This window comes from Melospiza georgiana, chromosome 2, assembly GCF_028018845.1.
Source record: "Melospiza georgiana isolate bMelGeo1 chromosome 2, bMelGeo1.pri, whole genome shotgun sequence".
NCBI classification, from domain to species: domain Eukaryota; kingdom Metazoa; phylum Chordata; class Aves; order Passeriformes; family Passerellidae; genus Melospiza; species Melospiza georgiana.
Genome location: NC_080431.1, coordinates 25,945,167 through 26,017,255, shown reverse-complemented (window position 1 = coordinate 26,017,255; position 72,089 = coordinate 25,945,167).

The window sequence follows — 72,089 nt, the reverse complement described above, 5'->3', positions numbered from 1 at the left end:
CATGTGTCTGCTCATCACCACCTTTATTTGCAGCGTGATTGTAATGATCTAATTAGGAACTAAAAGTACTTTCAGTCAATGACACTCCTTGAAGTTTAAAGAAACACAACTTTCAATGAGTTCAAGTAACTGTTAAAGCAGCGTAGCATTTTCTTTCTAATTAATCTGTTTCTCAGGATGCACACTGTAGTTTCAGTCCCTATAATACGCTATAGCTCTTGCTGGGAGCACACTATAAGATTTGCACTGAGTTTTCCAGACCTCAGGACTGAAGCCTGCCAGGCTTGCCCTGTCTTTCTTGCCCTAGGTTTTCCAGCTGGCAAATTTACCTCTCTTGATTTTTTTTTTAACATCAAGCTGTCTAACGTAACAGGTTTGATTTGTTTTATTTTTTTTTTTAATCTTTATATGGTATATTATTTATACCGCTATGATTTATATTTTACAACTCCAGTATACACAATGATGCAGTGTAAAGAAATCCAATAGAGAAATGGAGGGAGGATGTAGTATGGAGGAATATCTCCATGGGATGACAAGAAATGTGTACAGAGAGATCTGTTACTCAAGACCCTCAGCTGTAAGCAACTAACCTACAGTCAGTGAAAGAAATGCACACCTGGGGCTGGACAAAACTGAGTTCAGGTATAACTGAGAATAAAGACATAACATCTAGCCTACAAAAAGGGCACATATCCAGAAAATTTGGACACAATTTAAAGCTGCAGACCCAGGGTGAGAAAAGAGCAAATATGCACTTATATGTTAGCAAGCATACATAAAGTCCTTCATTGAGGAAGAGGAAACCACAAAGATGAACATCATATTTCTTCAAGTGAATGGCTAGAAGCTGACAAATCTGCATTGCCCCAACACGCTTAAGAGCAAAATGAAACAAGCAAACTTGGGAGCAAGGGGAGAAGGAAAATGTTGAGCATAATAATAGAAAAAACAGTGGAAACTAAGCATGTGTATAACATTTTAAACTACATGGTTATTATTAATGAGACTTTCTGTATTAAAATATTCTTTTCTGAAATGAAATTTGCACAAATGATTCTTGGATTATACTGAAAATATTTTGGACATGACAACAACAAATTCTTGGCTTTATGTATATAAGGTGTGCTTTTTTGCTCATGTACAATATTTTGTGCATAACAACACATATAATAAATAATAGTGATCAACAGCCACTTCCCAGGATTTTGCAGAAATACATTATTGAATGTTCTTGAAGACATTGCGTATTATAATCATGAGTACCATGAGTACCATTAACCAAATGTAGTAGGAGGCCTAAATGAAAAATGGTGCGGAAATTAATAACCCTGTATTTAGAGCAAGGTTTGTATTTTATGAGATAAATAGGACTTGGATCTCCATCCCACCTGTGAAGAGTTGAAAAGTCATGAAGGACCAGTCAGTCATTTGTTAGGTGAAGCAGGAGTCCCTGGAACTGTAGCATAATGGTGTTGGCTGCAGAAGTTAAATTAACATTGCACCAGGAGCCATATATTTCCTGGTTTTTCAGTGCATCATTTAGCAACCTTAATATTCTTTTAACCACAGGTATTTAGTGTCATGTATATACAATATCTGTTTTCTCATTAGTTTTTTTCCCCCTTTTCTGCCTGTCCCTTAATAGGGATGGATGGAGCAATTAAAACACAGCTCCACTTCAGAGCATACTGCAAAACCCAGGAGAAGCTTCTGCCTCTCGGAGTGCCAGAGGGCATAGCTGGCAGCAGCTGTGCCATTTCTTCCAAAAGTGTTATATATATATTTATGTATATACTTTTATGCAGCTAATTATTTCAGATGGACACTCAAAAGGAAGCAGAAGCTATGGCCTGATTTATTCTAAAATGCCTTTAGTGTTTATTAGTACATTACATTACAGCCAAAATAGATTTTACAAAGGAAGGTGAAGGTAAAAGGGGGCAGATTCCCTAATCTCCACAACCTCAGATTATCTGTAAGGAAACACCCCATTATCCTGTCATTATTATCCCTGCATACGAGTTTGTCTAACAATATACTCCCATCTCTGAGCCAATTTTTACTAATTTTTTCCTCTCTTTTCTCTCATTGCCTTTTAAAAAGTGGTTATAAATATGCAAGAAGTTGATTTCACTCCTCATTTTCAACTTGAATAATTTCAAATTCCATACAGTGTATCTGCATTGCCCATTTGCAACGTACATGCATTGCAGAGGAATAAATGTATACCATATATCATCAAAAATGTATACATCATCATATCAATTATGTACAAATTTGAATACCCATTTAAAACCCATTCTGCTTCTCAGTGGAAAGTTAGCTTCCTCCAAATCCCAAACAAGGCATCTTGGACTGACCTACGGGATAATTTACCCTGTGTTTCATTTTAACATATTTCTTAGGCAATGAGAATGCGCAATGATACATTGTAGAAATCTCATCAAGACAAAAATCCCAATTAGAAGAGGATAGAAGTGTAAACTATAACAAAATGCAGCTCCTCTGCTTCTATGGGGTATCTTAGGCAGACACAGGTTCGTGTTCACCTAATCTGAAATACATCACTTGGCATCTCTTAGGTGAGTAAAATGTTTTCATTTGAGCTATTCTAATTCCCCAACTAAATATCCTAACATGTCACTTCCTATTTATAGCATACTGAACAATTCCAAAATTTTATTAAAAATTATATTCTAATAAAAGTTAGCTTACCATGTCTCACTTAAAATTCACAGCCAACTCTATATTTGATCTATAACCAATGTCACAGCAGATTTCAATCTATATCAGTAAAAGACAGATAACTGAAAGGACTCATGTATTTTCCACAGATTTGCTATAATTTGGTTTACTAATTAATTAAAATGAATGAGATTCTTCCCTTTACTTCCCTTATCAACCTCACTGCTTATCCATTTATCACATTTTGCCATACTAAAACACTAAGTTTTCTGTGGAGGGCTATGTGGATTCGGGGAAAATTATTTTATTTTACAGTATTTAATTCTCTGCAGCCAAGATCCCTCAGTGTTTCTGTAGTCTTTGCTCCTCTAGTTCTTTTTATGGTTCCAAGAACAATGATAATGAAAGAAAGAATGAAAATACACCACCAGTGGTACTCACTTATTTTAAGATGCTTCTTTTTTCTACAGCACAATAAAAACCAACCCTGAGCCTCACGAGTATAACAGAGAAGACAGTATTTTAGTGCATTTCATGCTCTATTATCTTGTTTAGTGATACATCAGATTTTAAAATTAATGTAACAATACCATTTACTTAAATAAACCATGCCACAAACACAGGGAAAAGCCATTGAGAAGGATTAGCAGGAAGACAGCATTTAGGATGTCTTTGTTAGCACAGTATATTACATTTAAAAATACACAAAGTTAAGAACATCACATTTGCTTCTTTATCGTTAGCTGTCTGATAGGCTATTTATTTCAGAAAATAGTGATTGAATACTGGCTGCCAGGTAATAAGCTTTCTCTAGTCTGTTATAGGAATTAAATTATCAGCCATCAGTAGTGCTCCTGGTAGCCATGTATTATTATGTGTACAACATACTAGCTGTCCTTTAAATCAAGATGTATCTTTTAATCGGAAGTATTTTCTTTCCATAAAGAATTCAAAGTTGGTTCGAGTCCAAAACAAGTTAGAAAAAAGAAAAAGGCCAACTCATTCACGACTTAGCATGACTGGTGCTGTCGCAGTTATTTTTATTTCTGGTAAAGCGCTCAGTGGTTGCTGTGTGGTGTAGGTCCCTGGGAGGACTCAGGGCTCTGTGAGACAGTCGTTCCCCTGTGCTGCCCCAGAGGTTTAGCAGGAAGCATCCAGCAGGCTCTGTGCTCCACCTCGTCCTCCTCAATAACTTCACTAATGAAAGGGTCAGTCATCTTTTGGAGCGATGTACCATGTTGCTTTTTTCTTTCTCAAAGAAGAGGTTAAGCCTCATGATATGAGCTCAGGGGAGGCCAGAATATCCTTCCTTAAACAGCAGCAAAATAACTTCACCAAAGGCATTTGTGGGAAGCAAGGTAAGTTCAGAAAGAGCTGGGATTTGTGAGCCACTACATGGAACAACTTCGTTATTGCTTCCTCAGGTACTGCCAGCTGAGAGACTACAATGTCCAACTACCAGCACACCCAGGTGGACAAAAGAGCAGGCGTCTTTCTGGATCTTTTCTAATGATAAAGGGCAGTAGTGCACATTAAGGCTTTGGAACTCTTGTTTATTTGATGCAATTTCTTCTAAAGCCTTTTTTATAATTTTCCGTCTTTATGCATGCAAAAATTCATCTAAGGAAGGAGTACAAGAGAATCTGAACTGAACACAGAATCTGCCTATGCACCATCTTTGTCCTATCTACCCTAAAATGTTAATACCTATGATGAGAAAAACCACATGCCACAGATGCCAGATATGCATAAAATAAACCCAAAATTCACAGTTTTGAGGCATGCAACAGGAAGGATTACTTCCAACTTTCTCATTGATCATCCTCTAAATACTACCCACTTGTGACTGTCAGGGATAGAATACCAGATAAAACTGGTTATTTCAACTGTTCCCTTGTTCTTGAGACTTGATCTTAAAATATTCTCTGAGGTGGTCAAAACTTGACAGGTCAAGGACCCAAACAACCTTTTGGATGGTTGGAGGGCTGGACCAGAAGAACTGCAAAGGCTCCAACAAAAATTATTCTGTGATTCTAATGCCACTCCATATGATTTTTCCTGTGTGAGAGATTATTTCCCACACCACTCACATTGACTTCTTCTTTAAGGACAGCAAGAGAAAAGGATTGAGAAGGGTCAGAGTCATGACTGCACACAGCTATTTATCACCTCAGGAGCTCTCACCTCTATTTCATGGGAGCCAGTGCTCCAAAAGAAATCATAAAATGGCCAGGGAAAAACACAAGGTGTCAAAACACCAAGTCCTATCTTTCCCCATCTTTGAAAACTTCCAGTTTCTGGAGCAGCCATAAGAGAGCAACTGACTTTTCATGCTGTGCACCCCAGTCACCTCCTCTGAGAATCCCCCTGCATGACATTTACTTTAATAGGTCTAATTATAAAGAAATGCACTTTTCAGTCAGAACCGAAGAACCAGTAGGTTTTCTTCTTTAACATGCCAACCAGCTGTTTTGAAAGGTACTTCTCTAATCTCTTTCCTTCCACATGTTCAAACAGATGAAAGTAATTTTGTGCTCAACTGTCTATAAGTAATTAGACTGGGATGTAAAGGAGTCTTTATGTATCAGTTCAGAAAGAGCTACACTCTTAGCATACAGAATAATTATTAGCAATCTTCTTCATCTGTAAGGTATACCTTATGCATTTTACATGAGTTCCCATTATTAACATAACCTGACTATCAAAGCTCCATTGAAACTGGTGTCTTCTTTTTCATGTAACTGACTGAAATTCCCCAGAAATATAGTAATTTGAAAACAGCAATGCTGATGATTTGTTTCAGCTGTAATTTGTTATTTTTTTCCTCTTCTTTGTTGTTCTCCTAGTAAAGACCTAAACCAGTGGGGCTCCAATATACACAAACAAGTGTTCTGCTTTTGCTACAAGATGGATATTAATATTCAGTGAGGGTCCTAGAAAGCTGCCTTTTGTCTGTTTCCTGGGCTAAATTCCCTTAATCTTATTAATTAGGAGGTCACAAAAAGAATACTTTATTGGGAAACAAAATGTGTGTTCTAAAGATAGGTTCAATTAAATCTATGAATTTACTAGCAACTATGACAGGAGAATAATTCTTCAGACTCTGCCTCTGAACTGTGCTTGGCATGTCTGTAAACAGGGTGGGCAATTACTGAAATGTCAGACGGGTAGAAACATCTTTTGAACAATAGCTATTTAAAAAGTTGGAGCATCTTTCACAAGAAAAGTTACAGCTTCAGGACTGGGATTGTGCTCAGTATAAGGAAAGCTGGAGAAAAACCACACACCATCCCAGGGCTTGCAACCCTGCATAGAGGTGCAGGCAAAACTGAGTCAGGTTGGAAGGGCAAAGTGTTTTGTTTTGATCCTATATGGAAAACATTTTTTGTAAGCAGATTGCTTCCTCAAACATATCCCTCACTTCACAGCTACATACTATGACCACATCTTTTCATGAAATAACGTCCCAATTTTCCTAGAGATAGAATATCATTTTAGTTTCTTTAGAACCACAAGGCATCCTCAGAAAGTGAAGTCTGACTCTTGGTGGTTTTGCCACCAAAATGGAGGAGAGATGGTTATTTGCCAACAGACAGATCTGAACACAAGAACAGTGGTAGAGAGGCCAAAAGCATTTGTTCTTTTGGTCACTGCCAAAGAAGCAGTATTTTGCCCAAGAACCCATCAGAAGGACTTGGCGTAATCTTCAAGGATTACAAGCATTACATGCCAATGCAAGTGACTCAGATGCTCTGTGTCTGTCCCCAGAGTAAGGCACACTCTGTGAATACAACCAGAAGTGAGGCGCTTTTCATTTGCTGTTTTGACTGACAGAAACTATACTCTACAGATGTGTTAGAACGGCTCCTGCCCTGAAGAGCTGATTTTCCAAACAGACTGAAAAGAAGCAAAAGACCAAAATGAAACTGAAAAGCAAAGATATATTAATTTCTTACACAACATGTTAGAGCTGTGAGAAGTGGTCCAGCAGGACAAAGTCAGGGCATTTTTCTGTCAAATCCATGTCACAATGAAGGTATGTCAACAAAACACTGTCATACCGGATCAAAACATTACCCCAATGCAGCTCAGTCCAGTCTGGCCAGCCATACAGTGAAGAGTAAGAATAGCAATACACCACATATGAAGATCTTAAATGTGCTGGGAAAGGCTTGAGAAAACCCTGAGCTGGATTGAACCCATTTCTAAGTGGCCTTGTGAGGGAAGCAGGAGATGCACAGCCTCAGGGGGGTAAGCTGGTGGCAGAACATGTGGCACCCTCACTACCAGCTCCCTAAAAACACACACACATTCTAGTCAGTCTAAGAGACTTTCTCTGTTTACTAGCCAGATGTGTGCACCTCTGGTACATACCCTAGCAGAAAAAACAACAGCAGCAGGACACAGCCTGTCTGCAACAAAGTCAGCTCTTCACAAGACTGATTTTTAAATTTAGAAGTTGCATAGTGAGAGGATCCACCATGAACCAGACGAAAATATTTGGAAATGTTACTCTATGATGCAGGAGAAAAGGAAACATACTTGCACAGTTTGTATCAACAAGGGTAAATAATGCTCCAGATTTAACTTTCAGATAGAAAAAAAATTACTATTCACTAGGCAGGAAAGGATAGGTTGAGATGATGAGATCATCATCATTTTTCCATTAGAAATCAATTAATTCTGCCTGGCCCAGAGTTCAAGTCACATGACTTCATACATAACACTTAATGCATTCAAGACTGCAATGTAAATATCACAAAAATATGGAAAGAGAAAGGGCTAGAACTCTGGTTATATCATGTGTTCTTGCCCTTCATATTATTTGTTTTCTCAGGGACCAAAGGTGTGTATGATACACTACAAATGCTCTCTCTCTGCAAATATCCAAAATAATGACTTGTTTGGATAAGTGAGTTCATTCTCACTTTCTCTGGAATGTCCTTACTAGGCTATTACTCTCCTCACATAAATTCCTGGGTATTACAGAAAGCATAATAGAAAATATCACAATAGCCAAATATATATAAAAGCATTACATTGATAAAGGTCAAAATTACTCATCACCTTCATCTGAATACAATTTCTCTGTTTTGGTAGGTCATTCTCATTGATTCTAGGAAGAAATGTTATTGATTATGTCCATTATTACTTGACTGCTTTGCTAAAACTCTGGTTTTCTGGTGGACATTGAACTGTGCAGAGGTTCTCCATCATTACTTACAAATCACCAGAGATCTGGAGATTTGGTCCCACTGCACCTTGTCGAAAAGCAAATAAATATACTGGTGCACATTTCCTAAGCATGAGGAGATGTCAAAGAGACCCCCAAGAATCTTTTCACAGGGTCTCCTCTCAGCTGGCTATACCCTATCATACATCTATACTTACAGGAACAACAGGGACACGGGGTGTTCTCCTTCACCCTAAAAAATTGCTGCCATAAGCAGAGTGAGAAAAGGACCAAAAAAAGGTGAGATCTTGCCAACCACTCCCAGGGATTACCTGACGCAGTTGCTCAGTCACACTGGAAGGAGCATGGCAAGCCTCTGAAACAATGCATCTATCCTGAAAGAAACTTACCACCGTGGGGATCTTCAAGAATCATTAGGACCCTCTGAGAAAAGAGGTGCTGGAAAAGGAAACTCAAAGAAACAAAGGACAAATAAATAAAACATTACCCCTGTACCCAATTAAGGAAGACCCCATGGCTGACAAGGACTTCATTAGTCAGAGCTGATTTAACACAAAGGTTCTTAGTTGCTGTGGATGGCGTAGAATGGGCAGAAGAATTACAAAATACTCCACATATACCACGACATGCCTGTGACCATTCAGACTTGTTTTAATGCTGGATGGCACTTAGAAGCTTGTTTAAAATACTGGGCATATACAGAGTGAGTAAATTGCTTAGAGTAAGTTGAGCAGGTCAATGAAATGAGAAACATAAAAGCTGTGGGTAGGCAGAATAGGTGTACGTTATAAGGGAAACCTAATTTTTACCTTGACACAAACCTTGAGTACTAATTGTTCTATCTAGAAAATCCTAATAAGTCTTGTGCGGTGTCTCAGGATATTGTTAATTATTTTAAAATTTGTTTTGTTTTAAAAGATGGAATCTTTGTTCATTGTTATCTAGTAGAAGAGGCTCTGCAGACAGGTCCTGAAGATACTAATTTTTCTTATGATTATTCTTTGCCAGAGAATGAGTCATTGCTGTTCCTTTTTTTTTCTTCCTTCGTGTTATGGCTTTTTCTTGTGTATATTCATTTTATATGATATGAATTATACCAAGAATGTACATCATGGGAGTACATCTCGTGTTGGAGAAAAACTGTGGACTTTTTTTCATTCTTTTAGCTGAGGGTCTGTGACTATTTATTTTGTTTTCCCTAAATTTTATGAACAGTTACCATGATTTTATGATCTTTCCATTTGCTACACTTTGAAATATATAAATAGAATTTGAAACAATGAGCAAGATTCACCAGGAGGCTCTGACTGCCTGATGCTGCTATAATGAGTGGATGCATCCCTAAACACCCCTTATGCTGTTTCAAAACCAAATTATCAGCTCTGACCCCATCCAGTAAGGTTCTTAATTCCAACAAATTTGCTCCCATGACAAAAAAAAAAAGTCCTTAAGTGGTCTCTTGGATTAGAGATTCAAGTCTGTGCATCCCTGTGCCCCACACTCACTGCTCATGAGCATCCAAACACAGAATTAGATGGACAGTGGTGTCCTCTCAGTTTCAGGTCAGAAAAGGATCTATTTTCTGTAAATTACACAAGGCAGCAGAGCCAAGTATTTATTATCCCTGCTCAACCCCAAGAAGCAAAATAATGCAGAACATACAAAATGCAAACAAAACTTTCCATTAGATTCCCATCTCCTGACAATAAAACTCATCTGTGTGGCCTAACTAAACTACCTTGCCCTTTGAAAATTCTCAGCTATAATTTTCCTCAGCAAGATCACACAAACTGAGATCCTACACTGCCACATCTCAAAGGAGGATTTCTGGTGCTCTTTCTAAGGAACCTAGAGCAATGAAGGAAGTGGGCAGCGCAGATGGGCTCCTTTTTTCCATGGTAGGGAGCTGGAGACAAAGAGTTACACAGTAATGATCTTGTTTCAAGCCATCTAGTAGTGGGCAAGCAGGCAGGCCCATTTTTTGTTTCTGTTGAGGAACTTAGCTATTGATGATGATAGCAGAGTTGTGGAAATAGAACAACCAGGTACCAGCACTGGTTCTTTGTTCTCAGTAGGGCAATAAATACAAGTGCCTTCCCTAGTAAATAAACAGACTGTTGAAGCAATTATTTTGATCCCTGTGAAAGCCCTATGTTCAAAAAGCATTTACTCTTGATTGCTCCATTATGGGTTCAATCTCTTTCCAGATCACATCGTTGATCTCCTCACTGAGTTTTGATCAGTGCTGTACTTAATTGTGAGGAATGGTCTGAAAGAAAGCATTGCCAGCTCATACTAACCTCCAGAGTTCAAAGGAGGGATATGCTTCCTCTCAGCTGTTTGAATGTTCACTCTTCTGGTTGTCTTTGAAATTCACTTTGCTTCTTAAAGCTTGTTTTGTTTGGGCTATTTTTTCCCCTGTAGAACACAGCCCATAAAGAATTCAGAAGAAAACAAATTGTAGTGAAGAAAAAAACTAGAGCAAAACCATAGTATTTTATCTATATTGAATTCTTTGCCATCTACTGTGTTCCCTCTCTGTAACTTGAAATATTGTTCCTCCCTGGGAAAAAAAATATTTTTAACACAATTTTTAAGCAGCTTGGTTTTATTGAGAAAGGTGATGATGAGGTAGTGGTAATACGAGTCAGACTGAGTGCTTTCATGTGTCATGTCTCATCCAGAATTCTGGTGGGTTTTTTTTTCCTCTGAGAATGTATTTACAAGGAATGCACTTTTCTCATCTTTATTTGTGCACACTACCAAAAACACCTCATTATTTGACAAGTTGGCAACTGTCTGTGCCCAGGACTGAAAAACAGACTTATTGGAAAGAGGTGTTTCTGGAAAAATTGCACAATATCTGCTCAATGAATGAGTGAAGATAAGTGTTAGCAGTCTCTCTGCTTTCACTTTACCCACATTTCCTTAGAGGAGTTCTCTTTGATGATTGTTGCTAGAATGCATCATGATCCCAGGAGGCTCTGCAGGACATCCAGATTTTGTCTCACTATTAAGAAACTCTGCTTACATGCATCCATTCCAACTTCAGTCACCTAACAGAAGTCCCTACCCTCGGAGCTCCTCAGTGCAGCCCTCCCACTGGTGGAAAGGAGATTGTCATCTTCACAGTCAAATTAAAACTTGGGAGGGCTCAACCATTTCCCAGCAGTACATGTTTCTCTCCATTTCCTGTGGAGGGGATCTCAGTGCACTAAGCAATCTTAAGCAATTCAATTATGTGTCTAAAATTAAAAATGGCATTAAATCTACCCAGATTACATCCTGAAAAACTGAGGGAAGATGCAGGCAGGTGGATGAGAAGTACCAAAGAGTGGATATTAGAGAATATTGAAAAGACAAAATTCACCTTGGTACTTTATGCAGGCTATGAATGTAAGGCATTTCTCTTTGGTTTCTCACCCTACCACAGTCTGCTTCTGAAATTATTAGTTGCCTCTTTCTTTGGTCCTCTTCTGCAAAATGAGGAGAAAACCCTCCCTTCCCTGACACACCACAATATGGAGTACATTACACACCACAATGTAGAGTACAGGGAAGTCCTATGGCAAGAGGTTTGAATGGGAACAGGTATCTACATTTCCTTAAAATAGATTGATAAAATAGAACCATAGCCCTGCAAAACTGGTTTATTGCAGCATTTCAGGAGTACATGAAATATTCTTAAAGCAATAAAGGACAAATGACACCTTCAACAGCGACCACTTCTCAAAGAGGGTACCTGCAACACCATACCATAATCTGAGCTAAACACAGACATGAGATGTCCCAGAGTATATATAAGCCAATGTAAATTGCATGTCAGGGACTATATAGGAAAAAAATCAGTAGAGGGGAATGGGAAAAGGAGAGGGAAGTTCCATCTTCATATTTATTTTGCTTCATAAATATTCATTCCCCCTATGACCCTCTCGTGTCCTGGCACAGAACTGTGCTGTTTTTCATTTTACCATTAAAGAATGTCACATCATAAACAACCAGTTCCAGCAGACATGCATAAAATCTCACACTCAGCCGAGCCCATAACTTTCCATGAGTAATCAAATACCCTATGCAATAATTTTTAAGCTGTTAATTATGCATTATTTGATCAACTTGTATGCTCATGCTAGACACCTGATTAGCAAACGCTACAGTGTTTATTCATTTTTCTTCCATTGCTGGCTGGTTATCTATCTATCTATCTATCTATCTATCTATCTATCTATCTATCTATCTTCTATTTATATGATCCCTACTATCTAGACAGTGTCAAAGAATTTTCTATGTATTTAAAAACAGAAAAAACATTGCATTTCTTAATTTCTTTTTCTTTGCTTTCTTTCTTTGCCCAGCTTGATTAATTCATAGGTTTGTCAATTACTTATACTAAACTAATTTCACCTTGAGATCAAACAAATTTTTTACAGTAAATGACTGCAAATTTTAAAACCTAAGGTTAAAAATATCTGGCTTCTGCATTTGTTCCTGAAAAAGCAGGAACCACCATCTGTCATCTTGAGGGAGTCAGAAGGTTCTGCAGTGTTACTGCTCCATCTCTTGAGGACACACTCCTTGGGAGCTTCCCCTGCTAAATAAAGTCCTGCTGGCTCAGTACATCTTACTTGCCATGAGAGTTTCTGATTGTCTCCTGGGAAGAAAAAGGACCTTCAATCATCCTAGACAGCTTCACAGCGTAGATATTGTAGTTTATTCTACATTTAATGACAGCACATAATAATTTCATAAGCAAAATGGGCAAGGGCATTGAGGTTTCTTCACCCCTAGCATCTTCGTCTCCCAGTAGCATTCTGCACCCCTAAAGCACACAAAAACTTCACACCAGCTTAGTTATCTGAAGATAAAGCTGTTTAATAGAGGGAGATCATTGTGCAGAAGGTACAGTCTCCAAGCTTCTCTTCTCAGAATTGCTTTGGCTTGACTTTAATCAGTTGCTCTTAATGAAGACTCACACAAAGTGTTTTGATCACTCAACACTATTCTCTGACTCACTGAAGTGTAATTGCTGAACTCATCTTGGCTTCTATGTGGCTTTCACTATGCACAAACACAAGGGAGAAAGAAAGAGCAGGCCTGCCCTGCTCCCGTGATAGTGGCAGTCTAAAACGAAGCCATAACATCCATTTAGTGCCTCTTTAGAAGAGCTAAATGGATTTTGTAAATTCCATTGGTAAATTAGTGCTAGTGTTATTCACATAAATCTTGCCATTAAAATGATTTACTTCAACTGTAGCATTATTAATGTTCAGTAAATTAGGTCCATAAAATGACATTTGCCATGCCATTAACTGAAGATAATCCGCAAAGCTCATTTCTAACCCCTTTTATATTTTTATAGTGTCCTTCATAAGCACTACTGGAGCTCTCTGAGATGCCTGCAGTCATCAGTATATTGATAGCTCTGACACAGCATACGCTTCAGATCAATTACTGAATCAGGAGACTAATTTAAACAATTTTACTTGTGGTCAGAAAAAGATTCATTATTTATGAGTGCAAACAAAACTGTATCATTGTTCTTCAATTCAAAACACATGTTCCCTGGAGCATCAGCCCTCTTCAGACTGTCTTCAGTCAAAGTAGATTATAGCCCTGGAAAATTTTGGACATTTCAGAAAGCAGCTGAACAAGGATGTCAGAAATTTAAGTAGAGACCACAAAGCAAACAAGAAAGAAAACATTTAAAAATTCTTTACAATTTGGTGGAAAGGTAAATCTCACAAAGGATTATAAGTTCAATAATGTATTTTTTAAAGCTTATATATATTAAACATTTCCATTAAAGCACTGGAGTTGTTTAAGTTCACTTACACTTATAGTTTCATCTGAGGAGAAAAGGTCTTAGAAAGTATTATTCATTTGTCTGATCTCTCAAGTGCTTGATTTTGCCAGCACAGAAAATTGCAAGCCTAACACTCACATTATCATTTTATGCAATTCTTAGTGTCCTCTGGTCCCACTGATGACATGAGAATAATGTCATTAAACCATATTTCTTGATAGATTTACAGAGCAGATGATTCATAGATGACTTCACTGCATTGGGACAGAAGAGTCTGCACCCATCTAAAAAGAAAATTAGCTACATGGAGAAATATCCAATCAACACCATTCCATAAAATAATAGTTCAAATTACAAAAATAAAATTATTCTAATTCCTTAGATCAGTAATGTGATTTTATAGCAATATGAAAAATTAATTTTACAGTGTGTTCTGTGACAACAAAAAGGATGCACGCACTCTGACCAGCAAGTTTTACTTGTGATTACCTTTATTTGAAACTACCTCAAGACCAAATCAATATCACCAGGATCATGCTCCAACAGTTCAGGAATTTCCTGCCCTTTAACTAGTTGTAACTGGCCCCCATGTAAAAGGCAGTATTTATGTATGTTTATGTTCCCCTTCTCCTTCAGCACAAAATACAATTATTTGGCTTGAAAAACCCACATAAGTGTTTTATCTGTTCAAGCATGGATCAAAGACCTTTGATTGCAGTCTATTAACCTACTGATCTCTGATGGAGCTCCTGCTGGAAGAGCACCTTCTAACCCTTTTCTCCAACTGTGCATCGCCAAGTTTCTGCACCCATTCATGCTAAGAGAGGAAATAGCAAAGTCACACATTTCAGTATTCTTAATCTTATTCTTAATTGGAAAGCATTGCAATGACAGCTTTGTTGCCTACCTTGTTATCACTGCTCTAAAGGAAAAAGATGAGCTTGATCATACTTAAATTCATTAGATCTACAAGTCAATTAGTTAATTGACCTAAACCAGGTCAATATTGTTACTGCACTCCGACCACTCTCAAACAGTGGAAGTGTGAAATCGCTGAGGAGAATTTCTGTAGTGAACACCAGGAGTTGGCAGAAACTCTTAAATGGGGTAGATTGCCATACCAGCCAAAGGGCAGATATGAGGATGGGAATAGGATGCTGCTCCTACACCAGGGACACCAACAGTCCTCAGAAATGCAAAACAAAGATGCTAAAAATATTCAGAAATGTTTGGATATTTGGGCTATGGGAGCTATTCCTGCTTCATCCTACCTAGTTCAAGTTCCCAAGACTGCTGCCCCCCACGGACACTCACTCTCAAGTGGAAGAGCTTTATGTCACTCCTTATATCCCCATACCCTTGCTGAACATCTCCATTCCTCTAGTGAGAGGAATTTAGGCTTGCAGCCACTCATGAAATAAGTCTATTGTCCACCCATTTACAGAATGTGCTTTATGTCCCCCCACTCACATAAATCATAAAACATCAAGTCAGGCATAGTATTTTTAGAACATGAAAGTAAGAGAACATGAAAGTCATGATTGCCACAACACAAGTCCAGCTTCAGCTCTAATTAATAGTGCATGCTGCCCCAGACACTTCTTGCTTTCTATATATGATGGCATGCTTCATGCAATGTGCAAGTTAGCTTGATCCAGCTCTTAATGAGTACAAGATGCTGCTGTGGCTTTTGTTACCTGTTCTTCATTAGTTATTAGTAACAAAACACTAAAACTTATTGGGCAAGACTAGGTAATTGAAGAAAAAAATATGAAAAAAACCCCAGCATATCCCTTTATGTATAAACTACACCAAAGGGTTGTTTGCATTTTTATTTTGAAAACAAGCTAAACTTTTTTAAACAGACAGCTTAGAAGACAAAAGGTATTATTAGGCATTTCCATATATGCAAATCCTACTGAAACAGAGAATGAAAAGCATGCAGTATTTTTAATTTACCAAAAATACTTATTAGTGGCCCTATAACCTAAGCTTTATAGTTTTGAAGGTTAAACATTATGTATGGATTTTTTCTGTTTAAAAAAAAAAAAAAAGAAGAAAGAAAAACCTCACAGATTTTTACAGGAACAAATCTCAGCCAGTTCTTGTAAAACTTTCAGACTTACTTAGTCCTCCTTAAGAGCTGAACAATACCTAGCTCCTTGCAAAAAAATGTTAGTGAAGGTTGGCTTTCCTCTCTGAAAACAACTGGGATTCTTGTGGACCCCAATAATGGGACGTAATTATAAAACTGAAGTTTTCCTAATGCACTGATGAAACACCAACCATGCAAAAGATATTACAGATTACATAACGAATATTAGAAGTTTGATTTCTTTGACTGGTACATACTGCATTGTCATTTCTCTAAGCTGTTGTAAATTTATTATTACATGTACTCCAGTCAAAGAGTCTAATAGCATGACTATTTCCATCACCACCCAGGCTGGCCATACAGAAAAATGAGAGTCCTTTGCACCTCCTGTTGTGCCTTACCCAGCTATCTGCGCACCTTATGATATAAGAGTGTTTTGAATAAAACATATGTAGCCTTACTCTGTCAGCTGCATGAGCCCAGCAAAGCTAGCTGTGTGACAACAACTTCAATGCTTGGTTCAGTTTCTCCTCCTATCCTAGAACAAAAGGAGTACAGTCTATTTCTAAAGCCTACGTTTTCACTGGTTCTTGTATTGATAGTCTCAAGGCAGATTTAGTACCTCGCTTGTAGAGTTCAACTCAAATATCTGAAGATAACCCTGAAGCAAGCTTCCATATCACTAATATTCTTCACATATTATTTTGCTGATCCCAAGAGAGAACATCTAATAATATGAAGGGAATCAAGAAGAGTGAAACTGCAAAAGAAGTGTGCTGTACTTCTGGTCTTGAGAATGAAAAACAACATTAGAAGTGTTTAGCCTTTAGCCAACAAAGAACCTATGGCCCTGAGCAGCCTTTTACAGGAAAATTAGATGCTTAAAGGAGAATCAGAGGAGTGATAAGAGCTGTTTGCATTTGGAGTTGCCTCAGCTCAACACAATCCAATTTTTATCACTCTTTTCATTTACCAGGAGCAAAGGTGCATGTGAACAATTTTATACCCAAAAAAAATGTTGAAATTCTAAGTTTAGTAAATGGCAGCAAGGAGAGAGATTTTAGCTGAGTTGAAACAAACAACTTAGGCCAAGCACCAACCACTCAATGCAGTATGTGTGTTGGGGACATTATCACAAAACAGGCTTTTCACCCTTTCCTTGTGGAGGTCAGCTTGGGACTATAAAATGCACATGGGCAGGGAGAGTCCACTCAGAGACAAAGCTCATTGTCCTGCCAACAGAGACACTCACACAGGGTGGCAGATTTGAGGTGAACAACCTCTGGAGATCTCTTTTTCTCCATTAAGTTTAGAAGAATCCCATAATTAGCTTGGCATAGATATTTTAGACAGTTAAAGCTGAATGAGATCAATCCAAACCAAAACTAAGTTACCTCTTAATGGATGGAAATCATCATTTTAAAAGTCACGGTGCCAGAGGCAACCCAAGGAGGCTGACAATGGGCTTCTGACTGTGAAGATCAGTGTGTTTCCATGAAGCACTAAATAAACAAGAGGAGATGGAAGAAGAGGCCTGCATTCTTTAAAAGGACAAGAAGTACAAAAAATGAACTCATGATTTTACAAAAGGAAGAAAAAAAACCCAAACCAAAACAACTAAGACCAGAAAACAAAGCAGGCTGTTTTCAAAAGTAAACTTGAATCACCAAATGTGTTTAATGTAAAGAACCCAGCATGTGGCTGCATCAGAAATATATATTAAGGAAAAAATATATGTGTCTGGAATACATTTCCAAACCATTTTCTTTCCTTTTAATAAGAGAACACAGAATATAGAGGGAAGAAAAGGGGTACATGACTCTGACACCAGTAGTCTGTCCATTCTCAACTGGGCAAAAAAGATTTAAGAGACGAAAACATCTCAGAGAGCAGTCCTAGCAGAGGAAAGGACTTGGAGTCCTTTTGAAGACCTACAATTCTTTCACTCAGCACAGAGGGTGCTTGTGGTGACGATGCTCCTAGCAGTCACTAGAGGCAAGTAACTTAGAAGTAGAGCTGGTTACCAAATCTAGAAGAAAATCATGAAACTTTTCTTGAGAAAGCACAGAAAATCTCTCCTGGTTTCACATAAGTGCTGGTGAATGGCATAGGCATATCCCTTACCTCTGGCCATAACACTGGCGATACCATTCCCTCCACTCCAGGAAAAATTTACACCAGACTCAGTGCTGCAGCCTTAAGAGATCTTTGATAGGGAAAGGTAGTTGCTGCTGCTTGCACACCATACACTAGCCAAAAATCAACATTTTCCAATCTCAAAGGGCAGTCATCAACAGAAAGAGAGAAATATCTGGCAACCAACTATAAAATACAGAATCTTCTGCTAATCTCTTTTACCTGTAATGGAATGTGCTATGCATTTTATGGATCTCTGTCTTGTTCCTGGCAACCTTTAATTTGCCATTCTTTGTGCTGGTGTCCTATGCACTGCAGAATATTTTTCTGTGCAATAACTTAGACTTTCTTTCGACAGAAATTTCTGCTTGAATACTAGAGAATTGCACATAACTACTTGATTTGCTTGTTAATGAACACCAGTGTTTGTGTAATGCACAACACCAATCTTGTGCTCTCTGATCAAAGCATTTCAACATCCTTGTGAAAAACATTGGTATAGGAGTTCCCAAATAATATAAAAATAAGTTGGAGAGAAAAATGTTATCAGCAAGAGTCTATTCTATGAGCTGACTGGAAATATACTTCTATACTGTTCAGGTAAAATTGAAACATACTACTATAAACTCTACAAGCCACATTTTTCATCAAATTTCTGAAAAATTAATAGTATTTGTTTCCCTAAATGTATATCACAAGTCTTACTTTTACATATTGGCATTTTACCTGATATTTTAGGGAAGTGGGGGATTTAGTAGTCAGTCAACTACTAAATGTCAGAGTGGGCATGCAGAATTCAAATAATATTTGTACATTTGTTTTCACACAATTTCTTTTAAAATGTACCCTCTGCCATGTACTGTTGGATAATAACATATACAGTGGTCTTCCAAGACAACTGCTTGGGTTCCAAGAAAATTGCTTAACCTCCTTGGTAGAGTGTAAGCACCAGGCTTTTCAGAAAGCAACTTCAGTGATCCAGGCTGCAAATCAACAGGCTTGAGACTGTCTGGAAACAAAGTGGGGCTGCAGTCCTGTGGCCTTATAATCAAGGTTAGTTTGCAAGAATTGGTTCTTTCCAACAAAATGCTGTATCTCCATGACTGATAGATGCAGGTGATAGATAAAAGATAGATTTCCTGGGGAACTTTGCATTCTTTTTTTTATTTTCAAAAAGACTGCTTTGAAGTGAGCAGCCAAGTTGTTCCTAGCGTTTGGTTATTTGGTAGTCAAGTGCAGGAGCTGCTCTGCTCATTGCCATTATGGTCGTGCTTTCAGCATCTCCACATTCACATTCAGTGAAAGAGGTTGTGAGTTATTTGTAAAGCAGGAGAGACACAAGTTTGTGCTAATGCAGGATGGGGCTGCAACAATGCAAGAAATTTTGCCATGTAGTTTTAGAATTAGGTTCTGTATTTTATTTATGTTACTTACTGGGCTCGAGTCCAACATTTCCTCAATGGTTTTAAGGGCAAAATAATCTGCCCTGTGACCCATTAGACACCATACACATATTTTGTCAGCATTCATAATTGTACAGTTCAAAATGTTGGCATATACTCCCTACTGTTAATGCTAATATTGTCTTACGATTTCTGGGGTTTTTAGTAGACTTGTGGGTCTTGTTACAAGTTCTGAGCATACTGAACCTCTCTCAACAACTCTCTCAAAAGTTTTCTGTAAGTTTTCTGTATCTGCCATGAAAATACTCAGGTTGGGTCAGCACAAGAGAATCTGTGGGCTGACCTACATGCCCACAACCTTTCCAGCAGAGTGTTTTCTGTTTCTCTTTTCAAATTCAAGTGTTGATACGCAGCATAAATATTTATATCAAATATTACAGATGAGTGATGCATCAGAAATAATTTCCTGACATTGTGATAAAAAAACTTTAACATTTTACAAATATAAGGTCCTGTATTAATTTCACAACTACTGTTAAGGATCCTATTATGTTATTACCTGAGGACATTCCAGCAGATTTTTACAGCATACCAGTTGCACTGGAGAAATTAGAAAGAATGATTCTAACATCATAAATTGGAAACCAGAGGAAGCATAATTCATATTATTCAGATAAATCATATTTTAGATAACAGAGAGTCAGCCAAAAGATTGTATGAGCAACTCTTTATATTATGTTATTTTGTCCGTGAAAAATGTTGAGAAAGCATTAGAGAGCTCAGCCTACATAACTTTTTTTCCAACAGTTTTACAGGTATAAATGAAAATGTCAAGTGCTTCTAATAGGTTAGTTTATGGGACTGTGATAAGTATTTATAGTGATTGGTCCGGACGCTTTTCCATTAGGAACAGGTCTGTACAGGTTTTGGCTCATGCTTGAAAGAAGTTATAAACCAAAGGGGGTTCCTCAATCCTCAGCATTTGACATATTCTGATTGCAAAACATTTGGGGTTTTACACGATTTATTGTAAATAATCTCTCCTATAATGTTCACAGCACAATAATTCACAACCCTGAGGCAAGAGAATTCTGCAGAAATGACATTATACAGAAGATAACTTTTCAGAATTTACCATTTGCACATCATGTTCAGAATCTATAACACATGTAAAGAGGTCAAATCCTCATTTTTCAAATATTTTTTCTATCATTTTGTTGTATTTTATTAAAAATAGTTACAGCCAGCCTAATAGCTTGACTGATATCTCAATATGTTACCAACTCGCATAGAGGTATAAATTGAAAGTGGGGAAACAAGTCAGGTTCTTGGATATAAAATGCCTAGCACCAAAGGCTGTGTACTGACAACAGGCTTCTTATGCCTAACAGCAGATGAGACAAAAGAAAAGGCTAATACAAAGAAAAACTATATGCCACTAAAATTATATTGTTAAAATGACATATACTCTTATAAAAGAAAAATTGGTTCACATTTACTAACCTTTAAGTCAAATCTGGAGTCAAGGATTTTTCCTTGCATTGACATGTTTTCACCTGTCTTTTTTCTCTGTTCCTTTTGAAGGTGAAATTATGAGAAATCATCGTTATTAATATTTCTGATGGCAAAAGGAGCATTCTGTATGAGTGAATAATTGGAGCTAGAATCGGAACAGTTGGGTCCTGTTCCCAGGTTTATGACTGGCTCAGGGTATAAAGCAGAATATACACACTTAATTAAAAGACTTCTTGTTCTTTTCCCAACCTTTTCCACCCAAACCCCTATGTCTGGAATTTAAAAAAGCTGTTAAAGGAACTTAGATTCCTAAGTGCAAATCCATTATAACTAGTCAGTAAAAACCGAAATAAGATGCCCATTCCATTTAAGGGGAGGGAAAGGGTCTCCATGAGAGGCAACTGACTCTTAAAGTGTTGTAAATCTTAAATGTAACCCTTTAAGGCTCTTGTAGCTCTAAGGCAGAGAAGCACGCAGAAAAGAATCAGACAGAGGACAGATGCTGTGGTCCTCAGGAATGGCCACTGCCAGGGTAAAACACCCAAAAATGAGCGGTTCGTTTGAAACCCTGTGGTTTCTATAGGCTTGTGACTGAGATTTTTTGTAGAACTCACGCTTTCTCCCACTTGCACCATGTTTTATAAGTTGTCATCCTATGGAAGGTGCTGCAAGAGAAGTATCTCTAATTTCAGTGTAGTCTGTAGGGAAGGTCCAGTCTTCTCAGGAGCAAATAGGTATCCCAGTTCAAGGTTACAGGTACTCTGCCTCAACACTGCCTGAACAAGAAAGGCAAGGACAGTGACCTAGCACACTGTCATTAAGAAGGGCTGAAAACCTCTGTGTTACACAGTGTGGTCTGCCTGGATCAGTACATCTCCTAAGAGGGAACATGGGACAGCAGAGAACAAAGAGGCACTTGGGGGATTAACAAATTTAGAGTGGTTTGTCTGCATCAATTTATGCTCAGAAGTGCTAGGACGAGAGCTCACAAGATCATTACAGGCAAAGACCAGTGTTATCAAACAACAGCTGTTTGTGATGATAACATCTTGATCATCCTCAGCTCACCAGCATTGTTGAGTGTGGCTTTAAAATGAGAAATCTTCAGCTTTCTTTCAAATGAATATGCTTTACAGACCTTTTTATATATGCTAGCTAATGAGACCAATTTCATCTCCTAGAATGAAGCTTTGCCTGTTCAGGTATTTCCTCAAAAGCAGCTTCCTTTTATGTCCACCCAGGATTATATTCTCCCTGAGGTTTTACCTTTATATGTAGTTTAATTCCTACCCTGACTTTGCAGTGAGTACTAATATGTCTCTTTGTTCTCTAAGACAAGCATTTCTTTTACTTAGCATGAAGCACAGGGCTAACAGGTCAGGTCTCTCAGCAGACTAAGGTTCCTTGAGTCATTTTGATAGTGTTTAGGAAGTCCAGAGGTAGCAGTGAAATTACACCTCAATCATGCCTTCCTTAAAACTTGGAAAGAGCTACCACACAAAACTCAAGTGCATGCACTTTTCTGTATAAAACAGGAGGAGGAATTCCTGCATCCTCTCAGCAAGAACAAAGTACTCATGTGAGATCTAAAGCTTTAAGTGCTGCATTTAAAACTATATTTCATTTTATAAAAAGCCCACTTTACAGAAACATTGAAATACCAGATGTATAGATCTTCCACTTGCTATGGCCAGAAACATAATTTCCAAGGGAAAAAAAAATTAAAAGCTTTTCAAAGCAGATCCATCTTGTATTCTGTTTATGGCATCTGACTGGCTTGGTGTTCTCATAATAGGTGTTCTGCATAACCTGAACAGTTGTTCTCTTTAAATGAGCTACAAAATTAGAAAAAGAACTTCAAAAACTGAGGAAATTGTAAGCCCTTTGGTGTTGAACATGAAGACAACTTAAGATAATGCTCTGCAAGGTGTGAGTTGCCAGGGCTGTGTTCCTCCCAAGGGATTAAGTCTAACCTGAATGATGGCACTCAAGAGTGTCAGCACTGATTATTCAAATTCTGATCATCTCAGCCTGTGAGACAGGAAAGGTTTGGAGAACTGCTGAAGAAAGGGAAACACTGAGGAAAAGCGTTAGGAGATGGACAGCAGAGCAACACAGAGAATAAACAGTGCTCCCAAAATCTAAATTGTGAGTATGCGCTAAATCCCAATGGAGGTGCCTAAATAATTGTGGTGTCTCTTTATTTGGAAGAAGGTGTTACTGTGTTTCATCTTTGAATGTAGTTTTCTGGTAACAGCAGTGGGAAATTCTCTTTGGATTGAAGTGGGCCAAAGTCCTGAATACGGTTCCTTGCCCACAGGCCATAATTAGAAATGGAAATTAGCCACCTTCAAGTGATGGCCTAACCTCCTTGAGTTCTAGTCAGTAATCATTCTATCAGCTGCTGAAGGGCTCATGTACAGAAAGCTAGGTGCAGGTACTGAAGGATAAACCAAGGATCCAAAACCTGAAACGAATAGCATCACTAAAAATAATGAAGGTTTTGGGTGACACTTTTCAAAGCAGGCAGCAGGAGATGAACAGATGGAGCCTGTGTGTATTTCCAGGGTTCTGTTTTGAACTTTTTGCTTAGACGGCCTAGGGGTAAAATTAACACTTAATAAATATGAAGTTTTCAAACATTTATTGTTTTGAAAAAAATTGCTCCCAAATAAAAGGAAGACTTGACATCAGTCAAAATAATCCCAAAGAAACATCTTTGTCCAATCCTCAGGAAACCTTGCCATTTTTCTTACCCTGGTCTCCACCTTTCCTTGTCATTGTCATTGCTGACAATAAATGAGCATAGATATATAAACAAATGTTTGTATATCTATGCTCATTTATTGTCAGCACTTAATAATTCATCTCAAATTAAAAAGTCTCCATCATTACAAAACATGCACCACCCCTCAGATCAGTTGAGATGAACAGCACAGTAACAAACACCACATGCACTCAGCAATTTTTGTCTAAATTGCCTAATTGGCACTTCAGTTGAAATTCATCCTGCGTGGCTGTAGCATAAGGACAGGACAACCTGAAGGTCAGTTTTTGGATCTTCCTTCTGAGCACCACCAAATGCCTATGTGCAAAGGAGATTGACTTTCATCTTCATCAGCCACTGCAGTGGCAGTTCTGAATCTTCCAAGCTGCCATCAACAATGATCCTTGAAGACAGGAGATTAATGAGAGCTTGACCTCTCTGAATGTCAGGCAAAGAGTTCGTTGTCTCTGGACTCCTGTGTCAAATATGAAGATGCAATATGCTCCCAATATTATTTAGAACAGAGTATTAGGGATCAGTAGGGTAAATCTGCATCTCTTCAGCAGTGTTACCAGCCATGCAACATTAATCAGCCTAACCATGTTAGTGAAAGCTGGGGTAGGATTTGAGGCATACTGCTGCACAGAAAAGCAGCATATAAGGCAAATCTATCTGTTCCCCAAAAAAAAGCCAACCAGAATGGTGACTCAAAAGCACTACTGAGTTGTGGGTCAGTCTGACAAGGCTGTCCTTAACCCTGCATGCCCTGCTACTTGTAGGGCACGCGAGGGTCTGAGGTGTACAAGAGCTTTCTGCTGCCTCTCTCCTCACTAGAGGCAGGGTAAGGGACAACCCACTGCTCCCCATTTGGCCAGGAGAAGCCAGCACAAGGTCTGGCAGCTCAGGTATTAACAAGGTCCAATGGAAGAGCAATACAGGTCTATCCCACACTAGCCTGAGATTCAGCTCAGATGTTGAAAGGACAGTGCAAGACATTCATCAAAACACAAATGTTGCCTGTAAAAAATTACAGATTTAAATCTAAAATGTTGTAGGCATGTTGGCTCTGCATTAACATTGTGATTCTGATGTCATTAAAGAGAATTACATTCAGCACCCCTCCTTGGTGTTTAATTATCACAAGCATTGAAGCAAGGCATGTAACACCACATCCCATAGTAGTTAATAGGAAAATAACATATTGTTACTGTACTTATGGCAGTCTACTTCAATTTCATAACATTTTTAAATCAGCAAGGAGGAGGAACATAAAAAGAACTGAATGATGCTGTCAGACTTAAACGGATGCTTGCAGTTACATTTTTAAAAGTGGAATACCTGAACACATGGCAGATTGCTTCATTATAAATGTGTACAGCAATAATGCTGGGGAATGTTTTTGTGGAAAGAATACTTAGACAGATCAGCTTTTTAGTCCTTGATTAAAAAAAATAATGATCTTTTCACTACAATTTTCATAGTGGCAAAACCACATTCATGCTGTGTCTTTGTGGATCTATGTAAAACAGGCTTGACCCCTGAAGTCACTTTTTAATAATTAACTCTCGCTAAGTTCATTAAACACTAATTGAAGCTACAGAAGAAAAAATTGTGAAGTATATGCAGACAGACAGAAACACCAAATGTGATTAAAGATACTGACTGTGGTATATATGTGCAATACAGTACACATACCATATAGATTTCAAACTCAATTCCATAGAGATTTTTAACTCTTATATACCATGGTAGATTTTACCATGTTCAGGGCTCCTGAAAGTTTTATTTATAAAGTGTTGCAAGCTAAATATCATGGACATCCTAACCAATAATCTTTGGAAAGGTCTAGAGAAGTAGACTCCAAACTGTAAAAGATGCAGCCTTTCTGAAACATCTTTCAATGCTTTGAAATGAAATAAAAAATGAATAAAGAGAATCAACAGTCTTGAGACATTTTCAAATTGAATATAATTTGCAGATTTATATAAAACATTGATTTAAACATATATTTGAGAGTTTTCAGTGTTCAAAGACAAGTTACTGAAAGTTCATTTTATTCACTCAAGAGTAAACAAAAAAAAAAAAAGGTTTGTGTTAATCAATAAAAGAAGCATTTCATTACAACTAGGTCAAATAATATCAAATAATATGAACTGAAATATTACAGCTCACTGCTTTCCAGCCTGTTACACCTCAAAACCCAAAACATTTCAAGTTTGCATTCAGACTCCAGCAAAGGTACCACGCTTGCTCTTCCTAGTTTCTGTGCCCATGGACTTCTCCCTCCCACCACCAAAACTTGGAAACTGCTTCCTGGAGTGGCACAATGCTCAGACAGCATTTCCCCAGACAGACAGAAAAGGACTGAGAGTCTGAGTCTGGGTCTCAGGAGACCAATGCTGCCGCTGCCTGCTGCATGACTTAGGGCAAATCAATGAACCCCCCTGCTGCAGCGTGAACACTGGCAGCGACAAGCTTTGCTGCTGTGCTAGAATGTTAAGGCTCCAAACCTGAGCTTCCTGAGCCCAGGTGTTTCCTATCCAGTAGGATGTTTGCAGAAGAGATGGGTTCAGAGCCTGGTTACTCAGGCTTGGCATGAGCCCAAAAACCCAATGAGGTTGAGGATCTAGCCAGTGTTTGGTAGTCAGTGGCTTACAAAGTGAGGCTCCAGTTTCATTAGGCTCCTCTGAAGATTACTGTAACACAAACAATGTAGAATGAGAGAACAAAAAGAGCCTGTGGGATCCTAACCTTTTGGAAAATTCACATCAATTGGAATGGACTTCAGCTCTGCTCTTTGATCCTGCTTCCACAAACCTTGTTGCTTTTTCCTTGTTACTTTTTCCCTTGTTACTTTTCAGTATTCTAATTCTAGGAATATTATAGGAAAGAAAAAGGCAAGAAGAAATTAATGGAGCTGAGAAAAAGCTAGAGGAAAGTAAGGAGCCCCATCAGTTGCGGTGGTCACCGAGGTTTTATAATCTATGTCAAAAGAGCTCTACCTGGGAGTGCTTTGAGATCCTTAGTCTAGGAACCTATGCTTCTTGCACCTCAACAGGCACAAGATCTGGATTTGTATCAGCTCTTGCTCTCACATTGTTTTCAGGCTGCTGAGGTGATAGTTATATGTTCTGTTTATAAGCACAGCACACACTGGAGGGTGAGTTTGGTGTTCTCTGGGAACCACCCCTGCATGGGAACTCCGTGCACCTGAAAATACACTCCCCAATTTAAGAAAGGATAGATGGTAAATTGGTTATACTACCAGTTTTGGGGCACTGAGCGCATGCTTTGCCAAACACTTAAGTCACTTAGATTATTTCTACACCAACTGCTAGGTCACCCCCCACCCGTTTCCATTAAAACAAATTATAAGCTTAGTTTTCATATTTTTCCCAGCTGTCAAAAGCACAAGTGTGGCGGTTCTGCTGAAGTAGGAGAGGAGTTCTCATGCAAAGAAGAGAGGGGACACCCCACCACACCTGGAAATGCACTTGAAAATCCCAGGTGGTGAAAGTCTGGCGTGCAGGGGAGTGAAAAGTGCTTTTCTCCCAAGACATCGCAGTTAGAGACAAGCTCAGGAGGGTCCAAATGTACAAGGCAATGTACACTCAAGGCTCCCCCCAAGTTTTCGTACATTATGCACAATCGTACAGTAATAGGAATGCAAAGTTACTATTGGAAACGTTGTGATATTGAGAAAGTAATTTCTCATTTCCATAAGTAAATTGAGTCAGTCATTTTCCCATTAAAGGTAATGCATATCTTAAGAAATGGTAAAAACACCACTGGTCTGAAATCTGAGAGAACAAAATTAGGTTCAAATCACAATATTTTTACTTTTGTCTAGTTGTACATCACCTTAAATTGGTAAACAACAAAACTTTTCTTAGTTTAAAAAAAAAGTCTGTTTCTGGATTTAGATTTAGAATGTCACATTTAGTCAGTGAAACCGCTGCTAATAACAGCTAGTCTCTCATTATTTAAATAAAAGAGTTTCACCATAGTTCATAATAATAGAACAATAAAAGGAAAAAACTGTAAAAGTGAGATGCAGCAATTCCTTGGAGGTTATACATGCAAATTGCCCTGAATCTGAACAACACTTCAACAAGAAAAGCAATATTTTGGGACAACAGTTCTGCTTTTGTAATGAGCCTGTAAAATTCATTCCACTGAAATAGCTACAGGTATATTATACCCCATGAACTATTACAAAATTAAACTTCATAAGCAATATGCCAGTGCTTTGTGTGATGCATTTGCTAAAAGAATCATTCAATTTATCATGTTTTCCTGAAGCGTTATGAGACAAGATCTTTGAATAAAACTCATTTCATTAGGCTACCTTGTTACATTGGAAGATAAGATCTACACTTGACTAAAGGCATCATTCCATCATGCCCATAATAACCCTACCTGGAGAAGTAAACATTCAGGACCTCAGAAAAATGGCATTGCACTGCCTCACTAATGGTACTGAAGGAATACATTAAAAAAAGGTCCAGATGGACATGGTGAAAAATTATCTGAAAGCAAATTCAAGTACACAAAACTCTTCTGCATGTGCTGGGGACAAGTTGTTCAGGCCAGGCATTTCCCCCAGCCTGGGCAAATAGCATAGAGCACTGCAAGATGGTTAAAAGCCAGATCAAGGGGTATTTCCTGCATGGTGCCTGCCTTGTTTTCCCATGCCAGTTTAAAAAGGATCAAACACTTCTGTCCTCCCAGCCCTCACTAGGAGGATCCTGCTAGACTACTCACAATGACACTTCATTGGCATAGCTTATTTCATTAAATACACCTGAAGGAGATCTGAGTGCTGGTCCAAGCTGTGGCACAAATTTCCTCTGTGGCTTTGGCGTTAATTTTTCAGTGCTTCAGTTTCTCAGCCTATTCAGAGGAAACAGAAGTGATAATATATTCCTTGAAGGTAGGTGCTGTGGTGATATTTTTGGTCATTGGATGCTTTTAGACATCTGGAAACAAACAATTTAGAGGTTAGAGAATTTTAAGTCTGATGCATTTTTTCCATTTTTCCTTTGTTAAAGTGTTATGAGGCTCAACAATAAATGTGTCCCTGCCTGCTGTTATGTGAATGAAAGGTAGCTCCAGTGAAGTCAACACATTCAAAGCCAAGGCAGAAGCAGAGCTCTGGTTTAACAAACTACATTTCCTGTTTCATATATAAAGGTCCTGTGTTGGCCTCATGTCAGCTCACATGGTGAACAATACAGAAAACCTCATTTCCAAAATTTCCCTAGGGAAAGTCAGCATCCCTAAGACCTCTAATGAAACATGGGACAAGACCTACATGCAAAGCCAAGGTGTTTCCACACAGAATATTTGGTTCTCCTGTGCCAGGACTCACGCTGATGGCCACCCAATAGTCTGGTGAGAAAGCTGGAAATCTCTTTTTATTTTCCTGGCTTACTTTTAAGCCAGATAAATTCCTCAGTCAAGCTTGCATGGCTGTTCTGGGCAGCCCTGAATGGAGAAGACAAAAACACACTATTGGGAAGAAAACTAGGAATGGTTTTAAATGGTGTTGTAACAACTTGTTCTGTTACAATCTTAAACAGGATTCTCAGTGGATAGTTAATATGTTCAGAGAGATTTCTTCCATTGCTATTTCACATCTAAGTTGCAATTCTCCACTTTTTTCAAAAACATTTTTATTTACGTGGTTTTGATGAGCCCTTGTTTATAAATACCACAAATGGGTCTAGTAAGAGTGATTGTTTTCTATCAAATAATTATTTATGAATAAAAACATTAAGAATATTTTCATTTCCTTCAAACTTCTTTCTGCTTGCAATGAAAACAAGCATAATTATTTTTGGATATTGCTACTTTTGCCTTTCCACATTTATGCTTTTCTCATGTTCTTCCCCTCTTCCTTCTTTATGCCTTTTTTTTTTCCATTTTGACAGCAGGAGAGAGACAATGGAAATGAAAATGTATCCCTTTTTAGGGAAAAAAATTGTGTGGGCTACTACTTCTGATTAACATGTTGCTACTTTCCTGCTGAAAATAGGCAATTTTCACTTGTTCTTATGTCTTGGTAAATAAATAATTTTTAAAGAATCACTCTGATCAGCTATTCCTGATGCTTAGTTGCAGAGCACCTTCATACCCCTTGCAGGTTACTACGCAGCAAATAAATGCATTTAACTCACATAAGCTGTGGATGTAACCCCAGATGTATTTTTTTTGTCTTTACCTTCTACCTAATACTCACACAAACTCTTTCTCCAGACCTTAGAGAACCTAGCAGCAAAGTTTCCCACTTACAATTCATGTAAGACTAAGTTAAAATTCTCATAATGATATGTGCATTTAATCCTCATCGTTACTCATCCTGGCATTCATTATATGGATTTTTGATTCAATATCATGTATTTCAGCCTGTGTGAGAATCTGTTCTGGAAATTTTAAATTGACTCAAATTTCAAAATAGCCAGCAAGAAGTGAGCTGTGAGCTGCTTTTTTTTTTTTTTTTTTTTGAAGTCCTTGTTTGATGAGGTGCCTGAAGGAAATGCATTCCCTCTGTCCCAGCTAAGCCATAAGAATACAGGGAGAAGCCAAGGATGAAAAAGCAAGTGAGCAAACCCCTTCAGAGAGCTGCATGCTTTGCTGATGGTAGAATTTGAACGTGGCACAAAGAGAGGGCTCAGGGAGAAAGAGTTTCCATTCTTCCAGGTGGGCGTTGTGTCAGGGTGCTATTAAAGGCACTATGTCTGCACTGCACATTTTTTTATAAAGAAATTATAATTTTACTATAAATGTGGCGCAGCACTTTGCTGTGGGTTTCTGATAGGGATTTCACCAGGATCACCACTGTTATGTAAGACACATATTCAGCTGAAACACAGAAGTATGATCTTTTATGGTAGGAACCAAAGAAAGGCAAATATCTAAAAAGCCCAAGAAAAACACAGTTAACTTACAAAGCGCTTGATTTTTTAGGATGGGAATATCACGTCTTGACAAATGACTCTGTCCTAAAACCCTTCTTCAAGTGCCACCACAGATGGCCACTTCTGAAGCTCTGAGGACAGGTACAATATCTTAACATTCACTGATGTATTATAGGCAGCAGGCAGGTCAGGCAGACACATTTTAAAGATCCAAGGTCCTGTTTTATGAAAGGAAAGAAAACATGAACACACAGTAGGAAAGAGACTGAATATTAAATGAGACCTGAACATGAAGAAAAACAATGAGAAAGGTGGGGAGAAATATAACCTCATGAAAATGCTTTTCAGCCTTTTACAAATTAAAACCCCTGAAACATTTTTCAGTGGTGCTGCACATCCTTACAAGACGAATTCAGCATTATTAACAATAGGTTTGATTTTCTTAGTTACTTTCTGTGATTCTCTTAGAAGCAGTCCATTGACCCTCAGGGTCCATGGGTAACCACTGTGATAGTATAATTATGATTTACTAAGTATGAAGGGAAAAAATTTCAAAGACCAGGGCTAGAATTTCACTTTGTAAATGGAAGTAATAATATTCAAAGTAACACAATTATATCCAAACGTGGCATGCTTAGAAAATGTAGAGACACATAATTTCCTAATCATTTACGATAAATGTCTTTATCAGGAACAAGATCCTGCTACAAAGAATTCTCCTTTACTCTCTTACTGAACTCTGTCTTTCTTGTATTCTGCAGCATTGTATATATACTTTTAAGTTAAAAAACAGCCACATGATATGAGGCCATATCCTCAGCTGGAGTAAATCAGCTCTACCGAAGCAACAGAGCTGTGCTGATGTACACCAGCTGAAGTTCTGGCCAATTTTTCAAAGTAACAAGTGCTTTGAAGTGACCAGAGCTGCAGCTTCTTAACAACCTGATACGGCAGATGAATGTAAATCTCACAAGTCATTTCAAGTTCCTGATCTCCCATTTCTATTGAAAATAGAGCCATCAAAAAAGTGACACATTGCATCTCATTTTTATTGTCCGTGAGGAGGGTGCAGGTGAAAGGAAGCAAAGGGCAGCAAGGGCGTGGGGCTAGAGTCTGTTTCTGAAACTGCAGAGACAACAGAAGTGTAGGTGTCAGCTTACCTCCAGTTCGTGCTGGCTCACACAAGCCACCCGAGCCAGGTGAAGGTCACGTCTCTATCACTTGGCACTTCAGAGTCATTTACATTTATATGTAATTGGTTTTCGAGTGTGCATGTGTTCAGAGGAGCTGGATGGCTTGGGAATTGGTAATAGGATATCAGAGCCTGTCACCAAAAGGGCACTGGTTCAAAACCAGAGCAGTTGTTGGAGCAGCCAAAAGGTGCTAAGTTTCTGCTAGCTGCCCTGCAGCCTTAGATGAAATTAGTTGATGATTTCAGCCTGGACATGTGTCTGTATCACAAAATAGCTCTGCTACTGCAGAGCTGTCAGAAGGGACATCTTGTGGATATTGTCAACAGAAAGGTAAAGGGCTGATGGTGTGAGTGTGCAGATGACCTCTTCCTCTCAGCCCAAACAGTCAGTTTGCAAGGTGGCCTAAGAGACATGCTGCTGGAACAATGCAGGAAATGTCACCCAGCTGCTGCCCTTGCTAGTAGGCTTCTAGAGGTTAAAGCATGACATCAGACCTGTGGATGTTAAACCTCTTGCCTTTCAGAACCATTTTAAAAGCCTGAATGAAGGGCTGTGATGACAGTAATAAATAAACATGCAGAGAAACCTATAACAGGCTTCGAAAAAAGCATTTGCAAAACATGTGGCTCAGTACACCTCTCTTACTAAATTTTGCTGACAATGCCAGCAGGTGCCTGGTGGCAGAATTACTGATTTGTATTTTTTTCCCTATCATCTATTTTACTGACTGTTTGGTGGGAGGGAGGGGTGGTTTCTCTAGCTCTGTAGGATTTATGTCCTTCACTAAGAACCCGCTTCCCATTTAGAAATTATTATTTGGGCTTGTCTACTTTGAAGCAGGATTAAGAAAGGGACACCTATTTAGCTACCAAGAATCCAGGAGTAACAGAAAACCATAATTAGGCTCCTTGACCTCAGCAACACAAATTAAAGGGTGAAACCTCCCTCTGTGCTGTGGAAACACACGGAGCCAAAGTCATTTTGCACTGAGCAGCATCAACAGAAGCTGATGTCAAGGCTTTCACTACTCTCCTCTTTTCCAAGACAGCATAAGCTCAGCAGGGAGCAGGCTCACTTCCACCTGCTTACAGATGATAATGCACACACTATTCACAGAAGGCATATGCACATCCCTAATTTTATCCCTAAACTAAATTAAGTAGGTGGGCTAGAAAGACAGACATCTAGCCACGACACAGAGTTCAAAGCTGGGTAGCTCATGAAGTATATGCCCCATCACTAATTGTGATTGTTGTTACAGCCAGCTCCAGATTAGCTGTTCCTCTGGATCTGCAGTTATTGGTACATAAACTGGGTAGAAAAAAGCTGGACCTGCCTGTAGGAGTTTCAGTCACTTCTCTAGACTGAAGTGTGCTTGTACTTGCAGAGGTGAGGCTTTACACTATAAAGTGTAAAGTTTAATCCCAGAAATGGGATTGAAGCCCATCACTCCTCATACCTCAAGAGAATTTGGGCACAAGTCAGAGCTTTGTGTCTTTTGTTTCAAGTAAACAGTCACCTCTCAGAGTTCCCTGAAACCTCAAAAATATCATTCCAGTGCCTACAACTGACCACCTAAGCTCTACCACACTTTGAGTCTCAGAGCAAGTAAAAAATTAAAATATCTTTCTTGTTATTGCCTTGGAAAATTTCCATATCTTTATTCTTCTGTGGTTGTTTGTACACCTGAACAGATGATCAAACACCTCAGATGTATCAAAAAGAGCAAAAACAGAAACAGATGTACTGTGGCAAAGCAGGTGGATACAGTTATTAACCAAATCTGGTGTCTGAAAGGAGCTGGCAAGCACCTCCCTTTCTGAAAACACAAATTAAAATGGTTCCCTGTTTATGGTGACTAGCTGAGTCCAGACTTACACAAAATTAACCAAAAGATATTTAAGAGAGCAAAAGCAGTCACAGCAGTAACCACTGGCATAAGCAGCTGGATCTCATTCCTGTTGAAAGTCCCAACATCAAAAATTTCTACTTGTTTGCCAAGTTACTTACAGGCAGCTCAGGGGCAGATAGTTAAATACCAGTTTACTTTCAAGGGGATTTCCTAATCATAGTTTCTCTTGTTTCTGAAACTGGCATAATTTCTGCAGCTGGTATACAGTGTTGTGAGGTCAACTGTGATGTGGTCACCACATCATTATACACACTGCATAAATATTTGGGGGCTATTGTAAATTGCACCTTACATCATCTTGTTTCCTACTTTTTTTATTGAACAGCTCTCCAAAAGGTTTGGAGGTTTACTAATGTACTTCATATTACAGTAGTATGTACAGGCTGTTATTAAGCTCTATTCAAGCATGGAGCAAGAGAAAGTCCAGGTCTAAAATTTCACATGCAAGATGGTTAGAGGAGCACTAGGTTGGGAGGCAAGACAGTGGCAGGAGCAAGGGAAAGCCCATGGGGTCCTGATACCTACTTAGCATCTTCCCTCCTGAAACTTATTCATGCCACTGAGTCTTCTTGCTGCTGGAACCTTTTGTCCTGTTTGCCTCTTTATTAGTCTGTGGTTAGTGTAATGCCTAGGCAAGCCACAAGTGGGGTGTGAATAGAAAGTTTTGAAAAAGAGAATCTCTCTTTCTCTTTTCTCTGCAGATGTCCAGATATTTCCCATAGCATAGACAGGTGACTAGCCCACCCCACCACCTTGTTTGGCTCCAACCCCAATGGAGTTGTGTCCACAAGTAGCAAAGAAACACTGAGTATTCCTCCAGCTCATGATCTCCATTTGCAAATGCTGCATGTGGGCCTCACCTATAATGAAATCCTGTAGCACTGCTATGCACAGGTGGAATTTCCTCATGTATAACCAGGACACAGCTTGTGAGAAACTAAAGCTGAAAGCAAACTGACAATTTAGAAATTGAAAGCCATCTTTTTCCTCACTGTGAGACTGAGTAAAGCTATTTTTTCTAGATTCTTTTTAAGTAATAAATTCATGTTGCACTTGTTTAAGTTATCTCATGGTAATAATACTATACCAGATATTCCTCCTAGCTGTGCTCACACATAGTTAAAGGAAGCTGTAACATTCCTGGCAATGTTTTGCAGAAGATAGGTACAGCATGATAGAGTGAATGGCTGTGTATCAGCTAAGCTACTCAAGCACAGTCAGTGGTTTAATCCAGAAGATATTAGTAATACTATCAGGAATTATCTTTGAATTAGCATCAGGGTAACAACATCATGCCAATTCTGAAGGAAGAAAGTGTACCAGACTTTATACAAAAAAATTCACTGTTCACAAGATGAAGTTTTCCAGTTCCTTTCACATTAGTAGACAAGTTGATGCCTTAAGTTTTAGCTTTCATATTTTTTAGATTCTGGACTGCCTTAGTGTGTGACTCTGAACTTCATATAAAATGTTAGCAAGTTCTCTTCACAGTTTAGTTAGACAAAACAATCTTTTTCCAGCTTGAGAAGCAAGGACACCATCCCAGCTTTAGGTTCAGAAGCATAAACAGAGGATTGAGGAAAGAAACCTAAGCGGATGGGACTTCATAACTTGAAGCTGTGATTGGACAATTAGTCCCGATATATGAACGGACCAAAATTTGTGACTGGTCATCCATCTTGTGTCTGTCTTGGATCCATCTTGGGTGTAGCCACAGCTGGGCTCTTGTACTGCCCAAGGTGAATCCTTTGAAGGCCTTTCAATAAATACCTACTTTATTCTTTAATACTGTCTAGCCTCTGTTCCAGGTCAGCCTCTTTAGGCATCAAAGTCACCTCACGAATCTGTCATTCGGGCATTGTAAGAAGGTATAATTTAAAGACTAACAAAGATGAGAATCTAGGGGACATAATATGAAGTGAAGGAAGTGCTGAAGGAACTTGAAGTACTTAGGGAATAAACATGAGAAGAAACTCAGTAAGGGCTTTAAAACATGTAAATGTTCTCCTCTGAAAAGAGGATTAATCTCTTCCTCATACATGTGCTTGAGAACTTACGAACTGTAGGCAGAAATAATGGATGGAAGGATCCAAGATACATCCAGGAATTTCTTTCTAACAGCAGGGGCTGTGGAGCAGTAGAACACTGTTTGACAAGGCCATGCTGTTAGCATCACTGCAACTTAGATAAACACACACCAGAATGAGACAGAACCAGGGTCCCTTCAGTTCTGTGATTTCCTGACATTCCATAGCAGGGAATGTTTGCCCCCAATATTGCTCAGCTAATTCAGCAAACCTGTTTGGACATGACATACTGCTCCAAATGCATTTCTGCAATAGCACTGAATAAACTGAATTGTTTATTGCTTGTTATTAGATGGTAAATATTTTGAAGGCTGGAATAAAAGATTTCTGTCATTCTAGTATTCAGTAGCACTACCATACATTAAAAAATACTTCTCCAGTGTGAATGAAGAGAATATGCCATACATCATGGTACTGCTGTTATGAAAAAAATACTTAAATATTAAAATGGGCACCCACACATGGTCTTACTTCTGGACAAGAACCAGCCAGCTGATATGAATGTTTGCAGTTTACTCACAAAAGAAATAGGAAGTTCCTTGAGCTACTCCTGCAGAGAAGTGACTAACAGGCACAGCAGAGCCTCCTGAGATAAAAAGAAACCAACCCAAACTTTCATATGCAAAACTAATCCAAAATAAACTGTTCTCTAAGGCTTATAAATATTTAACTTTTCCTCTTTAAAATATTGCCTATACTTGGTGATGGCAGGGACCTGAGATTCCTTCCAGTTTTACATCTTGCCTTTCTTATATTCCTTTTTTCTTTTTGTCTCTGACTTTTCTACATGCAACATCCACTAGAATTAGGAGAAATAGAATGTCCACAAGAAAGTGCCTAATGTTTTCAGGACTTGCAACTTAATCAGAAGCATAACGAAAATTTTTCACAGCTAATTTATACCCTAAAAATCTGTAAGTATTTGAATCATTACTCAAATGTTTGAACATTATATGTTTACCTGAGATTGCAGGGAGCTGTGCTGGGTGAACTGGTGAGTTTGTTTAATACTATGGTTTTTTCTGTGAATGATAGTTCATTTAAACTAACCAAACAGATGAGATTTGCTCATCATGCACCCGAATGTCTTTCTTCATGGGACAATACATGCTATTTTTCAATGGTCAATTCCATGAAAATAAATATATTTTATGATCTATGAGACCAATAAAAACTAACTCAGCTTGAAAGATTAATCTCAGTTTTCAAATAATCCCAGTGAAATGAGTGTGAAATACCTACAGATGAAAAATTATTCATAGAAATTATTCAGACAATAGTTTCAAATAACCAGCAAATGTGAGAAAACTGCAAGTTATTAACACACAATTCACACGCCAGAAAAGAGGCAGTGTATGAAATAAATTACTCACGACAAAGAGTTTTACTGCTGTTTTTTTTCCAAACAGTGCATTACCAGCAGCACCCTTTCACAGACTAGATCACTGATGAGATGGGTTTAGTAGCACACAGAGAAATTTTCCTCGCACTGGCCTGCAAACTTGAGGCACCGAAATAGAAGTTCTAGAACGTTTTTGTAAACAGCAGACGAGGAGAGACCTGTTGCTCCAGAGGACCATTCACAGCATCTGGCTGGGGCTCATATTCTGTTTGACCATCTAAAGGAGGCCACAGAAGGAAACATGAGTCTGTGCTACTAATTTAATATGCATATTAAGGATCTAGAGTGAGATGCTGCGAATATTTCTTGTAGCATCATGGAGCAGACACTGGAGAAAAGCCAAGAAAGACAACTGTCCTATAAAATTGGAAGCAGAGAGAACCAGTCTACAAGGATCAGCAATGTGCCACCTGATTTTCAGGCAAGCAATCTCAAGAGAAAGTTACACAAAAACAGTAAAAAAATACTTCATCTACTACATAGGGATTTAGTGACTAGTAACACCAACATTTTCCAAACAGATGGATTTTTATATGAGGTATTTTTTCAATCTGAAGTTTTCTCTAGACTCTCTACACTGGTGTGTGTGTGTGTGTGTGGAAAAGAAGATCTAGTGAACTGCTTGTGTTCCTCTGTGCTGTGTTCCTCATGACTCACACTTACCCTGCTGCTCTGGTCATGACAGGAAAAATGGTGTTGGTAGTAATGCAAAGTTCATTGGTAACAGATCTTCAGTTTATACACTTATTGTTGTTGGCAAAACTATTTTTTGCATTTGACAACTTATGATCAGTTAAAGATCATGGGATTCTTTGCTCAAGAAGAGCTGCACTTGACAGCATCTTGGCCAAATTTCATTAACATTGTCTCACTGAGCTTCGTCTATGAAATCACTCAAAGAGGTTGTTCTTCCTCACTTCATCTCTTCAAATGGCTTTGGAGATTGCTCTGATCTGGTCAATAAATCCCCACATTCATCCATTCATAAGTAATGAGATGGTTCCCCTTCCATTTCAGAGTCACAACAAATCCAGCATGACAAAACTCCAAGAACTCCAGCTCTCTTTTCTCTAAAACCCAAGATAATAGAAATCCCTTAAGGCTTCTAGAATTTAGTGAAGAAATTTCATGGAACAGAGTTTCAGCACGGTTTCAGCACTACCATCCTTGATTCTGTATCTCCGTTTCAAACCTCAACTTTCAAACAGACCTTAAACCTGACATGGAAATTGTTTCCAATTTCTCCTCCATGTGCAAGCTGTTTTTTATTTGACCAAAACCAGTTTCTTCCTCTTTGCTGGTGAGATCTGCAAATGCTTAAAGAGGCACCTAAAATTTGCTCACCAGGTTTAGCTTAGCTAGAAACAGATTAGGCACAAAGAAAAAAACCCAACCCCTTATTTTCCAGAAAGATTTTCTTTCTAAAACTGTCCAGAAAAGTTGGGACACCAACTCCCACCCCTGTCACACACAGATGGGATTATGGCAAAGGAGATGTTCACAGTCTCCAGCAGGGAAACACTTTAAGGCATTTAAAGGCACCCCATGAGCACCAGCTGGAGTTTGCAGCAGAGCAGCTGTTCCAGTACGTGGAAAAGGGGATTGCAGATTAAAACAGACAAGGCAGCTTAAGGGAGCATTTGGAGTGAGTTCCCAGCACAGACACCCTTTTTCCACTTGCAGCTTCTCCTAGGGAGGGAGTATGGAGCATGCACTTGCTCCAAAGCCCAGGATGCACTAAAAGAAAGCAGATCAGTGTCTCAAAACTGCCAGCAAGTGCTGCTGCTGTCTTCAGACCCTCGCCAGACAGCCATGAGGGAGCGAGGGAGCACCACATGTGTGTGGCAGACATTGCAGCAGACACAGCTGCTGCCAGCTCCTTGCAAGTGGAAGGCCAGTGTCACTCCTCCAGTGCTTAGTAGGGCAGGGATAAAAATGGAAGAAAGTTAATTTAAATACTAAATATACTCACACACATGCACACATCTTTGAGAGGGAAGGAAGAGCAGGAGCTTACAAGAAGTCTTGTTTTTTCTCTCCCTCTGTTCCTGGAGCAACACCTTACTCTTGTAGATTTATGTGCTCCTTAGAGATCAGAAGGTGGACACAGCTTGAAAGCTGTTTGTGGACAACTGTCCTTCATATATTCACAGGAGCAAACAGTTGCTGACACTGGTTTGTGTTCTCACATCTTGTTTTTGCACCTACACAGAGGCAAAGCTTGGGACTAGGAATGTGGCTTCCTAGAGTGGTGGAACACAAAGAAACCTGAGTACAGGCTGAATTCCCATGCCCCAAAGGGCTTTTTAATTCATCATCTGGGCTGGACCCAAGCTTTATAGTTCAGGTTCTAACTCAAAGCCTGGACTGAGGTAAAGGGCTGAGCTCAGCCTGGGTGGGCATGTGCTCACTGCAGTCCTGCTCATCCTCTGGGACCTTTCAGCAGGAGCATGGACCACTGGGACAGGTCGGCCATGAGGTGGGCCTCCTCTCAGCATGTTGGCACCAGAATGTTCAGCATTCTGCCTGGCACCAGAACACATTTTTTCACTTTTAAGGATATAGAGAAGAATTCCACTCATTGTGAACCTCAGCTGTGCAGACATACACAGCATGTCTGACCCCACATGAATATCCTTTACTTCTCTGAATTTTCCATGGACCAGAAAAAGGAACTTGCTCTCTTCACACTTTTTCCCCTGGTGATAACACCTCAGATTCACAGAGTTTTTTATTTCCCTTCTCTCTGCTGCCATTTTCTGTCACAAAAAAGCAGGATGTGGCCCTGCTTTGTGAGAACTCATTTGTGAGAGTGAAATGCCAGGATCAGCTCTGTGTCTCTAAAGAAGGTGGAGTCTGTCATGTTTGCTGCAATGTATGAGAGAAAGCATCCCACAGTTAAAGCACTTTGACAGAACTTGGCTCAGGAAAACTGTCGTCAACAGAAAGAAATCTGTTTGATTTGATACCAAACTTTTCAACTACTGCATTAGCATCACTTTGGCTCATAATGGCATGCCAGTAGCACTGAGAAGTTCCCATTGTGATAGATACTATGCAAACACATGACTTGGATGGTCTGCATTCAGGCCTGAAGTCAGCAATCAAAAACACAGCATTAACTTTACAGTCCCAAAATTCTTCTCAAAATACCACAATGGTCTATCACATTGTCCTTAAACACCCCCAAAAAACTGAAGAAATTTCTGGGTATTATGATCACCCACGTTTCTGATAAAAGGCTGGTGGTTATTTACGGGGAGGGAATCACATTTGGACAAATTGCATGGCAGCAGTGCTCAGTCCCCCTGCTCCAGAGGCATCCAGGGCTGGTGATGGTACTCTCTCCATCGCTGTGTGAGTTATTGCTCCATTACCAGCCTGAACTTGGAACACCGCTCAGACTGCAGCAATAACAAGACAGATAGGTCTTTATGAAATCTATACTATTAACACTATTTGTTTTGCCACGAGTTGACAACTTTAGTAAATTGCTCATAATTGGCTATCAAGGAAAAACACAGCACTGCTCACCATTATTATGGTATTGATTTTCAATAATTGCTTTTTTGGGGCTGGGGGGAGTGCACATGTCGCTTTTGTGCTGTAAGACAGCCTAGAAAGAAACCGGCTGTGTGCATCTGCTCTGTGTCTGGAACTTCATTGTGGCATTAAAAAAAAATCAAACAATAAAATAAAATGTATACCAGGAGAAGATGAAACAAAGATTTATTATTTTTTTTCTCTGGCACTATATTTTAGCATTAAAATTAAAGAATGGAATTAACCATGTAGCTAAACATGATGGTAACCCTGTAGGATATTCGTGTTAGTCAAAGGCTGAAATACATTAACATTAAAAAACTCCATAGGGTTATTTTAAATATTCATTAGGAAATTTACAATCTTTGGTGTAATGGCTGAGGACTCCAGTGTTTTTATAATTGGAAGCCAGGCCAGTGGAAAGTTTGTCAGCCATGGGAAAATAATGTGGCCCAGTTTCTGTTCTTACATTAGAGACTCTTGATTACACTCTCTAAATATCAGTCCCTCGAACACGTCCACAGACACACATACCTGAAATTACAGTATTGTTATGTGGCATCACTCATTACCAGTTCTTCTGCTTGTTGTGTCTTTTCTCCCTCCTTTTTTTATTTTAATGTGCAGTCATGCCCATGGCCCAAAATGTACACTCTTCTCATTTCAGATGAAAGGGACAGCATTGTTGGGAAGTGTGTAAAGAGTGTCTAATGTCTCTCAACAGACAATTCTGAAAATTATTCTGAATATTTGCTGAAAAGCAAAAGCGCTTAACATAAACCCAGGAAAATTGCCAGAAATCTTTTTTAGAGATGACTCACTCAAAAGTCAGTTAACATGAGATTACAAACTGACCCAAGAAAAGAAAGGGTATTTCTGACACATTTATTTTGCTTTTGCTTTTTCCTTTTTTTTTTTTTTTAGGTTATAATTTTTCATATATAAACTAGCCAAAAAAAGTCATCATTCCTTCAGTTTTTTTAGTCTTCTGTTTCTCTGGACACAGGAGAACTGCCTGAATTCTCTCTTCCTCACTTTCTTGTTCCATAGATGTCAAACAATCACCATGAAAGACTGGGAAAGGAGAGTTCTGAAGATTTACCCCTCCCAGGAGATCTTTGCCCAGATTTGCTATAAAACTCAGCATAATCTTTGATCTTCCAGTGACTTGTAGTCTTCTCTGTTACTTGAAACCCAGCATTATTATTAAGCTTAAGTAGATTGCTTTAAACTTCTAAAATATTTACTCTCCTGCCTCCCAATGGGATGTTAACAATAAAAAATAGCGAGGGCTTCTACATTTGTTTTTACTTTACATAAACGAATTAAGCAGTCTCTACGAGGCTCGTTTAGACCCACAATAATGTAAACTGAAGCAACACAAAAGAGCCTCCACATCCATGTTTACAGAATAGAAATCCTACAGTATTTGGAGGGGGAGATTTAGATAAGGTGCCTAACTCATCTTTATTCCCTGGACTGTGAGCAAACCTGGACAGGCCTCTCTGTTCATAAGGGAAACGTGTGACACTAACAGCTTGGTTGTTTGCTTTTGTATTTTTTCTAGTGAGTTCAAAGGGACTCACTTGATTGTATCCCTTCCCCCTCCCCCACCCTTCATCTTTCATAACCATTGTTTAATGAATTTTTATTAGAAAAGCATGGCTGCACTTATGAAAAAAGAAAATCTGTCTTTGAAACCAGGAGCAGAGTGTGTTTTCCCTGGCATTAGCCTGTTAGTTTTTAATATCAGGTTTGCACTGGAGTTGACTCCTGGTGCATTTTGGAACCATAAGCCAACAAAGTGAAGCTAATGGGAAAGGAAATAATACAGGAGAAGAGAGCCCCTTTTGAAGTGTGGGCAGGAAATCTGCACAACTCTCTCTCCTCCTCCTCCTCCTCCTCCTCCTCCTCCTTCTCCCTCCTTATTCCCTACCCCCATCCCATGCAGAGTCCTTCTCTTCTTATAGTGTCTTTTGTTCTTTTTTTTTTTTTTTAAGGATGGGATTGAGCAAAAAACCCAGCGTAATATCAGCTTCTCAATTAGCAAAACGTATAGGAAAAAATATCCTTCATGTAAAAAAGACAAATCAGTAAATGTAAGGAATAAACTAAGGACTCAACACTGTGGTTTTGGACAAGGTGAAAGATGTTGCCTTCAATCAAGCTAACCACTGCAGTATGCCTCGCCTGAAGCCCTGAGAACTAACAGTATGCACAATAGAAGACACTGGAGCATGGCATGAGTGCCTCAGGGACCTACTTGCACTAACATCATGTAAAAACACAAAGAAGAAATTGCCAGGCAGAAAGACCTCCAGCTCCTGTATGGCATGCTGGTGATGCAAAGCATTGCCAGACTGCAGTCACAGGTTTGGTCACAGCTGTGTACTGTAGCTCTTTCTTGGCTGGTACCCCTCGTGAAGCTCAGTTTGGTTTGTGCAACTGTGAGAAGTCTGGGGTAATGTTGGTTGGCCCTTTCCTACTTCTCTTGGTTATAGCTTCAGTGTTTCCCACAAAGACAAGCAGTCACTAGCAAAGCCTCTAGTTTAGAATTTGGACGTTTGCCCACTTAATCTGTTTGAAGCTGCACACTTTGTCACAGAGCTTTTTGTGACACTTGGGTAAGTTCATTTAACAGAAATTGAGCTCTAAAATATCTTTGTGATTTTCACTGCAGCTTAGAAAGCCATATTCACACTTTCCTATCATATTAGCACTGCCTAGGGAGGAAACATGGATGAAAAAAGCAGACCTTGCAGCACTGGGAATCACCAAAGTATCAAGAGATTTGAGAAAGAGATATTATGGAAAGTGAAAAATATTTCTGATCTTAAAAATGGAATACAGGAATCACTGAATTTTTCATGTCCACCATCCTTCAACTTGCATGTTCTGAAAATGCAAAATTATATTACAAGAACAATGGATATGTCTAAGATGGTAATACAAAGTGTTTTAAATTTGATTTATGCCAACGATCAGGGTTAATATTTGGGCACGGTTGTCCAAAATGGCATACTGGAACCTATTTTATCAATGTCAGAAATCCATCACATTATTCTAGGACAAACCACAAATACAATATTTCTTTGAGCATATTATCTAGGACTGATTCACTTGTAAGTTTTAATGGATGTCACAGCAAAAGCATGGCTGGGACATCACCTGGCCAGTTACTGCACATGCACTTATCATAGGCAGGAAACTCACTATGAGTTCAATATATTTGTGGGTCACAGTTCCCAGAGGCACCTGGACATTATGATCAGAAGAAAGAGGGTAACTTCCTCCCAATGCCATAGTCTTTCTCAAAACCTGTTTCTTCATAGAACTAACTCTACATACTTGCTTATAAGGCTAGGCAAATATCTTCCTCTCCAGCAAGAGAGTTAGCATAAGCTAAGAAGATGACCCCCTGCTAGTTCTTATTTGCTGCTTTTACTGATTAAAAGAGAAGGTCAATATAACAGGGCATGCCAGACTTGATGAAATTTTCCTTTACCCCTTTTAAGCAGCTTGACAAATTATTAATACCCTCATCCAGTTGCACAGTTTTCATTAAGGACTGAACATGCCTGTACAGTACAGGGATAACAGAAAAGTAGATAATAGCCCATCCAGAAAGTTTTCTAGGTGTACAAAACACTACACACTTTAACTTGCCATGTTAACAATCCTTCACAAAAAACTCCATCATTATACAGGTTCTGTGGGGTGTTTTTCACACTCAGGGTGCTAAAATAGTGCTGAAACTGTCTTCCGAAGAGCTCTGTGTCAGAGCAAGCCACCCTACCTAAATTCCTGTTAAAGCTGATGAACAGAAAATGGGCACTTATAAGACCAAATTCATTTCCTCCAAAAACAGAAGTCACATGAACCACATGCCATAAGTGCTTATTTGTTTCCATCACCTACAGAGAGAGCCTTGAGTAGCTGAGGTGTAGCTGTCAGGAGAAACAGCTGAGGCAGTGATTCCCATTGCTGGGGAAGAGATCTAAGCAGGTTTTAGAGGATCAATGGAGGAAGGACACAAGGTCCTGGGAGACACATGGGCCTGAAAGAGTGTAGTGTCACTGGAGCTGTGACAGCAGAGTTTGATCCAGGGTATACAGCCTCCTTGTGCACTAGCAAATTTATAAAAATTACACAGGCAATGTGTGTCCTGCTGATTTTCACATGTGTCCTCAGTGTCAAGCTCAGCTTTAACACACTGAGACAGTGATCCCATCTGCCTCTACTGTGACACTGGCTCAGTTCATGACCTTGGTGACAGTCCTGTGTGCACTAATTTGCCCTTCCGCCTGCAGGAACCACAACCCAGGGTGTGTGTGCAAGTCTGGAGAGAAGGTGCATCAATTGTATATCATTGTGACACCACTGACTTGCCAAAGTCCCTCCTCCAACCAAGAACATCTGAAATACAGGAGGAGGAAAAATCTAACCATATGTCTTGGCAGTTTTGTCTGCCATGGTGGGCAGTCACTCCAGCCAGACCCTGAGAGACAGCAGCCAGAAGGGATCCCTGGCTTCTTGCACATGAGGCATGAAGACATCAAACTTATCATTAGGGACTAGCTGAGCTTCATCGTGGAGCTGTTTGCTCCTCTCATTGACTTTAGCCAGAGCCTCCTACTCCCACAAAACTGCAGAAGATACAAAGATGTCTTGACGTCCCAGTTTAAAGAACACTGACTTAACAAGGTCACTCTCTAATAATTTCTGTAGGGTTTGGGCTTCATTAGAGAGAGCAATAATGAGCTCAACACAATCTCCTGTCTTATCCACCCCTGGTGTATTGGCCAGATTGGAGCCAACAACTGTGGCTTCATTTTAGAGGCATTTGCAGGGTAGCAGCTAAAGAGGGACCACAGGAGATGGAGACATTTGACAGAGAGGTTGTGCAGTCCCTGCCCATGCTGGTCATGCTTTCCTGCCCACCTTTGAGAAGGTAAATAGTGTTTTTACACCTCATGTAGTAGTTTGTGTGAGTACTACAGAGTTATTTCTGGATCCAAGGCTGCAACCACGTGTTCTTGTTAAGATGCTGCAGAATTTAAAGCCTGTTTGCATGTGTTATTAATAACACGGGAGACCAGATGCCACCATTCAAGGCAGCGTGGGGGTTTGGGCACAGGGACTGGAAGACCTGCAAGGAATGTGAGGCAAACGTGCTCCCACGAGCACCAACAAGGGAACAGTGCTCAGTGACATGGGACATTTACCCTCAGGAGGGATGCTGAGAGGAAAATTGTGCTCAGAACATAGATGTGGTTCCCACAAGCTGAGGGACACAAGCTGGACCAGCTTTCTGACCACATCACAGAGTGATACAGAGTGTTACATCGCTGTGCTAAAGAGCAATCTGAAATCACCTTATACAATTTCTCTGTGCCTTAGCCTCCCAGTGATATAAAGGAAGTAATAACTGTTCCCACCTCTCTGTGATGCACAGTCACTCACATTTCTCTGGGAGGTGAGCCCTGAAAGTTTCTCAGCTGATAAGCCCCAAGTAGTTGATGTAAAGTTAAATATAAGACCGAGATGGAGTCAGCCTGACTCTTCTCCACCTTTCAAAGTGGGCTGATGAAACAAGTGGAATAATAAAATTATATCAGTCAAACTGGGCCTGGAGGTTACCTTGGCTGAAGCAGTGGCATCCTCTCAGAATACTAGTCCTAAAAACAGTTTATTAAAAAGTGGTGAGGTAAACCCCATTGTTCCATATTTTGGCTCCAGGAGGCTGGAGCAACCTTCACCTGATGTAATTTTAAAGTGCTTGGCAAATGCGCTAAATAAGAGGGGGGTTTCTGCGCAAAATGAAAACTTATACAATCCCTTAAGAAAAGCCAAACCTTAAACATGTGAAAGCTTATGAAAAATTAGACGATGTGAAAAGTACTTTAAATCAAAGCAGCAGGTAAAACTGGAAATAAAGTTATCTTCAGTTAAAATCTCTATGTACCACATTGACGGTAATGCTTCATTTCCTGCAGACTGTGAGTAAATCAAAGCCTACTTTGGGTTTGCATATCTGTCTAAGATCTCATCTCCAAGAATGTGTTATTTTGGCATTTCCCACATTGGAATTACCTCTGGTCGGAATTTGGGTAATAGAGTATGATAACATATTAACAAGTAATAAGCATGAAATTTTTATCCATTTTAAAATGTATTACTGAGAAAGAAAACAAACATGTAAAAAAGGCAGCATTTCAAGAGTAATCAGCAAAAGAACCAAGAAAACAAGACTTAGGTCACAAAAGAAAAATGAAAGAAAAGTATAGCTAATTGGTGGCACTTTTGTTGAGAAAGAATGTAAGAAAAGCAGCATACCTATTCAGGAAAAGTAAAGCAGATGTGTGAAGTGTCTGGCTCAGCTATTGTTTTAACTTTGTAATCTAAAATAGCTGACTTGATTTCATTTTAACAAGGGATTAGTTTAGCAGACAGTTTGGATTAGCAGCAACATATATAAATAAACATGCTACTTTTAAATACTCAGTTTATAAGATGCAGGACAACAAGAATCAGAAAAATGCTGGTCTTGAACTTTGAGATCACATAGCCAAAACACATGTCCATTCCACAGAGACAAGGAATTAGCAAGAGCCTTCATATTGCATAATGTAATACAAGAAATATTTGTGATTATGATTTCACTGAGAAGCAACTCAAGCCCTGCTCTATACCCTAATTGCAGAGGATTAACAAATATTTTACACCTATGCTATTTTAAGAAAAAGAAGGATAAGCTCATACCTGTCTATTCATATGTGAAGGAACCTGACAAAAGTCAGAAACTATGGGTCGGGTAGTCTGTAAAAAAGATGCATGTTGCTTCAACTATAGGAGAGGGGGGAAAAAACTGTCTGCAATTTGAAAAACGCCTTTCCTGATGGTTTTCACACAGCAGCAGAGATCCGGAATCACTGATCTGAGGAGGGAAGGTGTCTGTGCTGGTAACCAGAAAGGGGATGAGACTGGCAGAAGAGCACTTCTCCTCCAGTGTGTTCAGACAGCTGTCCATCAGTCTGAATAGTCTCAGAGCCTGCACTAACTTTTAAGTCATAGACATTCACAGACATTGAGGGTTTTATATGGGATTTTGTATAGTCCCTTCCAGCACTGCCAAGCCGGATGTGATTCTAATGTCACCGTGTTTACTGTAGCAGTCATTTTGCTACCATCTGTTAGAGGTCAACACTAGTATGGGTTCTTTATTTTTTTTAGGCCCCTGAAGTCAGTAAAGACTTAAGCCTGCTACTGATTCCAATGCACTTTGACTCAGGCTGTAGACTTGGACATACAGAATCACAGGGACCATTCAGCTACAGAAAATGGATAACATGCTCCCATGAGTAGCAGCTACCTAAGGTGTTACAGGAATTTCAGTCCTGTCCCCAAATTCATGCATGCTGTCTGTAAAGATAGCCATGCTGGAACAGTCTTTCTTGGAAAAGAGTGCATCAAGGTGGAAGGGGATGTGTTGTCCTCCACACCCATGATGAATAGGCTGAATACAGCAAGAATTAATTACAGCAAGAGATTTAAGCTAGATATTAAAATCTGTTCTTATGTTAAGAATGCAGAAGTATTGTAAAAACTTCATAAATTAAATTCTGTAAAATGAGTTACATTACATACAGCTGTGGGGAACATCTTAAGACAGAGCCAGGGCTGTATCTGAGGTTCCTTTTGTTTTTCATGGAGTAACAGTCATCTGAATTAATTCATGTTCATCAAGAATGGATAAACACATTGACTACTCACCATCAGATGTATGGCAGACAAAGCCTAATGTGTATTAAATCCAGAGAATTTAAAGGATTTCCAATTTAATCCAAGAATCTTTAGCAAGCAATTGCATCTGTCTGGAAACATGTCTACAAAGGAGACTCCATGAGAGAAAGACATTGCAGATTCAGGAAAGCAGACTACTGAAGACATCAGATAATGTCAGACATAGAAAATGCATTTTCTAGTGAGATAAGTTGCAGGTAAATGCACAAACTTGCAAAGAAAAAAGGTATGACAATCATAGAATCATAGATAGAATTAGGTTGGAAAAGAACTTCAAGATCTTTGACCTGGCACAGCTTGTCCACTAAGTCATAGCACTAAGTGCCGCATCCTGTCATTTCTTAAACATCCCCAGTGGTGGCAACTCCATGACTCCTCTGGGGAACCCTAACATCATCTGAATTTGTCTTCACCTGCCTGAACCTTTGATTTAGCTTGTTTACTTGGATCAGACATTATCTGATGACCAGGTGGCTATTGCTCATTTTGTCCATTTTTTTGCTAAACGTCTGTTTAATCTCTGCTAGATTTCATAATTGTTTAAGGTAATGTATAGAATTTGTGTGGCCAGGTTTGAGTAGCAGGGGTACTATAGGGGTGGCTTCTGTGGCAAACTGGTAGAAGCTTCTCCCATGTCCGGTGGAGCCAATGCCAGCTGGCTCCAACATGAACCAGCTGGCTAAGGCTGAGCCCATCAGTGATGGTGGTGGCACCTCTGGGATGACAGATTTAACAAAGGGGTAAAGTGTACAAGGGCAGCTGCCTGTGGAAAAAGGAGAGAGAGAATGTAAGAGCAGCACACCAGGGTCAGGCACCAGGGTCAGAGAAGCAAGAGCAGGAGGAGATGCTGCAGGCAGCAGGGCAGAGATTGCCTTGCAGCCCATGGTGAAGACCATGGTGGGCCAGATGTCCCCCTGCAGCTGATGGAGGTTCATGGTGGAGCAGGGACCCACCTGCAGCCCAAGGAGAAGATGCACACTGGAGCAGTCTGTGAAGAACTGCAGTCTGTGAGAAGGTCCAACATTGGAGAGTTGTCTCCTGTGGGAGGGGACCCATAGTAGAGCAAGGGAAGTGTGAGAAGCCCTTCCCCTGAGGAAGAAGGAAAAGCACAGACAATGTGTGGTGAAGCAACCACAGTTCCCATTTGCTGACCACCTGAGGTTCTTGACAGGAAGAGGTTGAGAAATCAAGAAGCAAAGTTGAACCCAAAGTGAAGGGAAAGTTGGGAAGAAGGTGTTTAAAGATTTGTTTTTATTTCTCATTATCCTGCTCTGATCTGATTATTAATTAATTAATTTCCCTGAGTCAAGTCTTTTTTGTCCATGATGGTAACAGGCATTATCATCTCTTCCTGTCCTCATCTTGACTTAGAAGATGAGGACTTTCTTGTATTTTCTCCCACTCAGTTGGTGAGGGATCAATAGAGTGTGTTGGTGAGCACCTGGAGTTCAGCTAGTTTTAACCCACTTGACCACAGGTAATCATATATCTTTATTTAGATAAAGTAACAAGTAGCTATCCTTTGTAGAATTAAATATCTGTAGACTTAAGATAATGATGCAGTGTAGAAGAATGCAGGCTCGATATGTTAACAGAAGGGATATGGGAGATACCGAGCTATTAATTTATCAATGGTCAATTAATAATGATTAACCACAATCCTTAAACTGTGACAGCTCAGGCAATTACATGGCCAAACTTTCTTCCCTCAGAGCCACAGTGAGGAGATGCTGCTCAGGTTAACTGGCCCTCATGAGGCTACTCAGCTCTTCCCCTGCACCGCAGCCACCAGAAGAAAAAGAAAAGCACATATGCAGTACACTGTAAGAGCCAGCATCACTCAAACTCTGATATCTCAAGTTAGTGCCTTAAGTTAATGTGGCTCAAAGTATCACAAGAGCACTTTTTTTTAGAGCTCCCAGGCCACTTATTTGCTATGGTGGGGGCTTTCTTGGGAAAAAGTTGTTGTTTGGTCTCATTTTTTCCAGAACAGCCACCTTATTGGGAACCTCCCAGATGCTAGCCAGTGTCTCTATGAGGAAGGTTGGGCTCTTGAATCTTTTCTGCTAGTGATAAATCCCTACGTTCATTTTTTTAACAAATCATCTCACCTCAAAAGGAGGTAAGGTCTGTGTGTTCCCTAGAACAAGGAGAAGCAGAAGACCCATCAGTAATTTACGGTCATCTCTCTGTCTTTTGGGTTTTCCCACACATGGAATACATCTAACCCAAGAGCACCAAGGAGGAGCACATAGCTGGAGACAGCAGGAAATGAAAGTGAGCCCTCACCTTCTCTCCTGTGTCTTAGCCTTAAGTGGCACAACCTAAAAGTGTCCAGAAATACAGAAAGCAGAAGGAAAGAAAGTTTTCACTACTCCAGTACATTCTGCCTGAGTAAAGACTGTGAGATGTGTCCTAACACTACTTTAATTAAAATGCAATATCAATTTGATTTGAACCACCACTTTTGATACAGAACTCAGCAACTTTATATAGTAGGCTTGAGCAGGGATAAAAAATTAATGTCTTAAATAATTTAGGCATCAGAGAGAGTCCCATGACCATAATATAAACATATTGATGTGGGCAAAAAAACATTTATTATTAATTTTACATAAGAGCTACAAAGTTCCAGGTGCATTTCCTATTTCATACCAAACTTTGCAGACATGCAGAGCTTAATGGTATTTAGAACTTATTTATTGGTATCAATTTACATTTATGTTGAGAAAAACAAAAATTATACAGAAGAAGGAAAGTTATTGTGAGTTTTCCAAGTATATTTGGGCTGAATAAGTGCTCTTAACAAGTTTTCAGTGCTGCTGCAGTAAATGAGTAGGTGTTTACAAGAATACAAAAGATAATAACTAACCATTTCTGGAATTGTCATGGCAATGCCCCAGATTTCCTATAAAATCCTGAATAGGTACTGACTAAAATGTTATTTTCTCCTGTGTTTATCTCCATTGAATCTCCTAGAATTATGAACTATATGATGATCTATAATCTCCTATATGATGAACTATCTCCTAGAATGATGAACCAGAGAACATGACTCCATACAGAATATATAGGTATATGTGTATATATATTATATATATATTTATGTTTGTATGTGCATGGAGATATATATACACAGTAAACACACATCAGCATGAATTTGATTTAGCTATGTTTATATATATATATATATTCAGGGTATTCAGGCCTTGTGTGCAGTAGGAGAAACAAAAGTATGGCAAACACCACATCTACAAGAAAGAATTTATGTATTTTTGTTGCTGCTAATGATGCCTTGGCAAAAAGTCGTTCTTGCAGTTTCTTCATGGTATGCATCTTTGAGGAGACTATCATTTTCTGAATACTGCAACTTTAAATGAAGAAATCCCTTTGCCTACCCTCATTTAAATTCAAACACGCTATTACAGTAAGTCACTGTGTTTGCTCAACTCATGATCTGGGCCCAAATTCCCTAACAAAGATTTTCAAGCCAAAATTTTAGACCCCTAAATTTAGAGAGAAAAACAGCTCCATTATTATTTGTTTTTTCTCATTCAGCATTTCCCTGCTCTGCAATAGCAGAGATGGAGGCACAGAGCAGCGGGCCAGGTCGGATCCCCGGAGCAGAGAGGCTCAGAGGAAGGAGGGAGTATGGCCATTCCAAGGTGGCATCAAACTGCTGGGAATGGCTCCAGCCAGGGGAGCAGCATGAGACTGCGAGGAGCCGCAGCTGGACCTCCTGAACGGCGCTGCCTTGCCACCACCACAGTCACTGGGGCTGCCGAGGCTCCAGCAGGCACCTGGAAGGGAAAGAGAGAGGCTGGGCTGGAGCTGTGTGCGCAGCCCCGCCGGCCCAGGAGAGCCATTCGCCCGCATTATGCAGCTCGTGTACAATAAAACAGAGCTCACGCTTTTTTAGATCATCAGCTGCAGTATTAAAACAGGCCCCTTGCTGAGAAAATAAATACAAAAAATATGACTAGAGGAGATGGCACAATCATGGAGAACTGAGAGAAAAATCAGAACTATCCCTTCTTTTTCTTCCTTCTATTTTTTTTTTTTTTTACTAATATAATTAAAGACTTCCTCAGCATGGACACAATGGGAGTATTTAATGTGAACTTAAAAAAAAAAGATTTAAAGGTTCAATACACCTTCAGAAAAAAAAAAAAAAAAGTCAGTTAAAGATTTCCTAAAAAAAAGTTAAAGATCCACAAATGGCTGGTGAAACTCCATCAAGCAGCTGGAACTTGTTAATAGTCACACTCTCCTGTGACCTGAGATGCAGGAATCTAACCATGAATTTTTTACAGATATCCTTTAAATCAAGTGTTGGCTGATATCACTGTGGCCCACTGGACTAAAACTTTCTGAAGACATTGTGGCACCTAGAGAAAATCAATTCTCCTGACATCTAGGCTTCAGAAAAACACCTTTTTTCCATTTCTTCTTTTCTTAAAAAAAAAAAAAAAGAGAGAGAGAGAAAAAAAGTAAAGAAACACTTAATCAGTAGCAGTGACTCAGTATTAAAAAACAACAGTACTCTTTTCCCTCTGCTCTGCACATATGGTTCCTCTGAGAGCCCAGAGTTAATGAATAATAATAGTGGTTTCTTCATCAGCCATTGCTAACACAGAGCATTTTCTACAAATATGGACCCAAAACACCTTCTGGATCTAAAAAAGCCCAAATTTGGCAAGGTGTTGCAAAAAAGATCCTGAATATCTCTCTCCTAATTACCAGATACACAGAAGAAAAAATGCTGTGAGCCATGCTTCCAGGCAATTAAAATCCATGCTCAGATTTTCATCACATGTTATTGGGAAGAACTGAATGTTGCATTAAACTAAGGGTTCCACTAAATCCTAATACTCATAATTCAGAGATATGCAGGAAAAGGGGCCATGCTTTCCTGCAGGATTCTGTTCTGAGCAATTGGAATGAAGACCCTACTGTGGACCATCCCATGAGCTGTCTCATCATCCTGTTCAGCTCCACACTTCCTTCCCTACACAGGAAGAAGATAGCACATTACATTTCAAGAACACTGATGCACCATGAGTTGACTTCAGAAGGGGTTCTAGCAGCTTTTTCGCAGTGGCACTGTGCAATTTAGTAGGGTTTCTTGTACGAGCTGGAGGATACCACCAACCCCATGAAGCCACCTGGTTTCTGGATTAGAGCATACTCACCTTGAGGTGCAGGTGGAGTGACCCAGAACTCTTGGTAGCGGCCACCACACCATCTCCAGTGGTGATGCCAGCACAAGGGTTGGGGACACTGTGCCTAGTCTGAAGAGTCCTTGCTGAGAAAAGAGATTATGTGGTCTTTAATAAGTCTTTGCTAAAGTAAATTCAGGAATGGGATCTTGTTTACAAACCCCCCAAAATATATTAAAACATGAGGGAGCAGCAACGTATAAATTTGCTTCCTGAGTCATTACCTACTTGCTGGACATAAGTTCAGATTCTCATCATTCAGCTTCAAAACACCACAGGATCAATGTGCTGTGCTAGCCAGGACACTGGAAGAGCCAAGTCCTCTCATATATTTAACCATGGTAGGGAAAGATATTTTATGTCCCCACGGCTCTGCTCCTTCATGAAAGAGATCTGGTGGAAGGAGTCGTAGCTTTAAGCATTTATCCTCCCACATTTTGTCGCGCCTTGCTCTGAGTTTGTACAAGGCCCAGCAAATATTAAAACCTAAGCACAGCTGTAATAATAGAGCTTTTGGGAAAGGTGGCAGTTCCATGGCTGCTGGTGTTGAAATGCTCACCCTGAGATCTGTTTCATTAGCTCTGCTTACCAGCCTCCCTAGTATTTGAGAGGTTACTATAACACTGCGCCTATGTGAAAGAAATCAGGTTTTGATCTGGACACAGATCAGCCTCCCAGAAGCCCTGCCACATTTGCCACAGCCCAGCTGTCAGTCTCCCCAAAAAGGCCAGGGACTGGAAAGATAGGAAAACCAATTCTGCTAGGCCCTGCAACAGGTCATTCAAGGTCAAATCAGGGTGGTAAGATGAGGAAATGCACTCTGCTGGAGCTCATCCCATGCCCATTCTGCAAGGAAAACTATGGTCTTTAGGGCTGTCACTTTCCTTCACAACCACTAAATTCAGACAAACATTTTAAAAAAAAACAATCTCAGAGAAAGTTAAACTAACAAGCTCTAAATAGGGAAAGGTGTTAAATTATGTGTGGCCTCATTCTTGTGCTCCCCCTGACAAACAAAATGTGGCCAAAAGAGAATTGCACGCTATGAAGCTGTTAAACTTCCCTTGGACTCTGTATTTCAGATTCTTTATGAAGGAGTTGTTAGTCTGGATATGTCAGCATGCTGTGTGATAGAAGCCATGAGGAGAAGGGAGAAGAGGGATTCTCTTCTCTCTGCATGCAGGCACACATACAAACACATGTGTACACACACTGACATTGGAATGAATGAGCCCATTCATAGTAAACACACGTTCTATTGGTTTATTAGGCTTGGAAGCAAGTCACACCATCTCAACCTGCCAGAGTTAAGTTGTACATACCAGAAAAATGTCTCACCTGCAATACCTGTCAGTCTATTCATATTAACACAAGTCTTACGATTTCTACTGTCCATATACTAAATCCTAAAAGTGTTTCACAGCCCTGAAAATGGGCGGGAGGATCTGGGCAGAAGGACTGAGGTGCCACAGTCCCTGGGACTCACCACCTCCTTACGAGGCAGGCAGTGTTTCCCACAGGAATGACTGCCAGTGGGAGGAGGGACATTCCTTGAGGTTCCACTTTCAGATACTTCTCAGAATCCCTCTCTCTGGGTGGGTTGGCATCTGCTCTGCCAGCAAGAGCAAATGGCCTATCTCCCACAGGGTCTGAGCTGATCAACCATAGGTGGAGGGCAAGTTGCCTCTAGGCTGTGTGCTGGCCCTCGGCAGCTCTTCTCTCTGTGGTCTTCAGTGCTACTCAGCACCGGAGGTGCTGGGAATAATCCTGTGCCTGCACTCAGCTGTCCGTGTGCTGCAACAAGAGCCTCACAGTGCCCTGCCAAGCTGCAGAGCCTTTGAAGGCACAGCCCCAAATACCACACGTTCCATTCCATGGCAGAATGCAACGACAGCTATAATTAAAACCGTTATTAACACAAACACATGAAGTCATAATAATAACTAAACTGTCCAGCAGTGTCCGAGGTGGTGTCTCACTTCCTCTGGAAGATCAGACCTGTTCCAGCCAGAAGGGAGGACATCTGCTTCACCCAGCTAGTTCCAACCTGGAGACCTATTGTCTAACCACACTGCATTTGTTTCCTGTCTTACACACCACTTTTCATCCATCTTCTAGACAGGAGTTCACTGGGACTTTATTCTGGCTGGACACCAGGTGCTCACCAAAACCATTCCATGGCCTCCATGGATGCACAGGGGAGAGAAAATGTAAAAAAAGGCTTGTGCATACAGGTAAGGACAGGGAGAGATCACTCACCAGGTACCATCAACAGGCTTGACTTGGGGAAATTTTTTCCTGTATTATTGATCAAATCAGAGTAGAACAATAAGAAAATAAAAACTCAATCTTGAAACACCTTCTCCATAATCCTCTCTTCTTCCTGGGCTCAGCTTCACCTGCAATTTTCTCCTTCCTCCTGAAGGGGAGGACTCACTACACTCTTGACCTGCTTTAGCATGGGGTTCTTCCCACAGAAGAAAGTCTTCCATGGACTTTTAAGTGTGAATCTTTCCCATGAACTGCAGTTCTTCATGAACTTCTCCAGCATGGATTCGTCCCACATGGTGCCGTCCTTCAGGGACAGCCTGCCCCAGCATGTGTCCCCCACGGCATCACAACAGCAAACCTGCTCCACTGCAGGCTCCTCTCTTCTTGGGTCCAGTGTTGCTGCCAGGAGCCTGCTCCATCACAGCCTTTCCATGGGGTCACAGCCTCCTTCACACACTCAGCTGCTCCACAGTGGGACCCTCCAGCTGCAAGAGCACAGCTGCCTCACCGTGGTCTTCACCACAGCCTGTGGGGGAATCTCCGCCCTGCTGCCTGCAGTACTGCTTTCCCCTCCTGCATCACTGCCCCTGCTGTCTGCAGAGCTGTCTCTTTCACATAATTTCACTCCTCTCCTGAGGAGTTGCCCCTGTACAGTTTTCCCACCTTGTTAAATCAGTTTTCCCAGGGGTGCCACCACCATCACTGATGGGGTTGGCCTTGGCCTCGGGCAGGTTCAGTGGAGCCAGCTGGCATTGGCTCCACTGGACATGGGAGAAGCTTCTTCCAGTTTCTTACAGAAGCCACCCCTGCAGTACCCCTGCTACCAGAACCTTGCCATGCAAACCCAATGCACACAATTAAGCCAATATTGCCCTGCTCACATTCATGTAAACTAATTCTGGCCTGTTGCTGTCAAACATGGTGTATCAGGAAAGAAAAGGTCTTTGATGTCCATCATCAATTTTTTATCTGTATCTTCCCACAAAATCATCTCGAAGAAGTCAGAATAATTGTAAGCACACAGTTCATAGAGCTCTGGTTTGGGCTTTTTTCCCCTAATCTCTGTAAATAATCTAGATCTACTTTGCTCCAGCCAGTTTTTTCTCTGTACCATCAGCACAACACTTTCCTACACCTTGATCTTTAGTTCTGGCATATGCAGCACAACTTAAGAGCTTCTTCATTTAAGTTCAAATTAACTCTCCTCTTTCTGCTACATTTTTTTCCCTCAAAGAACTCCTATCAACCTCTGTAACTACTTTCCCCATACTTTTTAATAACTTAGTAGCACAGTTCCTGAAACAGGATTTTATGCAGGGGTAGTAGCTCCCCTTGCACTGATAAGAGTGATGAGTTGGATTTGCCACTCTAATTTTAGCCTTTATTACTTTATGTAGAATCTCATCCTAAGCAGTCAGTCTGAAACTCAAGGTCCTTAGCTCACCTCGGAACACAGATTTTATTTTTATTTGCAAAATATACTAATGTTGAACTTCAAATAATTGGAAGAGCAAGTCTGCATGTCCAAATCTCTTCCAGGTTCAGGTTCAATTTAAAAATCATCCATTTGTAGTTGAAAAAAATAAAAGTAAGCTGTGAATTCTCTGGAGTGTTCACAAGGTCATTTTCAGTAACAGCAATAAGTGGTTTGCAGTCGATTTCAGCTAATAAAATAGTAATAGCTAAGGCCTCCCACAACTAAGACATGAAGTCTTTTACAACCATGCCAAGGCCTCCTTTTCTATCTGAGCTTATTAACTCTCATTTCCTGTTAGCATCTACTATTCATAAACCACTGGTCTCTAGCTGTGACCACTCTCCTGCAAGAAGATTGCACTGAAGTCCCAAAATACTGCTTTGAAACACCTGTGGACAATATAGTTTTGGGCATACCATCCTCCCAAATTAATTCTTTTTACTTCTTAGACTTTTTATTAAGGTCAGGCAATGTCATTGTGTAGGAGCATTCTCTATTTATTTATTCAGGCAGCAGTATAAGGCACAATTGTCCTAATGTAATCCATCATTCCCAGAAATCTACTATTTCTTTGTCAACTGCAGTGGTTTCACTGTTACCTATATGTCTTGCCAAATAACCTTCTTTCTCAGGTGTGTTATTTATGTTACAGAAAATTTACATTTTGCTGGCATCACACTAACCCAGCAGCTTTGGTTCTGTTCCAAGTTGCTCAGAGCTTCCAATTATTCTCTTCCAACATTTCAGTTTCTTTTAGTGTTTTTCCCATATTAAAATATCTTCTACGGTGCCCCAATTTCTTCCGTATTATCAAAACTTTTTATTTTTGTTATACAAATGGAATGCTGAGCACAACATAAATGGAAGTCTGAAGAAACAGGGTTTTCTCAACTAGACGTGGAAAACTCATAAAACATGTGCTGTGTTTTTCCAAAGACTTTCCCTGGAATCCTGCTGATACATCTTGCATAAAAAAAAAATCTGATATTAGACAACCAGAAAATTATCCCCTAACTACTGTGGCTTTTTTTCCTTTATTTGTATTTATTCAATTCCTCTTGTCTATCAGGACAAAAAACATTCTGTCCCCATTTTTCTCTGTAGAGAAAATCTTTATTGGAGAATAAAGAGTCTGCCCACAGCTCACTCTCCTATGCATTTCATGACTGTTGGGGTAATAAACTCACCCTTTTTTTTTTTTTTTTTTTTCTTCAGAGGAATGGAATATGAATAGGAAGAGGGAGTGGAGGAAGGCTGACTCTCTCCTCTGATGTGTGTTCTGCTCAAAGACAGCTTGTTGTCTAGTCCGTGTCCTCTGATGCTTCCTCAGGTATACTGTCCTCCTGTCCTCCCTCATGAGCACATTGTTCTGATGAGAACAAAGTTTCAACACATTATTTTTTCTATAAGGAATGCTCTTCTCCGTAAAGTTAATACAGACTGTATCTGTCCACTTTATTTACCCTCACATTAACTTTAGTTGCCATTATCTTACCCCTGTAAACCTCCCCTGACTCTCCATTATCTGCTTCTTGTCAGGAGGATAACATTATTTCAATCAACACACCATCATGTGCACCAGTATCCAATTTAAAATGAATAAATGTCTTACTTGCTTTCAGGGTGATAGTCCATTCATCTTCTGATGAATTGCTCTTATGAAGAATCCCCCAGAGCAAACGGTGCTGTCATTGATCTCCTGTATGCTGCTTCTTACACACTATTTCACAGTGATGTAATCTAGTGCATACCTTCTTCCACTTTATGGCTTGTGCTCTTTTCCACACAATCTGCAGGCCCAGATGCTGCTCTTGTAGCACTCCAATTACAGCCTCATCAAGCATCTTTCTTTGCTCTGTTTTGGATTCTCAGTTATGTCCTCTCCTTTATTCTGAACTGGGCACCTGGTTAGTTTGACAAACTCTAAGTACTTTGTCAAGAGTTATTTCATGATGTTCTGATGATTTGTTCCAGATCCAGTCACAATCCCCTTTGTAATCAGGCCCTTGCTTCATTAAATTGTGAAGTTTTCTCTTTAGGCACAGACTCTCACTGTTATAAATTTCACCTTATTTTTTAATACAGCCTTCTTTAAAATAATTTTTTTAAAAAAGAAAAAGTGTTTCAGTATAAAATAGGCCTGAACACTTTCACAGTTAATTCTGACTGCCTAAGTAACTGGAAACCAAAGGAACCTCTCAGGACTTCAGTATAACCCATTGTATGACAGCTATTATCCTTCCACTGCCTTCCATTGTAAGCAGAGAAAGAGCATGGGGTCATTCACATCTTCTGCTATCCCCCACTCATCCAAAGTTTTCTCTGCTGTGAAATTCTTCATTGCTTCATTATTCCACGTGAGATGCTTTCTTGCTTCGTTTTTATTTTCAGCATCATCAGTTACATCCTGGTGATTAATTTGTGTACAAGAAACTGACCTGGTATCCTGCCCGTTTCCCATTGCTGTTGACAGCTGCATCACTTCCAAGGCTCTCTACCAGATTGATCGTCTGGGACCCGAAGCCTTTACACGCCCTGTGCCTTTCCAGTGCGCTGGCTCACAAGTGCCACACTGACAAGGCTGACACCTTGAAGGAGTTTCTAAGGCACAGAGGTTGCTTTCCTGCCTCAGGGGATTATAGAGCCTGAAGCCATATTAACTGTTGAACAGATTTCCCCCTCAGATACTATGGTTTCTCACAGCCGCTGGATTTGTCTTCTGCCCAAACCTCACAGAATAAGTTTCCCAAACGGGGAAACATTCCTCCTTCTTGAAGGTCAGTTTTCCTACAGTGAAAGACATTTCTCTTCTTCCTTCTAAGCCCTCAGAAGATCTAGGTTTTCAATTCTTCTCGTCATTTCCTAGGTGTGCAAGCCACATTGCACACTTTTTGCAAATCTAACAGTTTTTGGAAGGAGTGGATCTGTTACACATGCATGAGGTCTGCACACAACCAGTAAACCTGCTGCTCTCAACATGCACAGGACATAGAACATCTGGTCCTAGATCAGTGGTGCAGTAATAAATAAGAAAGACAAATAAACTCACACCTTTGGTATAAAAGAGAAGCAGGCAAACACCACAACAGATACCTCAAAGTGGGAAAATATCACTTCCCTCTGCTTGTCTTTGACTACATCTTTATCACACACTCCATGGAAATTCCAGGCTTGCTGCTTCTAAGACTATCTCACCCTTGTTCAGGATGACAGATCTCTGAACATGATGAGCAAGGCTGAAACTGCATCTAGGTCCAAGCAGGTTGTCAAACATCTGCAAATCCATTATATATAAAAGCAGTCTTCAAATTCCATATGGTTAGGATTGCCAAAAGACAGAAGGGTATCATCTGGAAAACTTGACACAATGTAGTTTTAAGCAGGGCCAGGAGAAAGACAAAAAAAAAAGGGAACATTACTTAAGTTACCACTTATCTTGCTTTTTATTTCTGAAAGATTTTGAATGTGTTGTTCACCTCTGTGATATGCAGGTAAAAATGAAAGATCCATACGAACATCATACATAGGCTTATCTGCAAATTTATAAACGTCTGAGGCTGCTTCAAGAGCTGGCACAGTGAGTAGCCCTGCAAATTTTTGTCTTTTGATCTCCCAACCACATAAATAAAGCTGTTTCTATATAATTACTGAGAAAGATGCCTCTTCACCCCATGAGCTCCTGCCAACAGGAGGGTTGTACACAGATTTGGTTAAGGCACTTAACAAACCAAAGCTGAGTTTGAAGTTAGCCGATAATAACATCTCTATGAAAAGACTCAGTGAATTCATACCATCATAATCAAATTCTCCAGGTTCTCATGACACCTGATTATGACTAAAATCTTTACAATCAACCAGAAACATACTCCAGGACAGTGGAGAAATTTACATAAAATTTTTCATCTCATGGATTCACAACTCAAATGTTTTATTAGTAGCTCCTACTACAGCTTTGTTCTCCCCATTGTAAATTCAGTAGGATTTACACCAAAGGCTAGTCTCTCATCTGTTTGTGGAATATACACGTCTTTCAGGGAAATAAACTATCAGACTTAGCCAAGTTTTCTTTCTCCAAATTCCATGTTCTCATAATCCCTGCGGAGCTACAGATTCCAAGTGGAGTGCTGCTTTTATGGACCAATGTGAGGCCATCCTTCACTCAGATTTAGGACTCTGGAAGTACTTTTCTTAATCCAAAACAAGAAGTCAGATTAAATTTTTCCTTCCAACCCTGACCAAATCCATCACTTTAAACTCTCACAGCTTAAAAGTATTAAAGTTATGAATTTGTCAGTGTTCTCCTGAGTGAGAAAGCTGATTATTTCAGGTTGGAACTGCGTACACTATTGTGTCCTTAACAAAACCAAAAGAGAGTGGTTTTACTGACATCATTCAAGGTACACTGTGGTTATGATGGCTGAAGATATAGCCATATATTTAGTACCATTTTGTCATAAAAACTTGCTCACAAATTTTTTTTTTCACTTAACTTGAAAAGTTTACTGGCTGGTCACACGTGCACAATTGCAAAATGACTAATCTTCAAAATGAATATTCCAAATGTCAGTGTTAGTTCCAAAACATATTTGTCATTAAACTGATATGGCACATGATCATTTTTACTGCCAATGGACCATTTTAGAGACTGAGTGAAAACAGGATTACTACAGAGATTTTCTTATCTACTATAAGCAGTTTAAATACCAGGAGAATTTGTATTCCTTCTTAATTATCAAAAAAACTTCTGAAAAGTCTTCAGCTTAAGGTTAGAGACACCTAAAAGGAAGTTTAGAGCTTTGTCAATTGCTTTCACTATAAAATATTTCTCAGAGTTTGGCTTTAGAAGAAATTTTTAAAAAGTGGACATTGTATTACATGGTATGGAAAGCCCTGTGTTTGCTCTGGTGGGGAAAAGGGAAGCACAGTCCTACCATCTAACTCCTAGCTTCAGAAGAGACTAACACTTTAGGAAGTTTCAAAAAACTCCCAAAATACTGTATGTTCTGATCCTTTCTTCTCCATAATGCAACATGCTTAACAAGAGAGTTTGGGGTCCAATCTTCTCAAAGTGCGTAGAAGTTGCAAATTATTCCTGACTGTCAAAACTGGTACTTGTAATATATAGACAGCACTGATAACTAAAAGTCCTGTGGCCAACTTCATATACAGAGAGAGCTGCCTGTGCAGCACAGGTCTTGGCTCATTCAACAGTCCCCTCTGAGATGAGCCTGGATTCATGGCGCTGGTTTTGATCAATACCAAACTTTTTCTCCACCCTTGCTGGGGTTCTTACAGAAAAAAAAATTACCATGTCTCCCTATAGGTTTTACTCATGAAAGGATTTAAAGGATTAAGAGTTCCAAAGAAATTTCTAATTAAATACAATAGATGTAGAGCTCTGTGACATTGAACCTTCATTTGGCCATCCATCAACATTTCATAACCTTAAGCACATTATCTTGACCAGCAATGTGAAATGTGAATGAACTAGAACACTGACAAGGTTGAGCCCCAAGAGATAGAGAAAAACAAGAGGTGATGGGAAAAGAGCTTGCTGAAAAGAGATCTAAAAGAAGAAATAGAATTACACTTTCTAATGTTGGCAAATAAGATAAATGGACATGAGCATTGCAAGTTTTATTATCTTTGAGGTTTGAAAAGCAGAATTTCTACCAGGAGGGAAGAACTGTCTCTATTGTTCTCAGATAATCATATGTTAAAATACAAAATACATGACATAATAAGGGAAATTAAATGGCCTTCCAGTACTGAAACTATGCCTGAAAAATTACTTATATCTCTGTTCTACCCTTAAGGTAATTTTTCTGAACATCATGATCATAAGTGGTAGCTCCAGGAAGGGAGCTAAAGTTAATTCTAATGATGCTGGGGCCATGGGCCATGCCATGTATGCCAGAGAGAGAACTAAACTATGGCAAACCTGAGGAAAACAGGTGAATTTTTGCTTCCATTACCTAAATTGTCTCTTCTTAAGTCATGTCATATTCCTACTCCAGTCAGTAAATAGCTAAAATCCAGCCCTAAGGCAGGGTGCAGGGCAATGGGTTTTGTTAATAAATATGTGGATGGTCTGCAGCTGGCAATGTGACCTGGAAAAGAAGACTTCAGTCAAAATAGTCAAAAACACTCCTTCAATCCATAAGTGTTTCAGAAATTTCCAGCTGAGCCTTGGTTTATTAAAAGTATACCCAGCTCAATAGTCTTGCTAGACAGTTCATATAGTTTGCTCACCTAGTCCTTTATAAGTGAACAGGGAATGGTCTTCAGACAAGATAGTTAAAAGCAATAGGTTTGGTTTTGGTGTTTTTTTTTTAAATCATGGCAGTCTGCCCTCACTCACCTACTTTCCTGGATGCCTCTGAAACATGTAAGGCTTTCCCTGAGTCATACATGAGTTTAGTAGGGTCTTAGCCAGCCCCACATTCTGTGAAGCATCAGCCCAGGACCCTTGTGCAGTAAAGCCAATATTACAAGCAGTGACAATTCTGGTGCTCCTATACAGTGGATCCCATTATGGAAGGAGACAGGATGCAGCCTGTGGCCTCCTCTGCCACTAGGAGAAGCTACTCGGCTCATCTGACCAGTGGAGTAAAGCAATATTGGTTTAGGACATATGGAAAAACTAAAGGCAGGAAAAGTATGATTTAATAAAAAGTGATTTCTAGAGTGCCTGCTACAGATGCATTCAGCTGTACTGCATAAAACGTAAGGAAAAGTTCCAGATTTTTGTGCTTTATTTGGTTTCGGGTGTTTTCTCAGCCGGCTGGATTTCTCAGTTCAGGTTTTTGTTGCTTTAGAGATTCAAAATTGTGCTTCAATTTTTTTCTTTCTTATATAAATTCCTACAAATGAAATTTTTTTTTTGTAACAGCATTCTTTCTACAGCAAATATTTTGTTATGTTCGTCAGGAATATGACAGACACTTCATTACTAGCCTCATCAGCTTGAGGAGGTGGGATTTTGTCCATCAGAGGTTTACGTCTACTAATACAAAAGATTTAAGGCTTGTGTTCTACAGAAACAAGTCTGGCATTTATGTTATTTCCAGGAATCAAATCATATTTCAGCCACATATATGTTGATCTGTTGACCTTGAGGCTTTATTTACAAAAATCAATGGTTTGTTTATGACTTTCAAGCATATGCTTTTCCTCAGAGGAGGCTGATGTGAAGACTATGATGATCAGCCAATGTTTTGTCAATGTCCTGAAAAACACTGGCTACCTACCATCCCACCCATCCACTGGTGCAGACACAGTAGGTGCCTGTAGGTCTGTCACCAACCATTCCCAAGGTGGCCATACTGTGTTATCTCTGCTAAACACATATTTTGATAACCCTAGCAATTGCCTTATAGCTCCTATACATTTCCATATTGCCTGGGAGCATGCTTAGTGGCCTGAAGCAGATTGAGCATTTCATGTGCTCTCTCAGGATGCTATTTTGTCTCTGTCTCAGTTTCCCCACCTGTAATATGTATCATATTTCCTACTGAAGGATATGGTTGTCATTAATTTTAAATGTGTGTGAAGCATTTTGAAGTTGAAAGGTTTGAAATAGCAGGTTTTTTCTCAAGTTTAGCTTAAGAAAAATTGAGTGTGGAGAAGGTGTGTTTTAGCTCCAAGCAGCAAATAAGAATCACTACAGCAATTGTGAAGAGAGGCAGGTAGTATAATGAAAAAGCAGGTCCCTGAACACAGATTCAGGTAACAGCTGGAATTATATTTTCATTATATTTGGAACCACTTTAGTGCATTGAATGCAAATATTCATACTTTAAGTAAGAGGGCTTTTTTTTTTCAAAAACACTGACTAATATAAACATCCAAAGAAGAAATTATAACCCATATTCACAAGATAAGCTTTATGCACTGTTTATTAAAGTTTCTACACCTTTGATGAACACTACTTACTTACAAAATCAGAAGGAATACCACTGAATGCCTTTGACTAATCCTATATAATATGTCACAGTCAACATCATCAAGTTCCAGGAATTAGTCATGGCACAGTGACTCTGGACTGGAGATTTTGATGAAGATTGAGATGCCTAAATTTAGTGATTAACATTGTGGATGACTACAAAAGATTGAGGTGTCAATCTAGTCACTGGAGAGACCTCTGGCAAAATAGCTGCCATTTCTGATGCTCTGGAGTATCCTGCAAGGTGCCAGACATCCTGCCAGAAGTTCCTTCGTGTGTCTTACATCAAAACTCACTTGGAGGTCTCAGGTACCCTATGACATCTCCCTTTGTGAGTGAGTCAGTCCCCAGGTATCTGTTCTAGACTCTGCTGAGTGAATGAACTCATGTGAGCATTGGGCTAACACAGAAATATTCACTGTCAACACCTACATGGAGGCCAGGCTATATCCCACTCCAAGCTGTAGCCAGTCTCTGGGGTTTAACTGTGTTATTGTTTACATAAACTAGCTTTCCCAAACTATGACTATTTGGCCTTTGTTAAAGAATTAATGGAGTGTTCATATTAGCAGAGTTCCTGGGAACTACAAACCATTCCATTTATTTTACAAATTGGATCTTTTAACCAATTCCACTGAAGAATGCTTTTGATATTGCTAGAGGAACTATGTGAGGCTGGGAGAGTACAGGGGACCCAGTAGGCAGTGCTGGGAACTGCTCTTCAGTATCTTCCTCTGGAAGAAATGGCTCTCCTCCAGAGGAAAAGGAGGTTCTGTTATTCCTGCCAATTTCCATGAGAATGGGTCTTTTCTGTAATCACAGCAGAGGGAAAAAAGAGCTTCCAGTCATTCTTCCAGCTGTATAGCAAGAAAAGGAACCTCATTCCTTTGAAACTTCCAACAGGGAGGTAGATCATAGTGTAGGTGGAGTTAAAAACCAGAATGAAAGCTTTTTGTGGTATGACGCTGTCTCTTAAGTGCTGTCACAGATATTGTTAGTACAAGGCAGAGAGAGTTATTTTGTATCCTTTTGGAAAATCTTTATCAATTTCTCTTATAATAAAGATCTGTTTTAGGCAAGGGGAAGTCAGCTTCAGAGTTCTGAGTGACATGCACCTAACAAGTTCTTTAAGAGGTGTTGCTCTGCTAGCACTGTGTCACTGGCTCCAGGACAGCAGGATAAAGTTTTGGAAACACAGCACAAGAAACCTGGCCCTTGAGCCCCAGCTATTCACCCAGTCCCACCCAGCAGTGAATTATGGCACTGATCTCCTGCTATTCTGCATCAAGATATCTTATTTTGGACTCAGAATGTGCTTGTTAGATGTCTAGTGATACCTGAAAGTAACCATAACTGAGATGAACAGAACTTCTCCATCAGCAGAAAAGAAGGAAGTGGGAGAGAATGGATGGAAATGAGAAAGAATGAGAAAAATCAGTAGAAAGCACTGATTTCTACCCAAACTTGTGCTCACTGGAGCTCAGTGGTCATATTACTCAGGCCAACAGGAAAACCTGGAGAAAAACTGTCAGAAAGATCACAGACATGCACTGTGCAAGGAGACGCAATGACTTTTGCCCCTCAGGTAACTTTTTCTAGATACACAAACACCCCAGTCCAAAGCACTGAAAGTACTTTCCCATCCACAATGAAATCCTGGGTCTTATGTCCAGTATAACCCACTTTTCCTCTAAAAGTCAAAAATGCCATATTTTGTAGATGGGTCTCAGAGAATGTCAAAAGACGTGAAAATACTTGTGCAGCCAGCCAGTTCCTTAATGTGTATCTGTCTGATGAGACTCTAGAATGAGACCTAACCAAGGAAGTGCTATAAGAAAAAAAACTTTTGTTACATTTGCCTGATATGTCATTATATGATTAATTACAATAAAAAAGTAAGATCACCCTTTATTTCTACCTCATCTATTCTGGGGGAGTTGTTGTTAGGGCAAGCATTAGACCTAGGATAACTCTCAGCCTATCACACATTTTAGCAGGATGTCAGAAATCTCCAAGAACAACAGCATTGTACAGGAGCTGCTGATAGCTGCTCAAATGCAAAGATTATTCTATTTTTGATGATATGTGTCTGTCAATCTCAGAGCAAAATTCAGCCCTTAGGGCAAAATTCTTCTCTCAGATCCACACATCAATGGGAGTTCCCCTCATTGAGGAAGAAGAGACTATTGGAGGTGTGAGCTGCTGTGTAGGTCAGGATAGAAAATTTTGTCTGTAGTGTTTATTTCTGAAATAGTAAATTTAAAATATAAATTTCATTTTCTGTAATAGAAAAACATTTGAACAAAATCTAGATCTGCCCTACCAGCACCACAGAAAAAACATACCACATCCACAAGCAAACAAATATTTAGCTCAAGGGTTTGGAGTGAAAAAGAAGGTAAAATTATGTCTTTAGAAAAACTGAATATATCAAATTCTTCCTCTAAATGTTGAATTTCTTCAGAATGAAAACACTCTTTGTTATAACAGACTCACTGGGGACAAGGTGCTTGAAGATTTCTGTAATCCTTCACAAGGTGAGAAATCACATTCCTAGTGCCTTCAGGCCTTTACAGGCTGTCTGGGCATGTATGTAAAGGAGAAAACCTCATTCCACCACGCTCACCATGAAGCATGCCCAGCATATAAAATGGAATTCCTTTGTCCAGAGGGGTTGATGAAGAAGAAGGATCACTAATCTAGAGTAGCCACTCAGCAGCTCTGGTGCCACACTCCCAGTTCTCTACAAGCCAACACTGCATGTAAATTTTTGGTTAAACATATTAAAATATACAGGTACAAAGAAAGCAGCCTGTCAAGGATTTAGGTTTGGAATTGCTGCCAAAGTGTGTATCTGAGCCAGGTCTGTCTTCCTTTCACACATGCCTATCCTTGCATGTTTCTTTAATGATAAAATTAATCCCTTCATAGTGAAATGGCAGAGAACCTATACCCCCTTTTAATTCCTAATTCTCTCTGATTTCAAATTTGAAAAATAACAGGTACTAAAATAGTGTTTAAAAGAGTGAATTGGGGCATATATTCTACAGTGATTCCCTGAACTGGTGTGAATTTCACCTGAAAATTCCAGGCTGCTGGTGTCAGGTTTTAATGGTGGTGGTCTGATTCAGTCTTTCTCTCTCGCTTCTATTTCATCTCTTTCAACATCCTCTTGCTTGAAAACTTCACTACTCATTAGTCACTATTGAGATCATTAGCATGCAGCCTTGGCTCCCCACAACTACTATAAACAAAGATATAAAGTGCTTTCTCATGTTTCTTGCTGCGGTTTTGGAAGCAGTGCATATTGCAAGAGGGTAAAGGGACCTACAGCTTCAGACAGATACAGTACAAGCAGAACAGCAGCCAGGGACAACACCTAAGGCTTTGGAAAGATGGCATTATTTTGAATTATTAACAAGAAACAATCTAAGTTAGAAACTCCACTAATGTGCCTGTAGGAACCGCATACCCTTAACACAAATGTTTATGAATTAGGTAAGCTTTTAAGTACTAGTTAAATAAATATTCAGCTATAACCCATTCTGCCTGTGGACATGCAGCTAGAAATCTTTGTTATCCTGCTAGAGACACCATGGATATAAAATGGTAACAAGGACAGCTATAAAAACTTTGTATTCTATTTCCACTTGAGAAATGTCAAACTTTATTTTTGTTAGCATCTCTCTGGAAAATATTTCTCTGGCAGTTTCTTAACCATAACCTGAGAAGAATATTTAATTTCAGGAATAATCACTGTTGAGTATCCAAATTAAGTTAATACTCATTCATTTGACTGTGGCAGTACTTCTTAAATTGACTTGTAAAATTTGTGCAATGAATTATTGAAAAGACATTATTGAAATAACCTCTTATTTTCTAACATGGCTGCTTGTATTTCTCCATTGAAACACAGCATGCATCTGTTGCCATAGATACCATTATTTTCTGAAATAAACATTACTTTTTTCCTCATTCCTACATCCACATTAAAAAAAAAGCTAAACTATGACACGTTTCCCAGCCATATGTATTGTGGGCACAACAGTCTATTTAAATAATAATCTTATTAAGATTAAAAACCTATCTTACCTCAACATGCAGACATTTAGGTGACATGAAAGATGATAATTCTCAAAGTTTATTAAACCCAACACGGCATGCATGTTTACAATCTTAAAATTAGTGACCTTTTTGGGACTCTTGTCATTGTGTAAAATATGAGAAAGAAGAGTTTCACTAAAAAGATTTGGGGTGACAGGGAAAGATTTATATGTAAAGTAAGTTTCCCACAATGTGCTTCTTTTACCACCTAATCCTGTGGTCTCTGAACATTTGGAAAGGAAGCTTCTATTCCATGGCTGGGTTGAATGTGGGGTAGTTTCATTTGATTAACTGGGCAGTCCTTTTTAGCCTTGTTCTCCTGCAGAACAGCGAGTTTGGATAATTTTCAAAAATCTCGCATACAATTTCCAAAAATAGCACTCAGTTCAAGGACTTTAGAAAACTGTCCACAGGGACAAATCTTGTCATGTCTGTGCTACAGTAGCCTCATGCACTAGTTCTGAAGGAAACACACAGTCACAAAGAAAATATCTCATACTTCTAGCACTAGGGAAGAAAGTAAATTCCTAGAGATTGCTTCTCTGCCAGCTATTATACATGCAAAGCAGGCAAAAAAAAGGACGAAATAAAATAACACCATTAAAAAAAAAAAAAAACACAAATGTCCACATGAGTGAGTAGAAAAAGCATCATACAAGTTTCATCCTGGTCCACGGCTGACTATGGTCAGGCAGGTGTGTAAAGATAACAAATGCCTATAACTGAGACCAAAAAAAGCAGCCTGGAATGTACAGGATATAAATCAGCAGTGTTCTTGCATCTTTAGTAGAACCACACTGAAGCAGGCAAGCAGCACTCAGCCTTTATAGTGTTGTAAAAGGCATGTGGATATTCTAAACATTTATTCTGCTTTTTAAGAACCCTTCCTCAAAGTACAAGGAACAAAGAGCAAAAGCAGGCCAAATCAATCCCCAAGCACCAAAGCAGAGATGTACCTTGGAGAACGCCTCAAAGCACAAGGGATTGGAACTATCTTGAACCACTTCAGGAAGTAGTCCCCAATGGGAACACCTTGACAGCAGCCATCTTTATAAACTGGAAGGTTTTCAGGGTAATAATTCTTTACTGACCAATCAAAACATCAAGATAGGCTTGGACTTTCATGTAGGTGAGTCTGAAGACATGCAAAGCTTTAAATACTGAAACCAATTCATCCAATATCAACAGAAAACAAACAGTTACTGTTGAGAACAAGATGGTTACCAGCAAGAGACTCTAACATCTGGTTCCACATAAGATGTACCTCTATTTACAATACATTATGGTGTTCTACAGTAGTTTACAGATCCTAGCTAGCTCTACTCTCCCTTCACACAGGAATAAAGACATCTAGATCAAGGAGGTGTATCTTGCTAGGCCCTATAAATTCTATAGATTGCAACCCAAGCAAACGGCTGAGGCTAGACTAGCTTGTGACCTGATGTTCTGTGGTGCTTGATAATAGTTATGGCTGTTACTTTTCCAAAATTCCGTGTTGCTCTGGCATTGAGGGATTTCCATTACCATTTTTGAGGAAACTATGAAAAATAATGCAATCTGGCTTTATCTTATTTAGAGAAACACCACTACAGATTACAGTTACCAAACAAAATTGGATACAGTATGCACATAAAAGAAATAAAGCAAGACCAAGTAACTCACTCTGTGACCCAGAGAGACATTGATAGGCTGGAAAGGTTGGCCCATGCAAACCTGATGAACAAGGAAAAGGACAAGATGTCGCACCTGGATTGGAGCTATCCCAAACACAAATAACAGGTGGTTGGAGAATGGATTGAGAGCATCCCTGAGGAGAGGGACTTGGGAGATGTTCATTGGTGAGAAACTCAACATGACATGACAGATAACACAAGCTGGAAGCTCAGACAGCCAAACACAGCCTGGGCTGCTTCAAAGGCAGTGTGGCCAGCAAGTCAAAGGAGGTGATTGTCCCACTCTGCTCTGGTGAGACCTCACCTGGAGTGCTGCATCCAGCTCTGGGGCCCCCAGCATTAAAAGGATGTGGGCCTGTTGGAGCAAGTCCAGAGAAGAGCTTCAAGAATAATCAGGGAGCTGGAACAACTCTTCTAGGATGACAGGCCGAGAGATCTGGAGTTGTTCGGTCTGGAGAAGGAAAGGTTCCAGAGAAACCTTATAGCCCTTTCCAGTACCTAAAAAGGGCCAACAAGAGAGCTGGAGAGGGACATTTTATGAGGGCATGTAGTGGAAGGACAAGATGTAACAGCTTTACACTGAATTCATTTAGGTAGTAGAAGAAAATTCTTTTCTGTGAGGTTGATGAGGCACTTCAACAGATTGCCCAGAGAAGATCTGGATGCCCCATGCCTGGAAGCATTCAAAGCCAGCTGGATGAATTCTTCTCAAAGAAAATATATTAGACACCATTCAAGGCCCAGACATTACTTATTTATAGCAATAAAGATGAAGGGACAAACAATGGCAAGGCATTGATAAATGAATCCTGTGCCTCTCTGCTAAGTAGAAGGGCTCCCATGAGCAACATCCTAGTTCAAGCCCTGGCTCCCACAGCTTCTCCAAGCTGGATTTGCAAAGGCGTGGACATCTATGCTATCTAAAACAGCAAACACACC